This window comes from Dipteris shenzhenensis, chromosome 24 (assembly GCF_047967505.1).
Source record: "Dipteris shenzhenensis isolate YYH24624 ecotype China chromosome 24, Dip_SZ_1.0, whole genome shotgun sequence".
Classification (NCBI taxonomy): domain Eukaryota; kingdom Viridiplantae; phylum Streptophyta; class Polypodiopsida; order Gleicheniales; family Dipteridaceae; genus Dipteris; species Dipteris shenzhenensis.
Genome location: NC_141619.1, coordinates 28,404,963 through 28,477,051, shown reverse-complemented (window position 1 = coordinate 28,477,051; position 72,089 = coordinate 28,404,963). Strand labels below are relative to the sequence as shown.

The following is a 72,089-nucleotide window of genomic DNA, read 5'->3' as shown; positions in this document are numbered from 1 at the left end:
CTAATGCCCATACTTCTAAGCTCAACCCATGGGCAAGACATGCATGTCTTATTTAGTCGTCAATATTGGCATGCTAATTTAATATAACAAATGATGGTTTAGTTTGATATAACAAATGATGGTTTAACTTGGCAATAACAAGACACAACATAAGGCAACAAATCTTGGCCCAACATTAGTTAGGTAGAGTCTTGTGGGGGGCAATGTGAATTCAGTAATGGCCATGGGGTCATCAGGTTAAGGTTAGGGTTTGTCCCATGAACCCTTTTTAGTCCTCTCTAGATGGTCCCTCTTAAACTACACTAGTGGCAAAAGATATTTTTGGATTGTTTGAACTTAAAATTTGCATTATGGAAACAAAGTTGATAGAGTAGAAAATTAAAAGATATGTGCATTATGTGCAAAGAGTGCCGTAGAAAAAGTTGAATAGCTCTATACAACTTAAACGTCACTTCCCCCTCTTAAGTTGTATAGCTCTGGACAACTTAAACGTGGCTTCCCCCTCTTAAGTTATAGCTAGCTCCAGGAGAATATCAAGGTGATGTTGAAAGTAACTAAATTTATTGAAGGAAGAGGCTTAGTGAAAATATTCATAGCGTGTTCTTATGTCAAAACGTTAAAAAATCAATCTCATGATTGATAACTTTCTTGTATATGAAGATAGTGCACTTCAATGTGTTTTGTTCTAGCATGAAACATTGGGTTCTTTGCTAACTAAATACTACTTATGTTGTTAGAGTAGAGAGTAGTAGGATCACCTTGATTAAATCTCAAGTTCAAAGACTAACCTTCTAAATCACACTACTTCACAAGGAGAATTGGTAGATCCTCTATATTTTGTTTCAATGGATGATAAAGCTATATGCTTATGTTTGACTCCATGGGAGTAGGCAATAAGTGTACTTGCCTTGTGTCAACATAATACCATGCATATCCCTTCATATTTCTATGCCAAGAATATAATGGAGGTCTCCCATGTTCTTCATGTCACAAACTCTAATGGGAGCTGACTTTGACATTTGAAATGAGTTTGTCATTACCTATGATAATTAATAATCCACATAAAGAACAATAAGAATAATGTCCTATGTTGTTTTCCTAATGTACAAGATGGGTCTAAATCTAATGGTTAAAAACCCATAATGATGGAAATTTGCTTTACATGTTGTTGATGGTTGCTTCAATCCAGACAAGGATGTGAGCAATCTGCAATTTTTTTGTTCTTGACCTTTGACAACAATTTTCTTTGGTTGTTGCATAGAGATTTCTCATCTAGAAAGTATTTAAGAAAGCATCATTTCACATCCATTTAATGTATTTTCCAATCAAAGTGTGATGTTAAAGTGATAACTATTCTAATGGTTTTTATATTTACAACTACTATAAAATTTTCTTCATAATCTATGCCAGATTCTTGTGCATAAGCTTTGGCAACAACTCTGGCTTTGTGAACTATAAACCCACTTGCATCAAATGCTAGCTTTTGTGATGGAAGAATTGATAAAGGCCAGGTTTGATCCTTGATGAGAGAATTGTCTTCTTCATCCATGGCATGTTGCCATTCAGGTACTTGAATTGCTTCTTTGAAAGTTTCAGACTCATCTGTTTCCATAACGTTTGCCATGAAATAAATATTGGTTTTGTAAGTCTATCTTTCTTCTTCTTTCATGTCACAAGATGTGATCTTTGAACATCTGTAATGTCATCTTCCTAGTTCTTTCATGTCATGAGAATATCTTCTAATATTTGCAATGGAGCTTTCTAACATGACAATGATGACCGTAGAGTTTGCAGTGTTAACAATTTCTTACATTTTCTTCTTGCCTTGCTCTATGTGGTCATTGTCGATTGAGCGCTATTTGATGTGTTGGCAAGGTGGTTATTTGGACTACTGAAGTTGATGATAGAGTAAGGTATTGATACTATTGTAGGTCAATCAAAGTACGATGAAGTTTCATCAATAATGACATCTCTAGAGAGTATCAATATTCCATTGATTGGATCATGCAATGTTGTAAATGGTTGCCTATGTTGTCTTCTTATGTATCATGATTCATAGATCTTTCTTTTAGATGATCTTGTACAAGTTTTTATGTTTTCAATGAAACTAGGCTTTTGAAAGTGAGGTATCCAAAATTCTTATGACATAGTGTGCTATATATGCATCTTGATTTTGATGATTAGCAATAAGTGCTCTCTTAATTGGAACTACTATTGAAAGCTTAAATGTTATGTCAATCTTAGCATTAATAGAAATCATAGAATCGACATGGTCAAGTTCCCTGACCATCCATACTTCTTGTAAAGAACATCACCAATACTTTAAATGCAGTATTCATATCACTATGTAGTGATATGCTACCAATTCCTTGATTTTTATGAGGTATTTTAGTGCCATAATGACCTTCTCTTTGGCATTTTTGTTTAGACATAGTTTTGAAAACCAATCCTTCTCAACAGTCATGTGATAATCAAACCACCAAGTATGTTCATCTTGATTATTCTCATCAGTATGTTTTTTGTAATAGCATATTGAGAAATGAGAACTTCTAGAGTTGCTCCCAAGAAGTACCATAATTTTTTTGAATAGCAAAATGTGTAGACTATGTATTTTGATTGCCTTGATTTTGATGTTGATTGCCAACTCTACTGTATTGACTAATGGCTATATCTCGTTCTTTATTCCTACATTCAAGTTCCCAATGGTCTAGATTCCATAGTAATGACAAATTGTATATCTTTCTAGGAGCATTGTTTTAATTACTTCCTCTTTCAAGGTTTCCTCTGCCTCTAGGATTCCATGTCCCCCTCTAAGTGGAAGTACCTTGATGCTACTGATGACCTAATGAAATTTTTGAATATTGGAAAGTATTGGAATGTCTTCCAAGGTTGTATGAATAGTTTCATCAAGCTTTATTGTAGAATCTATGTGAATTTCTACCTTTTACTCTATGAAAACGTCTTGCTCAAGTGGAGTATGCTTGTTTATTACTTTTAGGGTCAATGTTTGCAGCTCTTCTTAACCAGACTTTGAATCTACTCAATGTTGAATGAGAACTCAAATCAACCCAAGTTTGATTTGTAGAACAATGAAGCTTGAACTCTTTTGGTGTCGAGGCAAGAGGAACTCAACTAAAGTTTAATATCAATTCTTAAAGATACTTGGTGAGGCTTGTGGTTTGGGTTTGTGTTGGAAGTGGCCTTGGTGTAGAGGCCAATAAATTACCCTTCTTATCCTTGGTGAAAATTGGTCACTTGGAGGGATCAAAATGGCAAATGACCACAATGGATAGGGTGGGGCATGGGGCATGATCTAGTGAAGAGAATAAGATTCCATGTGTCGTAACTGGGTTCTTTCTCTCTCAAACTGAAATTTTGAAAAAAGAATGTATGCTTACATAATTGTGTGCAATTTAATTCAAATGAACCTTGAAAACTTCAACCATGTTTTTTGTCCTTGAATTTTCTAACTTTTTGTAGCCGAGTAAGCTAAATACAAGGCTTTGCAAGTATTCAAATCCTCGTGCAAATACAAATGGTATTCAAGCAAGAAGAAGGTTCCAAATTCTTAATGTGATAGTATGTTGTCACTATTTCTCCCAAGTGCATGTTCCGAGGGTGTTGGTCACCTACAATTGTGTCATTGCTTGTTGTAGCATAGGTGTTCACAAATGTAGCATAGGTCCTTGGGTCATATTCCGGTGAGAGGTGTAGGCTGAAGTGTGGAAAGTAGATCTCATGCGTGCGTGGATGAGAAAGAGTGCTGGATCACAATGATTGATGGAGGCTCTCACCTCCATGGGAGTTCAAGGGTTTAAAAGGGGATTGCAGGGTTTGAAAACAGGATAGGGTTGAGAGAGATATCTAGGAGTTCCATGGTTTAGAGAATGTTGCTGGATTTAAGAGGAGTCCAGAGCTGAGGAGTGGAGAGCTAGTCTCCTTCTCGAACCCAAGGGGTAAGGGTTGAGGAGGAAGGAGGAAGGAGGAAGGAGGAGGAGGGAGGAGGGATGAGGGACGAGGAAAAGGGTGGAGGAGGAGGGAGGAGGGAGGAGGAGAAGGGTGGAGGAGGAGGGAGGAGGGAGGAGGAGGAGGGAGGAGGAGGGAGGAGGAAGGAGGAGAGGAGGGAGGAGGAGGGGGAGGAGTACAAGGGTAGGGAGTGCAAGGGTAAGGGCATGCTAGAACACAATAGTGTAAGAGAGCATGGATGCAATGGAGATCAATCACATGAACACAATAGTGAGCTTGAACACTGAACCCCAAAGAGTCGAAGCTTCATTCCATTGAGAGATGTTTATACATGTTGGCCTCTATACAATCCGTAGGTACCTCCATGGTGGGACCTCTTTTGTAGGAGACCTTTTGGACAAGAGTCCCTCCACTTTTGGGGGGGCCTTTTGTGTCTCTACACAAAGTGGGGGGGCCTTTGAGTCTCTACATAAAGTGGGCAGACCTTTTGGGTCTCTACACAAAGTGGGGGGACCTTTGAGTCTCTACATAAAGTGGGGGGACCTTTTGGGTCTCTACACAAAGTGGGAGGACCTTTGAGTCTCTACATAAAGTGGGGGGACCTTTGGAGTCTCTACACAAAGTGGGGGGACCTCAAAAAGTGTTAGTCTTTATCTCTCTAGATTAGTCGTTCTCTCTCTAGATCTTGATTTTCAAAGTATGATTGGATTTTTTCTAGAGAGGATTTTGGCTATCCTCATCCTTACAGATTCATCATACCATCTTTCAAGCTCAAGATATTACAAGCGGAGGTTTACCGCCACTACTCTACACTCACAATGCTCTCATAATCGTTGCCCTAGACTGCACTTCTGGCCCTTGTTGCCACAGGGTTAACATTGTACTTATGAATTCTCCAAGCACTTCCTCCATATGTGTGTAGGCAATGAGTGTTACAATGGTACTCCCTAATGCAAATTACTCTTGCCAAAGTAAAATGATTTCTTGAGAAGGCTCGCACATCCTTAAAATTCACCTACATAGTTTGAGGCTTGCTCTTTCTTCTCCAAGACCACAAAATACACTAATCTCTCATAATCTTACTCATACTATCATTCCTCTGTGCACTTTCCTAATCTTCACACACTCTTCTATATACAATGTTGATTTCTCTCTCTCTCTCTCTCTCTCTCTCTCTCTCTCTCTCTCTCTCAATTGACACGATACTTTGCATAGGCTCTAGTTTTTTTAGGCCCATGCTACTTATTGCACCCATCAGATCTCATTTTCATCGTTGGGCATGCATTTTTTCTTGCTTCACCCCATGTGTCATGCATGAGTGACAAAAAACTTGCATATACCATTATGTGTGCCTTTGATGGGCATGATACTTTTTGTGTGCCCTAATGTCACTTGATTTAAGGCTTATGAAAAGTATCATGCCCATCAAACCACATTTGCATGGTTGGGCATGCATAGTTCCTTATTTCATCACATTAACTCCAAGCCACCCTTTGCATGACTTGAACCAACCCAAAAATTAAACATCCAAACCAATTTAAGTGTTGTTCCCTTATTCGTCTACAAAATCACATAGCCTCTTGGGGAGAAGCATCTTCTCTAAACATAGACAAGTAGATTTATCCTCACAATGGGTAGTGGAATACACTTGGAGGCTACTTAGAGTTACTAGAAAGGAAAGGGCCAAGATAAGAGCTAAGAGGATAGACCAAATTCTACTCTACAGCTCCAACCTAGAGATACTTGGTAGACAAGGTAATGTTAAGGCCCAAGAGGATCTCATTAAGGCTGAGAGGGACCTTAGAAGTCAATAACATTTTAGGCTAAATGAGACAAAGTTCTACTTCAGAGATTGGTGGGCTAGAAAAATCAATGGCCCAATAAAGACACTTTCAAGATTTGAAAAACCAAAAAAATCTTTGGATATGAATAGTCCATATCATACATGCCCACCATTCTCATCTCATCCTCCATGAAGTTCCCGAAAGAACAGTAAAGGAAACCTTAGCAAAAACAATGCACCACTATGGATAATCCAAAATAAGAAATATCCCTAAAGACATGACACATCTTGGCATAGGATATTCACAATTTAAAAAGTAGCACAACATTACACTTAAACTTACATTCAATAATTATATGAGATGATATTTTAACTTACACTTTCAAGATCATCAGAAGGAAAAGGGTTAATCAGGAAGCCCCTCTCCAGACTTAGCCTTGGCTGCCAACCTTGAAGAAGACCTTGTCTTAATCTAGCAACACTTTCAGGAACTTCTTTCTACCTCTGTTACTCCTGATGATGTAGTAAGAAGGGCTACAGCCATGTGTTAACATCCAAGAATAAAAATAGCTCAAAGCTTTGATAACCACTTTCTAGAAGACCCTTTGACACTTGATGAATTCAAAAGAGCAGTAGCTGTAACGGCAAAATGGAAAACTCTAGGGGTAGATAGCTTGCCTATTGAGTCTTTTGGGAGCTTGCGGGCCCTCTTCTACTACTTGTATGGCAAGAGAGTCTTAGATATGAAATTGGATACATTTCACAATGCTCAACTACAGTTGTAAGATATTTGCAAAAGCACTTCCACTTAGAGTTCAGAAAAGGATGGATTCTTGGATCTTATAAGAGCAAAATAAGTTCATCATAGGTACACACCTACTTGAGGCTATAATCAATATTTGGGAGTGGTGTGAGTATGATAAGGAGACAAGCAAGATATATTCTTTCTTAAAGTGGATTTTAAGAAAGCAGATGATAGATTGGAGAGGTACTTTCTCCTTCAATCCCTTCAGGATATGGGTCTTGGCCCCATATTCATCTCCTATGTTAAGGTTTCGCTTACCAACATTAGAGCTACAGGCTATGTTAATGGGGCTATGACTCAACGCTTCCCTCTCTGAAGATCTATTATACAAGGTTGACCCCTTGCCCCTCTCCTTTATGCCATTGAATCAAACTCCCTTGCATGATTGCTGCATAATCAGTTGAAGAAGGTAACATTAAGGGTATTGACTTACCCTCACGAAAATAGTTACTAAATCAACAATTGACACAAACCTCATACCTAGAAACTCTCCTTAGGACATTCAAGTAGTGATAGATTGCTTGGATATCTTCTGCAAAGCTTTTGCATCTATTATTAATCATAATAAAATAGGTTATGCTAGTATTTATGGGAAAGGATCAACCTCTTCTTGAAAATTTGGGATGTTTCAAAATTCCTAAAGGCTTTGTGTTTAGTCTCCTTTGGATCCCCATGGGCTTTGACATTTCAATGAAGCAAAGGTGGGACTAGTTCTTGGATAGATTCAAGAAGAGGCTAGACAACTAGAGAGGATTCCAAGCCAACCCGGAACAAGCTTGTTCTTAATCATTGCATTTACCTCATCTGTATTTTCTACATTCATGCTAGTGCCTTGCTAAATCTGGGCTTGACAAATTCATTAGACTTTGTAGGTCCTTTCTCTGGGAGGAGACACAAGAGTTTCTAAAGTTAGTTGGGCTTTCTATATTAAGCCAAAGGAGGAGGGGGGTCTAGGTGTTGTGGACATTGATCAAGCAGCAAAAATCTCTTAGCTGCTTGGATGATAAAGGCCGTTCTAAACCTTGGTAGTTATTGAGCTCAGTTGCTATTGAGGAATGTGAAGCATGTCAGGCCTCTTAGAGCCCCCAAGTGGAAGAGATATCCCCTACTCTCTACATTATGCAACCTTGTACCTTGTAGATCCAAGGGAAGCCCTCTTCGGCAATCTCTGTGGAGGGCCTTTAGGGGCATAAAGAGTCTATTTGTATTCCCTAAAAAGGGGGCTTTCATGTTAGTTGACTCTATATGGTATCTATCACCTTTAAGGACATACACCTTTTAATTTTAGACTTTGAGAGAGCCATGCTACTATTCAAAAGGGGTATTCAGAGCTAGGGGTAGGTCTGGGATAGAAGTGACATGAGGTGGAGGACATGGGCAAAGATTAGAAGAGGATTTGCACTCACTAATGCCTCTTAGGAAGTGGTCATGAGAACATAATTGAGATGTGCAAGGGAGCCACTAATTGAGATGTGCAAGGGAGCCACTCAATGGAAAGGCAGACACCCTTGATCTATGAGATGTAATTTAGCTGGGTAGGATCATCTCACTTTTCCCCCATACCTACACCTTCCTCCTAAGTGTTTAGAACCCACTCCAGGCACAAGTTGCATGACACCAGCTTATGTTGGAAGAATAAGTTCAACAAGGTCCTGGTCTAAAAGGTCATTTCAAAAAGGTCTTTACTATTATCTGGCTCGTTCTACACATGGTAGTCTGGGAAAATGTTAGAGGCTTGAGGATAGGCAGATGAGATGGAAGTTGCAAGAGATGATAGGGTTTTTAAAAATATGTCTTTCAGTTCTTTGTGGCATGTCCTCATGCTAGAAGAGTTTGAAAGTTTGTCCAAATGCAAGTAGTAGGACTTATAAATTGGAAAACAATTCTTCTAGGTGATGCTAGCAAAGTTAAATAGGCATTATGGACACAAATTAGAGCTTAGGCATTATGGATTATTTGGACTGCTAGAAATAACTACCAGTTTAATTGACTCTAATGCTTTATTTGCATTTTTTGCTTGGTGGGACTTGATGAAGGAGTCTTGAACTACAATGAGAAACATGAACAGTTATAAAGAGAGATGGATGCCATTGTTTCCAAAGAAGGACTTGGAAATGTTCTACTACTAAACCTACTTGTGCTTCCCCTGCCCTTGCTACCCTTCTGCTGCCACTGCTCCATCCATCGGGCCATCTACTTGTTTTGCTGCCTACACTCAAGTTAAAGAGTAACCCTAGTGATGGTGGTGATGCTCAAGTGCATGCCAAATACTTGGTTTTGACCATCAGATTTTTTCTTGCTCATTATCTCATAGCTATTCTCTAGGTTATAATCCAATATGTTGAATGAGTGTCCTTACTAGTACTCTCCATGGTTTTTTTCTTCTCAAAGGAAGGATCCCGCTAAGAGCTTTGAGGAGCTCACAAGTCTTTAATGTAACATATTTTGGACAAAATTCATATCTGCAACAATTTTTTTTGCTCAAATTTTTGGACAATACAAAATGGCAAGTGAATGACAAATTTGGGAAACTAACCTTTAAATTTTGGAAATAGAAGGTTTTAAAACTCGCAAATTTCAATGCATTAAAGCAAGAGTGCAGAAGTGCGCTTGGGCACTAGTACAATGGCAAAGCAAGCGCTTTGGATGCAAAAGAGAAAGCAAATGATTTAAAAAAAGGGAGTTAGGCTATTTAAAGGTAGCTTTTAGGTAGGCAGCAAAGTGCCATCAAAACAAAATCCTAGCTCTCCTTGAGCCACGTGTTGCTCTATTTCAATTGATTCATCTAAACAAGTAAGAATGTGGTTTGTTTATTTATTTCAATTTATTCTTCATCATCGATCTTAGGTTGCTTTTCGACTTACTTTTCATTGTGCAAACTATTACAATTTGAAACTCAAGAGCAAGTTAACATTAAAAAAGAAAATTACAAGTGGAAAGTCACAAAAAAGTTCCAATCCTTAAAAAACTTAATAACAAGATGAATGTGATTCATGTGGCTTGCCCAGGGAGGGATTTGAAGAGGGAGCAGAGGCGAGGGGGATGCAAAACTATGAAGGGGCAGGCAAAGGATTTGAAGAGAAAGTCAACTATCTTTGTCAAGTGTTGTGTACACCAACGAATGATCCGACCAATAGATGAAATTTGTCCCATGTGTTTTGTTTAGATTTGATGGTACATTGGTCCAGATGTGGTCTAGTGTGGAGCCATGTATTGTTGTTGGGCTGTTGATTAGTTGCACATATCCTCTTTCGTCCATGTACTAGCGCATTGTGAGTGTGTTGCTGCTTCTGATGTTGTAGCGGATGTTGAAGTCTCCCACAACATACATGATGCAATGTTGTTGTACTTTTGTAGAATTTGTTGCAAAATGTTGATCAGGTTGCATACAACAGACCTAAGCAAGTGGTAGATGTTAATGATGGTAAAATGTTGAAGCTAGCTATGTTGCAAAACTGTGAGCAAACATTCGATGCCATTTTGTTAGCAAAATTATGTTTGCAGTAGTGTGATTTTTTTATTGTAGTACGTGGCTATGCCAAGACCATCACAGCCACAAACATGCTTGAATTCGTTGATGGACATTGAGTTTTATTGTTTTGTACATAGTTCTTGCAAGAACAGAATCATTGCAATGAGGATGCTGTGACTTGAAAGAATGTCTTCTTTGTGTCCTTTGAATGATCTTTGTTAAAAGATTGCAATGTGAACATGGGGTCCCTTGTTTGTTGAAATCTGCTTGCAACATCTGCCAATTGCGTGTTCCCCTCAATCGCTCAAGTTCTTGTAGAACACTTTGGTTAACCTTGATGTTCAAATGCTACAAGGATTTCAACAAATACAAGGATGCTGTGACTTGAAAGAATGTCTTCTTTGTGTCCTTTGAATGATCTTTGTTAAAAGATTGCAATGTGAACATGGGGTCCCTTGTTTTGTTGAAATCTGCTTGCAACATCTGCCAATTGCGTGTTCCCCTCAATCGCTCAAGTTCTTGTAGAACACTTTGGTTAACCTTGATGTTCAAATGCCACAAGGATTTCAACAAATACAAGTTATTCAAATCACGCACACACGAAAGGGCTATGTATGTGAGTCCATGTGTTTTATTCCGGTGGATTGAATGCAAGGGAACCCATGGAAAGTCCTTGTGCATGGTGGATAGTGCGAGCTATGGCGGTGGCTGGCTGAATCGAGAACTAGTGTCTACAAGCATTGTTCAAGTTGTTTTTCCCAACTTGGAACTTCCGTGCTATTTGCAAGACAGGTGTCCACGATGTTGGGATTCCTTGTTTTTATAAGTAGTGGTTTGTCAAATTTGCTTAATGGCCGACATCCAAATTAGAGAATTCTAGCCAAATGACAGGTGGTTTCAACGATGCATCCTTAAAGACAGCATCAGCTCCATTCACAAACCCGTCATTTATGTCACAGTTGCCGAAACAGACCTTGACTAACATGCTGGGCTTGAGAAGTAGAAAGCCATGCAAACCTGTGGTCGACTTTGGATCTTGTGGGATCGTTATTTGTCCTGTTGCATATCTTGAGTCTAGTATCTTTGGCTGTTTTGATGAAGTGGGATGGTCTTATCAATCTTTCAAATACAACATTGTTGTGTGCATCTTTTGTTGCATTTGTGTAGAAAAGATGGGGGACGTCCTCTATGACTGTCGGTTGCCGACAGTCCATGGCATTGAATGTGACAATGTCTTTTTCGTTGTGCATGGCTGTGCGCAAATGGTCCAGTTGATCAATGAATTCCCTATCTTGTTGGTGCATTGGCATGTCAAGCTCATAGTACATTGTGGGGGTTAAAGGTCACTGTGCCTTTACCCCGGTTATGTACAATACTCAAACACATATATAAATGAATGAAAAAGAAGATTAGGGTGGTTCTGCACCCACCAAAACTTGTGTGGCTCTTTGTCTCTCTCTCTCCTTCTTCCATTCTTGCTTCCATTGAGAGCACTCACAACTGGTATCAAATTGCCTCCATATGTGAAACTGAGTCATACAGATAGTCCCAAATCAGATGAGGAAAGGGCCATGATGGCCAAGGTTCCTTATGCATCAGCAGTTGGGAGTCTTATGTATGCTATGATAGCTACTAGACCAGACATTGCATTTGCAGTGGGAGTTGTTAGCCGATATATGGCTAATCCAGGAAAGAGGCATTGGGAGGCAGTTAAGTGCATCATGAGGTACATGAAGGGTACCAAGGAGATGTGCATTTGCTTTGGTAGAGGAGACATGCGTGTACTTGGGTACATAGATTCAAACTATGCAAGGCATGTGGATAGTAGGAGATCCACTTCTGGTTATGTGTTCACCTTTGCAGGTGGTGCAGTGTCATGGATGTCTCGCGCACAGAAGTGCATTGCTTTGTCTACCACAGAGGCTGAGTATGTTGCAGCCACAGAGGGTTGCAAGGAGGCTATATGGCTTGATCAGCTAGTGGGAGATTTGGGGATTCATACAGGTGTACCGACATTGCATAGTGATTCCATGAGTGCTATTCAGCTAGCACGGAATCCGGTCTTTCATGGAAAGACCAAACACATTGAGGTCAGGTACCATTTCATCAGGGAGGTACTTGAGGACAAGCGCATAGAGCTTGTCAAGGTTCATACAGATGATAACCCTACAGATATGCTGATGAAGAGTCTACCTAGTCAGCGGTTTGAGTATTGTCGTGTATTGATGGGCGTTGGATAGTATGCTCACTGGTTGTTCTCCCTTAAAGGCACATTGTCCTTTAAGTGGGAGGTTGTGGGGGTTAAAGGTCACTGTGCCTTTACCCCGGTTATGTACAATGCCACCTTATCAACGTGTGTGCTTAGGTTGGGGGTTTGGACTTGTCGAAGCAGTATGATTGGTGGGATCAATTACCTGCCTCCTATGTTATATGCCGTTTTCCCAGTGTAGGCAAATAACAAAATTCTTGGTGAATTTGTTCCTGTGAAGTTCTCACGTGAGTAGTGTCATTGTAGGGCCTGCACCACAAGATCAATAGTGTGTGTGCTTTGCATGTTCTTGCGTTGCCTAACATAAATAAACACAGGGGCTACTTTGTGTCAAAGTGTTTCTTGAGCATGATGTCTTCAACTAGCAAATGTTGTTTTGGATTGAGTCTTCATAGATTGTCAAAGAACTAGTTATTGGGCATGAAAATCATGGAAAAGTTCGATGGGTTGTACCGAGTGTTTCTCTTGTAATTGTCGAGCTCACCATGAAGGTTGTAGTAAGGTGCTGGAGGTTGTTCGTTTGCTAGTAGTGCTTGTTGACCATGGCATTGATCTTGCATTCATGATGTTATCGCAGGGCATTGAATTTTGCTTGCAAAGTTTCGTTTAAGTGTTTGCTATGCGTGGATGTACATGTAGGGGAAATTTCGTTTATTGTTGGCTCATCGCCAATAAATGGCATGTATAGCAAGCATGTGACTGGATCACTGGTGAACTAGGTCACGCAAGTTGGTTGCAGCCGAGGTCGCTTCGTGTGGAATGGGTGAAGGGCTCACCTTTTGAAGACAAGAGACTAGTAGCTCCCACTTCTTTCTGTGGCCGGAAAAAGTCAAAAAGAATGTTGGAGGCCCTAATTGTATTAGCATTACGAAAAGTTTTTCTTAAGCTTGTGTTTGTAGTCTGATGATGTCCAAAGACATGCAAAGTTGTAGAATCCAACATGTGATTGCAGTAGCCTCTCAACATTAGTGTCTAGTGTTGCATCCTTTGCTTGTATGCATCGTCCGCGTAGTTGGGCTTTGCGCATGAATACCCAAGATGATGACAGCGCCTGTGCTACCAGTACTTTCATTGTTTTAAAGAATAGGTTCTCTATGCATAGAGCAAATCTTATGTCCTTGTTCATGAGCTCCTAGCATGCAATGCTTTGGTACGATGTACGACCATGTAATTTGTACTGTCTTGGGAATCTATAGAACAGCTTTGGGAAAGAAAGCTCTTCGCAATGCTTGTCTTTGAAAATGCTGAGTGGATTGAATCCTTTGGATGGTGTGATGTCGACAGTTTCATCAACAAAGTCAACAGCCTGTTGTGTTGTGTAAATGCCGTGTATGAGGGTGTTTGTTGCAATGTCATCTTCAACTTCATCTAGAATGTCTTGGTTTGTTTGTTCGGTGTTTGCTTGGCTTTGTGTAGCCCTAATGTGCCCCAGCCCATACGTGGTTAATTGAGACTCTCTCTTCCTTGTACATTGGTGTTAGCAGTAGCTCGTTCAGTGCCCTGAGAGTGAGGTTTGGTTGCACAAGCCCACTCATGTAGCTGTGCACGTACTCAAGCTTCCGTTTCAAAGCGACCATGATTGTTGAGCTGTCACTCAAGAAGTGTGGCAACACTCACTGTGCTTTGTCAACGTCAGCAAAAACATTGACAATTGCTTCATGTAAACCATATTTCCCTTCGTATGTCAATTCGTGAATTTGGGCAAATGGTATCCTTATTGCAATCAGGCCTGCCTCCAAAGTGTTTCACATTCTTGTGTACCTTTTTTTGATGGCAAGGGGCATGTTATTTGCTACAAACTTTGGCACTGTGTCTTTGCAAATCTAGACATGGCACATTTTGCACAACTTGTCATTTGGTGGGTTGATAGCTGTGGTGAGGCTATTTTGCAAAATGAATGCAATCGATTCGACAGAAGCGGGGTGCAATTTGCTTTTGAATTCTAGTGTGCCACAACTGGCGCAATAGTTTGAAGGTGTGTTTGTAATGCTCTTCAAGTATTTTGATGTGCTTCTACTTTATTTGACCACAGTTTCTTGCGAGTTTGCTAAAGGGGGACGCGGCGGTGAGTGTGTACGTAGTAGCTTAGATGCACCATTGGATTTGTGCATGGGCATGCAGAGGGCCAAAGCTTTCCTGCACCTGTAGGTTTTTGGATATGGACATGGCACAAGTTGCACAACTTGTCATTTGGTGGGTTGACAGCTGTGGCGTGTCTATTTTGCAAAATGAATGCAATCGATTTGACGAAAGCGCGGTGCAATTTGCTTCTGAATTCTAGTGTGCCGCATTTAGCGCAATAGTTCGAAGGTGTGTTTGCAATGCTCTTCAAGTATTTTGATGTGCTTCCACTTTGTTTGACCACAATTCTTGCGAGTTTGTTGAAGGGGGATGCGGCGGTGAGTGTGTACGTAGTAGCTTAGATGCACCATTGGACTTGTACATAGGCATGCCAAGGGCCAAAGCTTTCCTGCACTTGTAGGTTTTCATCACAATGGCTTGTATTGAGTCCCTGGACTCGGAGAACATGCCCAAGAATTGCCTTGCAATGTCTTTTGTTGTTGCGTGTGGCATGAACTGCACTAGGGAAAATAGTGCAATTTCTTGTGCTACATCCCATTGAAAATAAAAGCGCTTACGTGCATGTTTGTGAAGAGGTGTTATTGTTGTGGGACTTGCTAACTCATCAATTACTAGTGTCTTGACTTCCGTTGGGTTATTAAGGATTCTTTGTATAACTTGCGTGCCTAATGAAGCTATTCAAATGAGCATTGCAACATCGAACTTATGCGACATAAGCAGTCATGAATCAGTGCATGAGAGTTTGAGCTGTTCTTGAGGATGTTCATGAAGCACTCCAAGGCAGATCATTGTCGATCCGATTGTAAAGAATTTGATAGCAAATCTTTCTAGGGTGAGGTGGCATGCTCAGGCACAATGAAGATGGAATCGAACAACATTTGCACGAACATCTCATATGAGTAAGAAGGAAAGAAGTCAACTAAGCATAGTAGAATGTCTAGATTGTTTGGGTGGGAATCTTTAAAGACGTTGTGTCTCACTAGGCGTTAACTTGACTGTCGTGTTGTTCTTACATTTTTGTAAACACATCCACATTGAAGAAGCACACGAGAATGACAAGCCAACGTGGAACAATTTCACTTGCAAACAACAACAAATCCCATCACATTACTATGGATGTGTACACAAAGTAGATTTGTTTCCACTACACGTTCGGCTCGAACACGACCAAATGGCCAGAGCTATAAATCATGAAACTTTCGCTGGGCTTAATTCCTAACAGCATGGAGCGTACATCCAAAATAGTCTCTTCATACAACTCTAGGAAAGGTATCTCCTAGCCTACCAGAGCCTCCATATGTGTGCCACGAATCGTCATCGCCATGTCTGCACCGTCACGAGCATAGATACGTCCTTTCAACAGAGGTACTTTCAAGATGTACTAAATAGAGACCACGTGTAACTGTAGGGACGTCCAGGGTCATGACTAACATGCGATCCACCACAAGTGCTGCACTGGAACTCTACGAGCTGCGCATTCAGTTGTGTGAAATGCAACACGCCTGTGACCTACCAAAATTCACAATAATTCATTAGAGAATAGTGTTACAATAGCAAAGGATGCAAAGCGTGGGGAGCTTACTCTCAGGCCATAGCTAAGTTTCGAGACTTGAGTCATGAACACTTCTTGAAGTTCTTCTTTTTTGCTGCCGTCAGGAATCTCTGCGAGGATGCTAAAGTCGTAGAAGCCTAGCATATTCTTCGCTGTCATGTATGAGATGTTTTTGAGGGTGTACATGACAATGCCATCTTCGTTGTATTCTTGGACTAGATGAGTGAGAATAGACTTGCACTCCGCAACAAATGCAAGCTGGAGGAGGTAGAGTGTTAGAAACTACAAAGTTGATGAGTTACTTGAAAGCCAAAGAAGGACACAAGGACTTACTGCTGCGCAGTCTTGATCACACAGTCCATTTGCAACAATGACTTGGTTGACTGCACCACCATCGCCATCAACTTTTATCACAACAATGTTGATCATGCCTGTGACAATTGAGATTGAGCCATGCTTCATGAGCAAAGTCAAAGAAGCCTGGGGTGCAAAGCCAGCTATTGATGTCTCTGAGACAAAGTGTATGGCTCCTTCGAATTCCTCGCCTTTCACCACGAGTGTTCTTGCATCCATGTGCAAAGAGAAGAAATAAAATCCTCCTTTGCCTGAACCTCTCTTGGTTGGAATTGCGCCCTTGACTCCATAGAAAGAGTTGAGTACAAGAACGTCTTTGTACTGTTGTACGAAAGAGTGCGGGATGACCAAAGTAATGGTCTCGCAATTGTTTTGGTCAATAAAGTTAGCACAAATGCATGTGTTGTACTTGGCATTCTTCGCCTTGAAGGTGGCATAATTTACAAGCAATTTGCCCTCAAATGCAAACCTGTGCATGATAGCATAAGTGATTTGGTTGATTCACAGCAAAGGCAATGCATTGCTACCTCCCGCGAATTTGTTGTATGGTGGCACAAGTGCTTTCTGCTCTACGAGGAGATGCGGCCCACTTGAAGTTGCCTCGTTTGGACCAACCACTTCGCTGAGCTCATTGCATGGGGTTTTCTTCAAAGATGATGCTTTGCTTGCTACAACAATCGCATACAATTTAAAACCAATGTCAACAAGGTTGCTTGCAAAACAACATGTATGCAGTTATGCAAATGTTTTGAATGATGTGTTTGTTTATATTTTGGTCACATGTTTACATTCTCGTTTGCTTCTTACTGTTTCTTGAACAAGACCTATGTCATTTGCATCCCATAACGTTTTTCTTATTACTAAGTTCACAATTGCAGTGCAAGGGAAGATACAATGGAATGCAAAACAGAAATTTCATCCCAACGTGTTATTCTGACAGCGATTAAAAATTTGAATTCAGCTCACAAAAATTGCTGCAAGAATAAAGCACTCGAGTGACCCTCAACCATGGTAGAATACAAACGCACTACGATCACAATCACTAACACAAGTCCAAACTTCTCCACACACACTGCTTTATAGCGAATGTCGAACCGAATCTACGCGATCCAACAAGACCAAGGTCGCCATACCCTTGCCGTACCCTGCATCGTCTGTAGCGGCGCAAAATCCTAACCAAATTTTCTATCATTGGACTTACGACGATAACACACAGGCACCCTAATGTACGATATCACACTCTTTAACGGGATGCCACGAAGACACCCGTGCGTGTGGAGACCAATCACATAATTTCTAAGCACGATAAACTTTAAAAAAGCAAGAAAATGAATTTCGGCATCTCGAAATCAAGCCTTCAGTAAGGCTTACCTACGGCAGGCCAAAAACCTAAAACCTTTAAAAGCGTATCTTGAAGGTTTTTGTACCAAACTCGTGAAAGATTTTTACTCCCAGAAGAAGGGCACTAACAAGGAAGGGAGTAGGGCGACGGAGTCTGGGCTATGGCGGACTCTGATCTGGGAGAATTCTATGTGCGCTACTACGTTGGGCACAAAGGCAAGTTCGGCCACGAGTTCTTGGAATTCGAATTCCGGCCAGATGGCAAACTCCGCTACGCTAACAACTCCAACTACAAGAACGACACCATGATCCGCAAAGAGGTCTTCCTCACTCAAGCTGCCCTGCGCGAATGCCGCCGGATCATTGCGGACAGCGAGGTGCCTTTTATCCCTTTGTTCTTTTGCCAACCTCTGGCTGATCGATGGCTTGGCTTTTTTTTGGCTGTGATTTTCGAAAACCCTATTTGTACCTGTCCTGGAGAAGCTGCCCTAAAGCCTAAGGCTACTTGAAACTCCAATCCTCCTCTTAATTTATACAAGTGCCGCTTTGTCTTTTTGTTTTAAGCCTTCTAAATCGTGAGCGTGTATCATGAATATTGAGTACGCATGTTGTAGACGAGGCAATGCAGTGCCAACCAAACGCGCCTTGATATCAGCTAGAGAGGCAGACCAACATGGATATCCTTGGAACTAAGGGCATCCCGTTCCTTACTTGCTGCAGCCTTTTATCTGACGCAGTTATCTGATTCCCTTCAACATTCCTTTGCACTTGATTGGACTCTTAAGCTCCAAGAACCATGGGGATGCTGCTTTTATGGTGTAAGCGCAGTTCCAGATTCGCAATTATTTGGGTATGAGAAGTGTGGAGCATGTGTGGAGCTCGTGAGTGGGATGACAATTTGTATTGTCTATTACAGGCCACTGTTGCACGGTGGGTGAGGTGTTGTGTAGTGATCAAAGAGGCTATGGCAGCATCATGCTCAGTTTGAGGCCATCGTTGCCTTGGGTGCTCTAGGGCTTCGAGGCTTCAACCAAGGCTCATTGGGATGACAATTGTGAGTTTTGTTGAGCTTGTGAGTGGGATGACAATTTGTAGTGTCTATTATAGGTCACTGTGGCACGATGGGTGAGAAAAGGAGGTGGTGTTGTGTAGTGATCAAAGAGGCTATGGCTGCATCATGCTCGATTTGAGGGCATCGTTGCCTTGGGTGCTCTAGGGCTTCGAGGCTTGAACCAAGGCTCATTGGGATGACAATTGGGAGTAATGGAGATTTACACCTTTTCAAAGACACATGGCATGGGTAAATTTGACGAAACAGTGGAAAGCTCTTCATACATGCCACATGACAAAGATCAATGCTGCCCTGCAAGCTTTTGTCAGACACAGCGGCCTATAATTTTTTTGTAGAGACATCAAACTAATAATGTGAAACCATAGCTAGATGCGCCTATTTAAGAGCTTTACAACAATGTCGTAACAAGAGAAATCACTAATCCGTGATTAGTAGACATTAAAACATTATTATATATTATACGCCAATGGTGTAACATGTATTTGTATTTATGATGGACATCGACCGATTTGTTATGGTGGTGGATCATCTCAGTAGATAGGATTAGTTGAGCTGGAGCCAATGCTTCAAACAGCATCAAATTTGGACATGTGATACTTATTCTTCTAATAAAAATATGCACACACGTATCTAGGTCCTAGGGGCAATAGGAAGGGAAGGGTGCATTAAGGTGCATTGAATGGTAGATGCATGGGTCATAGGCTAAGGGTAGGTGTAAATGAGAAGATGGAACTTGAGTGATCTCAAGGGACATTGATGAGAGAGTATCACCTTTTCATTGTGAATCTCATATAGCATTCTTCATTCACTTGGCATTCATCCGCCATCTCTCTGTTGGGGTAAAGGCACATTGCCACCCTTTTATTAAAGATAGGACATCTATGACTGTCTTAAGACAGTCATAGGGTAAAACCTAATCCTAATAAAACTAATGAGTTTGTGGTGTGGCTCATCACTTCACACCCACACATTTGAGTCTCACTCTCTCTCACTCTCTTCCTCTTTTTGCTCTTCTCCCTGCTTCCTTCCCTCTCAACTGGTATCAGAGCCTTACTTCCTCTCTACCCCTGCCTACCTCTTCCTCTACCCCCTCAGGACTCGTGCCCTCAGGCAGCGTGGCGGAGCTTGGCATTGCGCAGGCAGCACGGGCTGCAGCGAGGCAGTGAGGGCGCATCGCGGGCCAGCGGGACAGCAGAGGCGGCGCGCAGGTGTACGGACGTACGTCGTCCGTACATCCGTACGGACAGGAGTCGCCCGTACAGCCCCGCGGGCTGCAGCAGATCTGCGGGCAGCAAGGCGGCGCGCACGTGTGGATGCCGGCAGCGTGAGCTCAGAGGCAATGCGGGCTGCAGCGGCAGCGCATCGCGTAGGCGCACGTGTGGGCGCAGGCCGCGTGCCTTTTCGCGCGCCGTACAAAACAGTACTGCCGTACGGCCGTCCGTACTGCCGTACCTACAGGGAGCTGCATCAAGGAAGAACTTTCAAAAATTTTTTTTTTCCTTCTGGGATTCCGTACCCTGCACACGTACACATGTACAGCAGGTACATTGCTGCTAGTACAGAAAGTACAGCAGATATTGGAAATTATGCATCTGACAGAGTATATATGCTTTTACTGGGTTTGAATCCCAGTTTACGGGTGAGCAGATCATAGGGCTTTTGCCTGGCAGTTGATGCTTTGTATGCCTTGAGGTAGTGTGGTGCCAGAGAGCACACATTTGCCTCGATTTCCGCAGTGTGGAGGTGACATTTTCATGCAGGTCACATTTCTTGTGCAACACTCAGAGAACCTCAGTTGAGCCACGCTTGGCCAGGGCGCATCGAGTTTACTCGGTCCCTAACTGTCCATCGTTGACAGTGCTCAAAAGGTTCCTCATTGAGTGTTTGTACGTTGGGATCTGTGTATGTCTTTTCTACACAGGGCAGTATTTGCATTACACTGTTGGTTGATTTTGTCAGAGAGATTTTCACATTGCATGCTACCTCAGTGTTGAGGTGTTCTTCACTTGGTTCAGGTGTCAGATCAAGGGGCTTTTGCCCAGATTTTGTTTGAGAGCACTTGGGTTACCGACAGAGATCTTCAGATGCATATTATTCCCTTGGCAGAAGGGTGATTGCTTGGGATTTATCCCATTTTCTGTTGCAGGATTTGTGACAGGCTGAAGTGTCAGATTTTTTTTTTGGGGTGTATGCCAAGTGGTTTATGCATATTAAATCAGTGCAATACCTCATCTGAGGTGGGAGAAGTGATCAGGACAGCAGTGTTTGTGCTTTGTCAGCTGATGATGCACTGTTAAAGCACTTGTGGAGCAGCTGCAGCATTCTGAAATTACTGTTTTTTATGCCTATTTGAGCACGGTACAGTGTGTCAGAAGGTACAGTAACTGGAGGGAATTTTCTGTTTTGCTGCAGATTTTCTGACAGTTAAAAAAAAAAAAAAACAGCACTATTGTGAGTGCTGTTGGCTCTTGATAGAGCAGGTTTTTTTTCTGAGAAATCAGAATTTTATTCAGTCTTTCTTGACTTACAGGGAGTCATGTACTTTCCTTATCTGATATGGCATCAGGGGGAAGTGAATCATCAATTCTGAACATAAAGAAATTGGAAGGGGCACACAATTATGCATTATGGGCAGAACAGTGTTTGAATGTACTTCTGTTAAAGAAGATTTCTAAGCCCATAAGGGTGAAGGGTGTCAAGCCATCTGACATGACAAATGATGACTGGGAAGAGCTTGATTTGTCCGCAAGGGCAGCTATCATGCTCACTATTTCTGATACTCTTGTGTTCAATGTTCAGGTTGAAAAGACCTCTTATGGCCTATGGCAGAGGCTAGAAGAGTTGTATGCCCAAAAGAGCTCAGCCAGTAAGGTTTATTGGTTGAAGAAGCTGGTTGATCTTCGCATGAAGGAAGGTACAGCTATGACCTCACACTTGAGTGAGTTCAATGCCATCTTTACACAGCTTATAGCACAGGGATTGAACCTTGATGAGGAGTTCAAGGCTACTTTCTTGTTGTGTACCCTCCCTGAGAGTTGGGACACTTTCAAGACCACCCTGTCAAATTCGAATGTCACTCTTATGTATGCTGATGTAGAGAGCTCTCTCCTTATGGAGGAGATGAGCAGGAAGAATAATGTGAGCAGCAAGTCTTCAAATGCCTTGCAGGTACAGGATAGAGGTAGGACTCAGCAGAAGGGCAGATCTGCTGGTAAGTCCAAATCCCGCAGTCAGTCCCGTGGTAAAAAGGATATTGAATGCTTTTACTGTGGCAAGAAGGGACATGTGAAGTCTAAGTGCTTCAAGTTCATACGGGATCAGAAAGCCAAGAAGGCTGAAACAAAGGATGCAGGCAATGGAAGCAAAGGCAAAGGCAAGGCCAAGGCAGATGACTTGGATGCAGTGAATGTTGCAGCAGAGGACAGTGACAGTGACATACATGATGTTTTATGCTCTTCTGCTGTAATAGCACATGCTTTGGTTATTGATGGCCATGACATGCACACCTGGCTCTTGGACTCAGGTGCTTCTTTTCATGTTACTCCTCATAGGGAGTGGTTTACTTCCTACACAGGTACTTATGGAGTTGTTCATCTTGGGAACAACTATGCATGTCAGATTGCAGGGATTGGCAGTATACAGATAGTGTTCCCTGATGGACGCATATTTATGCTTGATGGTGTCCGCCATGTGCCGCAAATCAAGAAAAATCTGATTAGCACTGGCTTGTTGGATGACAGTGGTTACCACACCACATTTGGGGATTCCAAATGGGTGATTACTGGCCAGGTTGTAGTGGCTGAGGGTTATAAGAGTGATACCTTGTACCCTCTTTATGTTTCCAGTGTGGGTAATCATGTCGTTGCCATAACCGAGCTGCCAAAGGTTTCATTGTGGCATAGCCGGTTGGGACACATGTCTGTTAAAGGAATGCAAGAACTGTCACGTTTGGGTTATCTACCGTCTCTTTCTTTTTCAGATTTGCTTACTTGTGATCATTGCATATTTAGCAAGCATTCTGTGACTCCTCATAAGAGGAGAACTCCCCAGAATAGAGCACCGCTTGATCTAGTGCACACTGATTTGTGTGAGATGCCACAGTTATCACTAGGGGGTGCAAAATATTTTATTACTTTCATTGATGATGCCACACGCAAAGTGTGGGTCTATTTCTTGAAGCATAAGGGCGATGCCTTAGATGCTTTCAAGAAGTTTGTCGCTCAGGTTGAGAATCGGACAGGTCGTAGGCTGAAATGCCTCAGATCCGATAATGGGGGTGAGTATGTGTCACATGCTTTTGTGCAGTTTTGTGAAGCTAAGGGCATCAAACAGGAACTCACAGCCCCTCATAATGCATCTCAAAATGGTGCAAGTGAGCGGATGAATCGAACTATTTAGGAGAAGGTTCGATGTATGTTGTCTTATGCTGCATTACCCTATGGCTTTTGGGCAGAAGCCGTGCAAACAGCAGTTCACATTATTAACAGGTCGCCAAACAAGGCTTTGGAGTTGAAAGTGCCAGAGGAGGTGTGGTCTGGCAAGCCACCTTCATATAAGCACTTGAGAGGGAAGGAAGCAGGGAGAAGAGCAAAAGGGGAAGAGAGTGTGAGAGAGAGAGAGAGACTCAAATGTGCGGGTGTGAAGTGATGAGCCACACCACAAACTCATTAGTTTTATTAGGATTAGGTTTTACCCTATGACTGTCTTAAGACAGTCATAGATGTCCTATCTTTAATAAAGGGGTGGCAATGTGCCTTTACCCCAACAACCTCCCACCTAAAGGCCAATGTGCCTAAAGGAGAGAAAAGAATAAAAAAAATTACAGCAATATACAGTTACTGTATACAAGACCATAAAATAAGAATGGTCTTATCCTAATCCCATGATGTGGCGGCAATGTGCAAACCGCTCTGTAGGCAAGCTCTTAGTGAGCAAATCTGTAGGATTATCATCAGTGTGCACTTTCACAAGCTCGAGTCGCTTGTCTTCCAGTACCTCCCTGATGAAATGATATTTCACATCAATGTGCTTGGTCTTTTGATGAAAGACCGGATTCTTTGCTAACATGATAGCACTCTGACTATCACAATGCAAAACTGGCATATCTCCTGTAATGCCCAAATCTCCCACCAGCCGAGTAAGCCATATTGCTTCCTTGCAAGCCTCAGTGGCTGCAACATATTCAGCTTCAGTGGTTGACAGTGCAATGCATTTCTACAACCGAGACACCCATGATATAGCACCTCCTGCAAATGTGAAAATATCACCGGTAGTAGACTTCCGGTTATCTGCATTCCCTGCATAGTCTGAATCTGTAAAACCATGCACCAATGCATCTTGCCTACCATAGCATATGCACAAGTCTTTGGTACCCTTGAGATACCTCAAGACACCTTTCACTGCTTCCCAGTGCCTCTTGCCTGGATTTGCCATATACCTGTTGATGACTCCCACCGCAAAAGCAATATCCGGACGAGTGGCAACCATGGCATACATCAAAGAACCAACTGCAGATGCATACGGAACCTTGGCCATTTCAGCCTTATCATCATCTGATCTGGGGCTGTCCTTACTGCTGAGTTTTAAATGTGGAGGCAACGGGGTACTAATAGACTTCCCCCCCTCCATTTTAAACCGCTGCAGTACTTTGTCAATGTACTCCTTCTGTGACAGAAACAAAAGTCCCTTGGACCTGTCACGAGTAATCCGCATGCCAAGAATATGATTTGCATCACCCAAGTCTTTCATGTCAAAAGACTTATGCAGTTGTTTCTTCAAAGCACTAATCTCATGTTGAGATTTACTGGCAATAAGCATGTCATCCACATATAGAATGAGTAGCATCAAACTGCCATCCTTTGCCCGTTTGGTGTACAAGCAATGATCTGTCTCACACCTATGATACCCTTGGGACTGCATGAAGGCATCAAACTTCTTGTACCATTCTCTTGGCGCCTGCTTGAGTCCATACAAGCTCCTCTTGAGCTTACACACAAGCTGCTCTTTCCCTTTAACAGCATATCCCTCTGGCTGACTTATATAGATCTCATCATGGAGATCTCCGTGAAGAAAAGCTGTCTTCACATCCATCTGACATAAATCCATGTCGTCATGAGCAACAAGAGCTAACACTGCTCTCAAAGTAGTCATCTTGACTACAGGGGAAAAGATCTCATCAAAGTCAATGCCCTTCTCCTGCTTAAATCCCTTGGCAACCAATCTGGCCTTATACCTCGGTAAAGCATTTGAATCCACTTTGACTTTGTAAACCCACTTGCATGGCAAGACCTTTCTGCCTGCAGGTAGCTGCACCAAGTCCCATGTATCATTTTGAAGTAGGGAGTCCATTTCTGACTGCATGGCTTTCTCCCACTTCTTTTTCTCTGTTCTTCCCATAGCTTCCTTGAAGCTGGAAGGCTCACCACAATCTGTCAGCATGATAAAATCAGCCACATTTTTGGCTCCTGGAACAAACCTGGCAGGAGGCCGTTGTACACGGGTGCTCCTCCTAACAAAATGTTCCGGATTAGGCTGCTGTCCAGCCTGTTCGTCATGCATGACGGGTGGCTGTACCACCATATCTGGCTGTTCTACAGCCCCATCTGCTGGCATATCCAGTGGTGCATCATTGGCAAAATTATCTGGCTGATTTTCAGCCTGTATACCCTCTTGAACAGGGTTATCTGCAGCAGCCTGCTGCTGCATATAAATGGGCATTCTTTGCTGTCCAACATCATTATAAATAACCCTCCTGTATTCCACAGGTTGCACAGGTTCCTTGTGTACACTATCCTCTTTAAAGATGACATCATTGCTGCGTATAATCTTCCGTTTAACGGGATCCCATAACCTGTACCCCATTTCACCTTCGTCACCATAACCCATAAAGATGCATCTGATAGACTTTGGATCCAATTTGGTGCGCAGTTCTTTGCGTACATGAGCAAAGCACTCGCAACCAAATACACGTAAGTGCTTATATGAAGGTGGCTTGCCAGACCACACCTCCTCTGGCACTTTCAACTCCAAAGCCTTGTTTGGCGACCTGTTAATAATGTGAACTGCTGTTTGCACGGCTTCTGCCCAAAAGCCATGGGGTAATGCAGCATAAGACAACATACATCGAACCTTCTCCTGAATAGTTCGATTCATCCGCTCACTTGCACCATTTTGAGATGCATTATGAGGGGCTGTGAGTTCCTGTTTGATGCCCTTAGCTTCGCAAAACTGCACAAAAGCATGTGACACATACTCACCCCCATTATTGGATCTGAGGCATTTCAGCCTATGACCTGTCCGATTCTCAACCTGAGCGACAAACTTCTTGAAAGCATCTAAGGCATCGCCCTTATGCTTCAAGAAATAGACCCACACTTTGCGTGTGGCATCATCAATGAAAGTAATAAAATATTTTGCACCCCCTAGTTATAACTGTGGCATCTCACACAAATCAGTGTGCACTAGATCAAGCGGTGCTCTATTCTGGGGAGTTCTCCTCTTATGAGGAGTCACAGAATGCTTGCCAAATATGCAATGATCACAAGTAGGCAAATCTGAAAAAGAAAGAGACGGCAGATAACCCAAACGTGACAGTTCTTGCATTCCTTTAACAGACATGTGTCCCAACCGGCTATGCCACAATGAAACCTTTGGCAGCTCGGTTATGGCAACAACATGATTACCCACACTGGAAACGTAAAGAGGATACAAGGTATCACTCTTAAAACCCTCAGCCACTACAACCTGGCCATCAGTAATCACCCATTTGGAATCCCTAAATGTGGTGTGGTAACCACTGTCATCCAATAAGCCAGTGCTAATCAGATTTTTCTTGATTTGCGGCACATGGCGAACACCATCAAGCATAAATGTGCGTCCATCAGGGAATACTATCTGTATACTGCCAATCCCTGCAATGTGACATGCATAGTTGTTCCCAAGATGAACAACTCCATGAGTACCTGTGTAGGAAGTAAACCACTCCCTATGAGGAGTAACATGAAAAGAAGCACCTGAGTCCAAGAGCCAGGTGTGCATCTCATGGCCATCAATAACCAAAGTATGTGCTATTACAGCAGAAGAGCATAAAACATCATGTATGTCACTGTCACTGTCCTCTGCTGCAACATTCACTGCATCCAAGTCATCTGCCTTGGCCTTGCCTTTGCCTTTGCTTCCATTATTTGCATCCTTTGTTTCAGCCTTCTTGGCTTTCTGATCCCGTATGAACTTGAAGCACTTAGACTTCACATGTCCCTTCTTGCCACAATAAAAGCATTCAATATCCTTTTTGCCACGGGACTGACTGCGGGATTTGGACTTACTAGCAGATCTCCCCTTCTGCTGAGTCCTGCCTCTATCCTGTACCTGCAAGGCATTTGAAGACTTGCTGCTCGCATTATTCTTCCTGCTCATCTCCTCCATAAGGAGAGAGCTCTCTACATCAGCATACATAAGAGTGACATTCGAATTTGACAGGGTGGTCTTGAAAGTGTCCCAACTCTCAGGGAGGGTACACAACAAGAAAGTAGCCTTGAACTCCTCATCAAGGTTCAATCCCTGTGCAATAAGCTGTGTAAAGATGGCATTGAACTCACTCAAGTGTGAGGTCATAGCTGTACCTTCCTTCATGCGAAGATCAACCAGCTTCTTCAACCAATAAACCTTACTGGCTGAGCTCTTTTGGGCATACAACTCTTCTAGCCTCTGCCATAGGCCATAAGAGGTCTTTTCAGCCTGAACATTGAACACAAGAGTATCAGAAATAGTGAGCATGATAGCTGCCCTTGCGGACAAATCAAGCTCTTCCCAGTCATCATTTGTTGTTACGCTCTAGCCGAGGTAGCATGACCTCGGAAGAATCAGTCGACATTTCCCTTATAGGATCTATCTTTGTAATATGTGTGTTTGCGCTTTATGTAAATGATCGGGAGGGATTAATGTCAAGGTCCTAGGTGAGGGCTGATAGCACCAGACTAGATAGATCTGAGACCAAGGGCCTAGTGCAAAGATTGTGCCTAGGGGCAAGGAATTAAATGCATCCCAAGAGAGGGGTGAAATGTTGCATTAGGAAGGCCCTATATGGATGACATGTGGCATCTAGATCTATCTAGGGATTTGGGGTCTGTCAAGGCTAGTGAGAGAAGATAAGGATGTGGATTTTTACGTGATTTTTGTACAGCTCCGTCTCTCTCTTGCTTAGCAGTCTTGGCAGAGTTGGCTGGGAGGAATATGAAGGTGCTACTCCCGTGATTAGGCAGGGGAGAACAGAGGAGAAGAAGAAACGGTGTTACAGTTGGTATCAGAGCTTAGGCTGTAGGGGAAAGGAGTGGAGCGTAGACCTGTGGGCAGCGCATGTCGATGGGCTGGACGTGGGGCCCTATGAATCGACGAATGAATAGATTTCAGACTGGGGTCCCGTAGGTGGTGGATTTACGGAACGCGTCGATCGTGACGTCGATGTGCAGCACCCTTTTGACGAAGGCAGTTCGAGGGGTTGGCTGGAGAGTAGATCGGTAGCGCAGGTCCTAGTCTAGGGTGGAGATCGTCATCGACGGAAACAGTTGGTATCACCGGACCTGACGGAGGTTCGTTGACGAAGGTCTTCGACCACCGAACAGTACGTGGAGAGTTGATCGGACCTGGCGGAGGTTCGTTGACGAAGGTCTTCGACCACCGAACAGTATGTGGAGAGTTGATCGGACCTGACGGAGGTTCGTTGACGAAGGTCGTTGGTAGAAGGCATCGTTAGTTGTTGAGGTGACCTTGCGGGAGGCTAATCGGTGCATAGGGAAACCCGTGGAGAGCTGTTGGTAACAGCAGTCGACTGCTTCTCTGGCGCGTATACAGTCAGAGTACGGATGATTTACGAGAGCTGATAGCAGGCCGTACGTGCAGGCTGCAAGCAGCAGGATTCGAATTCCAGGGAGCCTTTTATCTATTTTCCCTTTTGGTTTTCCTTAATCCCTGTTTTGTCAGAAGCAGTTAGACTTTTATGGTTAGCGATTGGTATAGCAAGAACAAATTATGCTTGAACAGCTTATGCCTGTGTGTTTCAGTTAGAATTAGATTGCAGGAATTTCCCTAGTACAGGGAAAAGCGCCATATGTGATACATGCCTGTATTAAATACGTGATCGGTGTGAAGGTGGGATTGCAGGAATTCCCTAGTATAGGGAATTGTGTTCAGAGTGTCAGTTTGTGATTACAGTGTTCTAAGGGTGTTTTTAAAAAAAAAAAAAAAAAAAAAACCCCCAAAACAAAACACCTATTGAACTAAATGGAAGCAGAAGAAGGGGCTTCCAGGAGGGACCCTGGTGAATCAGGAGTCCGGCCGACCCAGCAGGGATCGCGCCCAGTAGCTCATACGTTATCTGGCAGGATTGCATTGCTGGAAGATGCCTTGCAACAGTTGTTAGCACAGCAGTTACAAGCCAATGCAGGGCAGTCCGAACTTAGGAGAGTACTACAGAGTATGTCTGCCAGACCTTCTCGAGAGGAGAAGGGAAAGGCTCCAATGGAACCGGAGTCTAGTGTCCATACGGTCGAGCCTAGGAAGGCTAAAGTGCCAAATATTGCTAATTACAGACCGGAAAAGTATTCTGGTCGGATGAACGACCGTAGCTCCGATGTCATTGAGACCTGGCTACACAAATGGGACGAGGCGTTCGCCATTTGTGAGATCAGAAATGACATCAAAAAGATCCGCGAGGCCACCCATATGTTTAGTGAGGCTGCGGATCGGTGGTGGATTAAACAACAAAAAGACGGTATAGCATCCACTACCTGGGAGGGGTTTAAAAGAGAGTTCAGGAAACACTTCTTACCTCCTGACGAGGCATCCCGAGCTTGGGATCAATATAGGAACCTGCGTCAGAGAAATTTATCAGTGGCAGAATACACTGATAAGTTTCGAGAGAGTGTAATGAAGGTTGACGAACCCCTGCCTCAATCAATCCAAGTGAAAGATTTCATATTTGGATTGAATGATCGAATAAAAACGGAAGTTCGGGCTAAGTACGCAAACACGCTAGATGATGCAATAGCTATAGCCTTGAACTACGAGGATGCCAAGGGCAGCAAGCCAAGTGGGTTTGCACAGGTCGGAACCCAGTATGGGTATCCGAAGAAATCTGGGTTTAAGAAGAAGTGGACTAGTAGAGGGAGTGGTTCGCAGCCGAGTGGTCAAGCCAAGCAGGCGAGGCCGGCTGAAACTCCTAAACCAAGTACCACCATTGGAGTGAAGAGAAAAGTAACTCCAATGGCAGCCCGGGCTTGGTCTAAGTCTCCCTTGAACCCGGAACAAAGGGAAAAAGCGAGGAGAGAAGGCTTATGCTTTGGTTGCCTTCAACCTCATCAGTGGAGAGATTGTCCACGTAATAAAGATCGTCGGATGGCTGAGATGGTGATCTCAGAGTGCGACGTGGAGATGCAGGGAAGTCCCAGAGCGGAAGAGATGCAGATTCAGCTAGCGGGATCTTCTCAGAGGTTAGTACCTTGTTTGTTCTGTGTGTCTGTTACTAAGTTAGTGACGAGTGCACCTGATAACATCCTATCTAAGCCCGCAGCAACGGGGTATACAGCCTTCAATGATACGGAGTTAATCAAAATGAAAGGGCAAGTGGCCAGTCATGATGTCATTGTGTTGTTTGACTCAGCGTCAACTCACAATGTGATTAACTCCAAGCTCGTGAAGAGGCTGAAATTAAAGACAAGTCCATCTGACTATGCGTATACAGTCAGGATGGCTGATGGAAGTTCAACTGAAGTATGGGACCAAAGGGTTACCCAGTTGGAGCTTCAGATTCAGGACTATACTGAGAAGCTTGATTTTGAAATAACCAAGCTTGCTCATGCGGATATAGCCCTGGGAATGGCGTGGCATTCTAGGAAGAATCCAGCCATTGATTGGAAAAAGCACGTATATCAATTCAAGATGAATGATGTGCTTTATGTCTTGCGAGGTGGAAAAGATATACCTCAGGGACCGTTGGTTTCCGTAATGGAAATCAGAAAGGCTCAAGTAGAGTTTTTATACCTTTGCACCGCATCGGTAGAGTCGGTGAATGATTCTTCGACTAGCACTGATGTTACGCAAAGTGATGAGATGGCCAAGCTGGCTAATGTTATAACAGAGGAGTTCTCTGAATGCTTTAGGGATGAACTACCTTATGGGTTACCTCCAGAGCGGAAAGTTCAGCATAAGATTGAACTGATCCCGGGGGCAGAACCTGTAAATAGACCTCCCTATAGAATGAGTTTTACTGAAGAAGCGGAGGTGCGTAGGCAACTGGAAGAATACCTCAAGTTGGGGCAGATTCAACCAAGTTTCTCACCTTTTGCTTCACCAGTGATATTAAAGAGGAAAAAGGATGATACGTTTCGCCTCTGTATAGATTACAGAGCATTGAATAATATCACTGTTAAGCACAGGTATCCGATGGCTCGGATTGATGATTTGCTAGATGCATTACATGGAGCCGTGATTTTCAGCAAGATAGATCTTAAGTGCGGCTATCATCAGATCCGGATTAGAGCCGAGGATGTGCATAAAACCGCTTTTAGAAGCAGGTTTGGTCATTATGAGTTTTTGGTGATGCCCTTCGGACTTACCAATGCTCCAGCGACCTTCGTCATGCTTATGAACGATTTACTACGTCCGTATATCGGAAAGTTCGTAGTACATTTTATTGACGATATCTTGATATTCAGTAAAAGTATTACTGAGCATCGTGAACACTTAAGGATAGTGTTCAGTACTTTGAGGAAAGCCAGTCTTTATGTGAATAAAAAGAAAACTATACTGTGTATGGTTAGGCTTGAGTATCTAGGGTTCATAATTACTCCACAGGGGGTAGAAATGGATCCGAAGAAAGTGGCTGCGATACTAACTTGGCCAATCCCTCAGAGTCTGACCGCGTTGCGATCATTCTTGGGATTCGTCCAGTTTTATAGAAGGCATATCAAAGGATATTCCGAAATAGTATCGCCATTGACTGATCTGACCTCAGATAAAGTACCTTTTATTTGGGGACAGAATCAACAGGAAAGTTTTAACACCATAAAACAAGCTGTGGTCTCAGGACCGGTGTTAAAAATAGTTGATCCCCAGAAACCGTTGTTCCTAGAAACCGATGCAAGTGGCATTGCGGTAGGAGCAGTCCTCCTTCAAGAGGGAAGGCCAGTAGCCTTTGAAAGCAAGAAGCTTTCTCCCTCTCAAAGGAATTGGCCAACTCATGAATTGGAGTTGTATGCAGTTATCCATGCTTTGAAAACATGGAGGCATTATCTGTATGGTTCAGAGTTTTATGTGGATGTAGATCATGATACTCTGAAACATTTTTGTAAACAACCTGACTTGAGGGGCCGCCAAGCTAGGTGGGCAGAGCTCATGCAGGAGTTTAATTTAACGATTCGGTACCGAAGAGGAAAAGACAATAAGGTTGCTGATGCGTTGTCTCGCATTATGCACAATCTGAGTTTCACGGTATTAGAGAGCGCTCTAATGACCGAGATCAGAGAAACTCAGAAGGTGGACGAGTTTGTCCAGAGCTTATGGCCTAAAGCTCATGTGTTAAAACCCGGGGAAAATGAAAAGGATGACCTGGCATCCAGAAAGGGCCAAACTTATGCAAGATATACCATAAGGGATGGTATGCTAGTTAGAAATGGCAAGGTTGTAGTACCTGGTCAGAATGATCTCAGGCAGAGAGTCATTCGACAATGCCATGATAGCCCGTGTGCGGGACATCCAGGTGTCGAGAAGACATATGATCTCGTGAAGCGAGATTTCTTTTGGCCAAAGATGAAAAAGCATATTCATGAATATGTGACACGGTGTTTCTCGTGTCAAGTAAGTAAGGCCGAGCGGGTGAAGCCACCCGGACTTTTACAGCCCTTGGAAATACCACTAAGTAAGTGGGAGAGCATTTCCATGGACTTTATTGTAGGGTTACCTGCAACACAAGGAGGGTATAATTCTATCCTTGTGGTGGTTGATCGTCTAACCAAGATGGCTCACTTCATTCCGACTAGAGAGTCTATTAGTGCCCCGCAAGTAGCGGATTTGTTTATTAGACATATATTTCGTCTGCATGGATTGCCTAGATCCATAGTGTCAGACAGAGATGTCAGGTTTACCGGTCACTTTTGGACAGCGGTATTTGAGACACTAAGGACTGAGTTGGGAATGAGTAGTGGGGATCATCCTGAGACGGATGGTCAGACGGAGAGAGTCAACCAGACTTTAGAGGATATGCTGAGGGCATATGTGTCATTGAGGCAACATACATGGGACAAGTGGTTGCCATTGTTGGAGTTTGCCTACAATGATAGAAAACATTCATCTACTGGGTTCAGTCCGTTTGAACTGAACTATGGTTATAGACCAGCCAATCCGACTATAGTTGGAGTACCTCAGAAAGTGCCTAGTGCCGCGAACTTTGTAGTTCAGATGCGGGAGATGCTAGCACTTGCGAGAGCTAACATCCGCCAGGCTATGGATAGAGCCAAGGTGTATGTGGATGAAAATCGGTCTATAAGAGTATTTGAAGAAGGAGAAAAAGTTTTTCTCAGAATTCCTTCGCACTCGAAGTCGTTGACTTCAGGAGAGTGTGCTAAGTTATCACCTCGATACTGTGGGCCGTGGTTAATTCTGAAAAGAATAGGCAGTGTGGCCTATAAATTAGAATTGCCACAGGGGTGTAAGGTGCACCCGGTTTTTCATGTTTCACGTTTAAAGAAATTTTTACATACTGGTGACTCACTAATCGAAGGTGTGGTTTTGTTTCAGGAGATAGAGGATATTGCAAGGCGCAAACCAACAAGAATCCTGGACCGAGGAACAATGCAAATACGAAATCGGAAGATACCCACGGTGTTGGTTGCATGGCATGGTCAGCCTCTATCCGAAGCTACTTGGGAATCCGTATATCAGTTGCGGAGAGTGTTCCCAGACTTTATCATCGAGGATGCTGATGTCTGAAGAGGGAAGGAATGTTACGCTCTAGCCGAGGTAGCATGACCTCGGAAGAATCAGTCGACATTTCCCTTATAGGATCTATCTTTGTAATATGTGTGTTTGCGCTTTATGTAAATGATCGGGAGGGATTAATGTCAAGGTCCTAGGTGAGGGCTGATAGCACCAGACTAGATAGATCTGAGACCAAGGGCCTAGTGCAAAGATTGTGCCTAGGGGCAAGGAATTAAATGCATCCCAAGAGAGGGGTGAAATGTTGCATTAGGAAGGCCCTATATGGATGACATGTGGCATCTAGATCTATCTAGGGATTTGGGGTCTGTCAAGGCTAGTGAGAGAAGATAAGGATGTGGATTTTTACGTGATTTTTGTACAGCTCCGTCTCTCTCTTGCTTAGCAGTCTTGGCAGAGTTGGCTGGGAGGAATATGAAGGTGCTACTCCCGTGATTAGGCAGGGGAGAACAGAGGAGAAGAAGAAACGGTGTTACATTTGTCATGTCAGATGGCTTGACACCCTTCACCCTTATGGGCTTAGAAATCTTCTTTAACAGAAGTACATTCAAACACTGTTCTGCCCATAATGCATAATTGTGTGCCCCTTCCAATTTCTTTATGTTCAGAATTGATGATTCACTTCCCCCTGATGCCATATCAGATAAGGAAAGTACCTGACTCCCTGTAAGTCAAGAAAGACTGAATAAAATTCTGATTTCTCAGAAAAAACCTGCTCTATCAAGAGCCAGGAGCACTTACAATAGTGCTGTTTTTTACTGTCAGAAAATCTGCAGCAAAACAGAAAATTCCCCCCAGTTACTGTACCTTCTGACACACTGTACCGTGCTCAAATAGGCATAAAAACAGTAATTCAGAATGCTGCAGCTGCTCCACAAGTGCTTTAACAGTGCATCATCAGCTGACAAAGCACAAACACTGCTGTCCTGATCACTCCTCCCACCTCAAATGAGGTATTGCACTGATTTAATATGCATAAACCACTTGGCATACACCAAAAAAAAAAATCTGACACTTCAGCCTGTCACAAAACCTGCAACAGAAAATGGGATAAATCCCAAGCAATCACCCTTCTGCCAAGGGGATGATATGCATCTGAAGATCTCTGTCGGTAACCCAAGTGCTCTCAAACAAAATCTGGGCAAAAGCCCCTTGATCTGACACCTGAACCAAGTGAAGAACACCTCAACACTGAGGTAGCATGCAATGTGAACATCTCTCTGACAAAATCAACCAACAGTGTAATGCATATACTGCCCTGTGTAGAAATGACATACACAGATCCCAACGTACAAACACTCAATGAGGAACCTTTTGAGCACTGTCAACGATGGACAGTTAGGGACCGAGTAAACTCGATGCGCCCTGGCCAAGCATGGCTCAACTGAGGTTCTCTGAGTGTTGCACAAGAAATGTGACCTGCAAGAAAATGTCACCTCCACATTGCGGAAATCAAGACGAATGTGTGCACTCTGACACCACACTACCTCAAGGCATACAAAGCATCAACTGCTGAGCAAAAGCCCTATGATCTGCTCACCCGTAAACTGAGATTCAAACCCAATAGAAGCATATATACTTTGTCAGATGCATAAATCCCAATATCTGCTGTACTTTCTGTACTAGCAGCAATGTACCTGCTGTACCTGTGTACGTGTGCAGGGTACGGAATCCCAGAAGAGAGAAAAAAGAATTTTTTTCGAAAAGTTCTTCCCTGATGCAGTTCCCTGTAGGTACGGCAGTACGGACGGCCGTACGTCCGTACTGTTTTGTACGGCGCGCGAAAAGGCGTGCTGCCTGCGCCCACACGTGCGCCTGCGCGATGCGCTGCTGCTGCAGCCCGCACTGCCTCTGAGCTCACGCTACCGGCGTCCACACGTGCGCGCCGCCTTGCTGCCCGCAGATCTGCTGTAGCCCGCGAGGGCTGTACGGGCGACTCCTATCCGTACGGATGTACGGACGACGTACGTCCGTACACTTGCGCGCCGCCTCTGCTGTCCCGCTGCGCCGCGACGCGCCCTCACTGCCCCGCTGCAGCCCGTGCTGCCTGCGCAATGCCAAGCTCCGCCACGCTGCCTGAGGGCACGAGTCCCGAGGGGGTAGAGGAAGAGGTAGGCAGGGGTAGAGAGGAAGTAAGGCTCTGATACCAGTTGAGAGGGAAGGAAGTAGGGAGAAGAGCAAAAGGGGAAGAGAGTGTGAGAGAGAGAGAGAGACTCAAATGTGCGGGTGTGAAGTGATGAGCCACACCACAAACTCATTAGTTTTATTAGGATTAGGTTTTACCCTATGACTGTCTTAAGACAGTCATAATTGTCCTATCTTTAATAAAGGGGTGGCAATGTGCCTTTACCCCAACAGCACTTATGTGTATTTGGCTGCGAGTGCTTTGCTCGTGTACGCAAAGAACTGCGCACCAAACTGGATCCAAAGTCTATCAGATGCATCTTTATGGGTTATGGTGACGAAGGTGAAATGGGGTACAGGTTATGGGATCCCGCTAAACGGAAGATTATACGCAGCAATGATGTCATCTTTAAAGAGGATAGTGTACACAAGGAACCCGTGCAACCTGTGGAATACAGGAGGGTTATTTATGATGATGTTGGACAGCAAAGAATGCCCATTTATATGCAGCAGCAGGCTGCTGCAGATAACCCTGTTCAAGAGGGTATACAGGCTGAAAATCAGCCAAATAATTTCGCCAATGATGCACCACTGAATATGCCAGCAAATGGGGCTGTAGAACAGCCAGATATGGTGGTACAGCCACCCGTCATGCATGACGAACAGGCTGGACAGCAGCCTAATCCGGAACATTGTGTCAGGAGCAGCACCCGTGTACAACGGCCTCCTGCCAGGTTTGTTCCAGGAGCCAATAATGTGGCTGATTTTATCATGCTGACAGATTGTGGTGAGCCTTCTAGCTTCAAGGAAGCTATGGGAAGAACAGAGAAAAAGAAGTGGGAGAAAGCCATGCAGTCAGAAATGGACTCCCTACTTCAAAATGATACATGGGACTTGGTGCAGCTACCTGCAGGCAGAAAGGTTTTGCCATGCAAGTGGGTTTACAAAGTCAAAGTGGATTCAAATGCTTTACCGAGGTATAAGGCCAGATTGGTTGCCAAAGGATTTAAGCAGGAGAAGGGCATTGACTTTGATGAGATCTTTTCCCCTGTAGTCAAGATGACTACTTTGAGAGCAGTGTTAGCTCTTGTTGCTCATGACGACATGGATTTATGTCAGATGGAAGACAGCTTTTCTTCACGGAGATCTCCATGATGAGATCTATATGAGTCAGCCAGAGGGATATGTTGTTAAAGGGAAAGAGCAGCTTGTGTGTAAGCTCAAGAGGAGCTTGTATGGACTCAAGCAGGCGCCAAGAGAATGGTACAAGAAGTTTGATGCCTTCATGCAGTCCCAAGGGTATCACAGGTGTGAGACAGATCATTGCTTGTACACCAAACGGGCAAAGGATGGCAGTTTGATGCTACTCATTCTATATGTGGATGACATGCTTATTGCCAGTAAATCTCAGCATGAGATTAGTGCTTTGAAGAAACAACTGCATAAGTCTTTTGACATGAAAGACTTGGGTGATGCAAATCATATTCTTGGCATGCGGATTACTCGTGACCGGTCCAAGGGACTTTTGTTTCTGTCACAGAAGGAGTACATTGACAAAGTACTGCAGCGGTTTAAAATGGAGGGGGGGAAGTCTATTAGCACCCCGTTGCCTCCACATTTAAAACTCAGCAGTAAGGACAGCCCCAGATCAGACGATGATAAGGCTGAAATGGCCAAGGTTCCGTATGCATCTGCAGTTGGTTCTTTGATGTATGCCATGGTTGCCACTCGTCCGGATATTGCTTTTGCGGTGCGAGTCATCAGCAGGTACATGGCAAATCCAGGCAAGAGGCACTGGGAAGCAGTGAAAGGTGTCTTGAGGTATCTCAAGGGTACCAAAGACTTGTGCATATGCTATGGTAGGCAAGATGCATTGGTGCATGGTTTTACAGATTCAGACTATGCAGGGAATGTAGATAACCGGAAGTCTACTACCGGTTATATTTTCACATTTGCAGGAGGTGCTATATCATGGGTGTCTCGGTTGCAGAAATGCATTGCACTGTCAACCACTGAAGCTGAATATGTTGCAGCCACTGAGGCTTGCAAGGAAGCAATATGGCTTACTCGGCTGGTGGGAGATTTGGGCATTACAGGAGATATGCCAGTTTTGCATTGTGATAGTCAGAGTGCTATCATGTTGGCAAAGAATCCGGTCTTTCATCAAAAGACCAAGCACATTGATGTGAAATATCATTTCATCAGGGAGGTACTGGAAGACAAGCGACTCGAGCTTGTGAAAGTGCACACTGATGATAATCCTGCAGATTTGCTCACTAAGAGCTTGCCTACAGAGCGGTTTGCGCATTGCCGCCACATCATGGGATCAGGATTAAGACCATTCTTATTTTATGGTCTTGTATACAGTAACTGTATATTGCTGTAATTTTTATTCTTTTCTCCCCTTTAGGCACATTGGCCTTTAGGTGGGAGGTTGTTGGGGTAAAGGCACATTGCCACCCCTTTATTAAAGATAGGACATCTATGACTGTCTTAAGACAGTCATAGGGTAAAACCTAATCCTAATAAAACTAATGAGTTTGTGGTGTGAGTCATCACTTCACACCCACACATTTGAGTCTCACTCTCTCTCACTCTCTTCCTCTTTTTGCTCTTCTCCTTGCTTCCTTCCCTCTCTGGGGTAAATACACATTGCCACCCCTTTATTAAAGATAGGGCATCTATGACTGTCTTAAGACAGTCATAGGGTAAAACCTAATCCTAATAAAACTAATGAGTTTGTGGTGTGGCTCATCACTTCACACCCACACATTTGAGTCTCACTCTCTCTCACTCTCTTCCTCTTTTTGCTCTTCTCCCTGCTTCCTTCCCTCTCACTCTCACACACTTTGCATGTAGGTCGAAAATAGAAACAAGTACTCTCACTAGGGCGCTCTTCCTCATTGGAGGCCAATCGACATTCAAATTCTGCATGCATTGCACACATTTGCATTCTTGAGAAGGTTGGTTCTTCACATTTGGTATCAGAGTAATGACAATCCACGAAAGGAATGGTAGGAGAAGAGGAAGAGTGCAGCGGGACAGAGGGCGGAAGTGTGCGAGAGAAAGTCACAGGTCGCAAGCGCAACGCGAGAGAAGGGTCTGTATTGGCGGGGCATGTGCAAGAAGGCTCGCGCGAGAGAAGGCGCATGCACGTGGCATGACAGAAGATGCACAGCGCTCTGGAGATGCTGCACAATGAGTGCACGGTTCAATCACGAGACCGTGAAATCTGAAGGGTGATAGCAAATTCTGCAGAAGGGTGGCAGCAAACTTCGGCAGAAGCAAGCTGCGGTGTAAGGGTGCATGTAGATCGCCCTCTTGTTTCTCTTTTTGGGAAGGGTTTTTTTGGAACATAACCTTTGAATTCTGGGGCCTTTGAGGTAAGGGCTCTCTCTGTTTTTTTGGGGTCTTTGGACGGGGAAGGGGCTGTCCTAGCAGGTGACTCCCCCGTGTGAATAGACCCTTAAAACCCTTAAACCGTGAGGAAAAGAGACCCCCCCCGTTCTCTCCAACGGAAAGTCGGATTGGAATAAGATTTCAAGGGGGTGATCCACCCATCAAGTATCCCCTATAACGGTATCTAGAGCTCCAGTCCACTCAAAATAAGTAGCCCAAACAGAGTGCACCAGTTTACAGCAGAAATACAAGAAGAAAAGCCTAAAAGAGAAGGAAGAAGAGGTCATTTGAAGTGGTTTTTCGATACAAGCAAAGCGGGAGTCGAATAAGTACCACCAACTCTACAATACTTGGCTTTTGCTGTAAAATAAACCCCTTTTCTGAAATTACAGCGAGTCATTTTCTCTCTTGTATTACTAAAAGGAAAGAATGTAAGGAGAAGGGATATTTAATAGTGAACTTGTCCTTTTTCCTCCACTACGAGAAGGACATAGGGAGAGAACACCATCACCTCCTCCTGAAGAGGATAATGTAGATGAGAGTTACACACATATTGAGTATGATAACCCACGTATAGAATTGCCTTCGTCTCTCCTTCAAGAATCTCTTGATAGGGAGTTTTCCTTTAGAAATGAAGGGAGAAACGAGTCCATCCAAGAGCAAGGTGTTGAGTTTACGCCTTTAACTCAAAATCCCCTACACATGGATTATAATCCAAGTGCAAGAGGGAGAGAGGAGTCTCCCGTTGATAAGCTGGTTTCTCAGCTTAGCCATATGATTGAACAATCCATTATGACAAAATTTGGGACTAAGAGAGTGCTGAATTTTGGCGATGAAGATTCTCAAAGAGAGCTAAATTCCAACCCCGAGAGAGAATAGAGTTCCCAAAATATGATGGAGCAAGAGAGGCAGATAAAATTCTCAATTGGATTCGCCATTTTGAGCTATATTTTGCCCATCAAGATAAGACCGACCACGAGAAGCTTGCTCTTGCCACACTGCATCTGTGGCACAAACAGGAAAAGAGCCTATTCTTCAATGGTCCAAATTTGTAGAGCAGCTTAAGCCCACTTTCATGCCTCCGAGGCATGAAGAAGAATTGAGCTTCCGTTGGGAAAGGTTCAGGCAATTAAAAACGAGAGTAATGTTGAATTTACAGCTAGGTTTTGGAAACTCTCTTTAGAGTTACCTGAGAAGAGCAAGGATGATAGAAGGAAAGAAGGAAGAAGTATTTAGCAGCCCTAACCCCGAAAGTGAGGTATGAGGTTGAAATGTTCAACCCAACTACCTTGAAAGACCTCACTAAATTGGCTGAGATTGTTGAGAGGAAATTGAATCCTCGTAAACCCTTCAACCAAGGAAAGGAGAAAGCTATTGTACAAAATGTTAACAGCCAATCACGTCCTGGATGGATACCATTTCCTTTCATGATTGACGATGAGAAGAATAAGCTAATTATGGAGGGTAAATGTTTCGGATGTAAGAAACATAAGCCAGTGTATCCATGGCATAAATGTCCTACTCTATTAGCCAAAATTGCCAAAACCAACTTTGTAAAAGGGAAAGGCAAAGCATCCAAGCAGGAAGGTGAGGCTTCTACCTCCTCATCCCAGGACTATACGGTGAACATAGAACCACGAGTAAATGCTATCCATTCAACCGACATTGGTGTATGGATGTGTGAACTGAATAGAGAGTAGGCATATTCATTGTAGAGTATGGACAGAGAATAAAGAATCTTCTTCTACATGTAGAGCATCTTATAGGATGATAAGGGCTGAAATAGAAAAAAAAAACAAGAAACAAGAGATTAAAGGTCTATAGTTTCTATAGACCAAGTAGTTCTCCATCGCAAAATCAACTATGGCCAAGGTCTACCTAGTTCAATAACACATTTGGGGTGAGAGAACATCTTTTGAATACTGACCAGTTTGTTCAGAATATGTTTTAGCTTATTGAGCAGGTTACTATAAAGAGATTCCAACAGCTTGGTATTCAAAAGAGAGTTCTAAGTATGAAGAGATATTGAAGAGGCACTGCAGTGGTACTTCTGCATTTTGAATATTCAGCATTAAGAGGAACCAGAACTTGAAGATGGGATTTAAGTTCTGATCCAGAAGAGATCGTGTACTACCACGAGAAGACTATTTGTAGATTATGAAGAGGAAATGCAAATGTAGAAGTAAAAGAGAAGCGTATGCAAGAGAAAGAGACGAGAGAGGATCCAAAAGAGGACTTTTGTCCATTCAAGCAGGAGGAGGTGTCATGACAAGAGAAATCACCAATCCGTGATTAGTAGACATTAAAACATTATTATATGTTATACGCCAATGGTGTAACATGTATTTGTATTTATGATGGACACCGATCGATTTGTTATGGCGGTGGATCATCTCAGTAGATAGGACTAGTCGAGCTGGAGCCACTACTTTTAGATGGCATCAAATTTGGACATGGATACTTATTCTTTTAATAACAAGTGAGTACAAGTACTCGTGAGCACTGCCTTCAATTGGTTCTGTCAAAGAAAAACAATTGTCTAGATGAATGAATGATTAATTTGCAACACCTGTGATGGAAGCCCGTGTATAGGAAAGTTCGAATGATTTGCAAACTCCGTGAGAGAGAGAGAGAGAGAGAGAGAGAGAGAGAGAGAGAGAGAACTAAAATAGTAAGGGGCCACGTGGCGAAAAATGGTGTGGGACACTTTTTTAAGAAAAGTGAAACGATAGCTCTGCTTGGAAGGCAGTGCTAAAAATGTGCACACGTATCTAGGTCCTAGGGGCAATAGGAACGGAAGGGTGCATTAAGGTGCATTGAATGGTAGATGCATGAGTCATAGGCTAAGGGTAGGTGTAAATGAGAAGATGGAACTTGAGTGATCTCAAGGGACATTGATGAAAGGGTATCACCCTTTCGTTGTGAATCTCACGTAGCATTCTTCATTCACTTTGCATTTCATCCGCCATCTCTCACACACCTTGCATGTAGGTCGAAAATAGAAATAAGTACTCTTACAAGGACACGCTTCCCTGTTGGAGGGCCAATTGGCATTCAAATTCTGCATGCATTGCACACATTTGCATTCTTGAGAAGGTTGGTTCGAAGGTTGGTTCTTCACAAACAATGCAAGTTTCGATTTGGAAATCCAAGGATATAAGCATTTTATTAATGGAGGATCAAAGATCCATAATTTTACTTCTTAGCTTAAAGACAAGACCAAAGGATGTGCCTTGAAGAGAGCTTCGTGCTGATATAAGTTTCATAAGAAATAGACCAGCCAGTTAGAAGTCAAACAGTCATGAAAGCTGGTCCTCTTCCTTTGATTTCGCATTAGAAGAAGGCTATCTTAGCAATGAACTAAAGCCCATAGAGCTGGCCCAAGAGAGAGACACCAGCCTTCAAAACAGCTCAAGCAATGGGCTCCTTAGAGAAAAACTATGTAGGGATGACATGAAGTTGGATGAAACTCCAGAATCTCAAGAGAGAGAGAGAGGGAGGGAGCGAAGGCGACTATCTGAACATGTACTTCTAGCTCGAGTCTTAGCTTCTGGTACCATGTAAGAACACACAAGGGAAAATTGAATCACCCCACTAGATCACACTAGATCCTGCTCCGGATGTGCACACATACAATGTAAATGTCAACCACACTTAGATCTGGAATAGATAGCAAGATATGATAATCAATACTTGAATAAGAATGTCTTGCTAGAAATCAACCAACAGAGGGTACGCATAGCGGAAGACTGATAGAATAGCCCAAGAGCTCACACAGTGTGTGTGGGGTTGGGAATCACAAACTTCTTTAACTTATGTACACCAAATAGATGTGCAGACTCATCAATAGACAATGAACCACCCAGATATAGAAGCTACCAAAACAATGTATTTCTGTCCAAAACTATGGACACAACAAAAGAGAGAGAGATCCAAAGTCCCACCGGAGCGCGGTACTTCTACTATCTGTCGGCTATCTCTAGACTCGAGCCCGCATGCTCCACCTCGAGTGTATGTAGACTCTTTGTCCAGATCCAAACACCTTGCTGCCCTAGAAGACAGCCAAGGTCTCAGCCTTACACTTGAGCTAAGTCTGCAGCAACACTACCTTAAGTGGGGAAGCCTAAAGTTGCCACGTGGCATCCTAAGTTGGCTATCCCATAAGCATAGGTGCACTTTTTTCTGGCATATACCTATAAAAGGGCCCTAGTTGTACTTCGTACTTATCTTCCACATCTATTCATTAAGCCTCCAAGAAAGTCTAGAAATTAGCCATTGCGGGATGTTGATCCCATCCCTGAGGGGGATGTCATGATGCACACTACAAGAATGGGCAGTGGGTGAACCCTAGATGATGGCATTGAAGCTATTGACACCCCTGGCAGTGGTAGACAGGAGATTATAGAGGGCACCTCATGTACCTCAAGGTCAGGAGCAGATTAACAATGGAAATTTAGATCCTATACTACAGGCTCTTAAGGAAATGACCCTGGCAATTAAGGCTAATGGTTTGAGACTACATAACTCTTTTGCTACCATGAACAGGAACTTGGATCAGCTCAGAAGGAGCCAGGGGAAAGAGCTTATGGAGCAGGCCATAGAGGATGACTCAGATTCTGATGCTGACATTAGTGCTGAACCTATTGCAGACCCTTTTAGTTTCATGTCATCAGCAAGGAAGGCCTACCATTCTAATGGGGGAACAGCCTATAGGAGCAGGGAGCAACCAAGGAGCAATGTGCCCAAGGGTGCTAGCCCTGAGATGGATGGTTATGTCAGAGATTCAATGAGTATAAGGCCCTACCAGCGGACCTCAGGTCAGTCGCGCCTTTCCATCAATATATCCAGAAAATTAAATCTGCGGAGTCCAAGGGACCCACTCATCAAGACGAGGATGCCAAAGACAAGATTGTTTTGTCTAAGTTCAAGTATGACACAAGTACCGCTAATGCGTTGGAGGAATGTTTCAGCAAAATGGAGGACTATTTTATTCTATATCCTAAGAGTGAGCAAAGTAGGGGCTGTTCTCCACTCAGAGGATTATGCCCACACTTGGTGAAGGCACCTCTAGCTAGAGGGCACTCCTATCTACACTAAGGAGGATTTCAAAGAGCAAATGTTTGAGACCTTTCTATCTCCCTTTGCCAGAGATAAGTTGGTATGTGAATGGTATGAACTAACTCAAGAGGATTCAATAAAAAATTATATCAAAAGGTTCTGGATTCTGGAAGCTATCTTTATTTGCCCATGATAGGAGCAGGTTGCTCAGGTTCACTCATGAGTTGGATCCAAGTATAACAGCTGCTGTGTCAGCCCAAAATCCAAGCACTCTAAGGGAGGCCATGAGATTGTTAGAAATGACCCAATAGAGGGTACGCACTAAACTGAGCATGATCATATAGATTGAGGAAGATCCTATTCCAGATGACCTTACAAGAGAGAATAAAGTCCATGAGTGTGAGGGTGATTACCAAGGAGATGTTGAGTCTGATCATGGGTCCAAAGAGGATCCCTCCTTCCATATGACCCTGGTGGATCTACTCCATGTGATCCTATGGTGGTGGTGACTGCCAGCCTAAGCAGGATACCCCAGCAATGGAGGATTGAGGTTATTGACGATTCCGTGGATGTTGGCAGAGATTCAGATGGAAATTCTTGTGTTGATGATGATAACTTGTTTTGGGACATGCAATCTGGGCTGTACAACATGTCTCCTGAGGCGGTCACTCACGATTTCTTGGGGTAAGCCATGCGACTTGAATACATTTTGTTGCAGCCTGCTGATATTGTGATAATTCTATCTTAAGTGGTGCGTTGCCCTATCAGCTAGTTGTCTTAGCATTTTCTTTTTCCCTTTGATGCTTATCCGGGATAAACTAAAATGAAATCGTTTAGTCTTCACAAGCAATTACAGCTTGAATGAAGAGATTGTGGACTACAATTTGATTAGCCTTCTTCTATAGTGCTAGCCTTCGTCACAGCTGAGTCTGCTCTTCACCTCCGGAGTGCCAACAGAAACTCAGTACGAAGACCTTAGTATAAATGGATGCTCAAGTATGTGTGGGTGTGTGGATTTGTCTGTGTGAGAGCATATGTTTATACCATGGTCTACACCCACTGTTTGGCACTGATGATGTCAGTGGGGATGTCATAGTAGCTAGTAGTCCCTGCTATGCGTGCTGGATGAAAGGGAACCAATGGATTGACGGTATTGTGCCGTGTGAAAACCAGCTGGCTCATTGGCTCCTTGGGATGATGGGCCCATTGGTTGATTTTCATATCCACAGCTTTGCCAACTTTTTGAGGGCAAGAGAGAGAGAGAAAGAAAGAAAAAGAAAAAATAAAGTTAAGTAAATTCCTCCAAAGACCAAACGGTCTATGAGTCAGAAGAAAACCAAATACTATAAAAGCTAATGGGTGGAATCACTAAAGCGGGCATCCATATGCAAGGCTGATGTCTGAGAGGAGAATGACAAATAGAGAAATACACCACGAAGGGTACACATAGCGTAAGAGCCAAAGCGAGGGTCCCCTATCAGTGGCTAGTCGGTCAATTGTCCCATTAGGGTGTCGGAACCCTTGGATGCTGTTTGGGGACCAAATCCACTGGTCATCTGAGGATAGAGGATATGATGTTGGTTGACAGTGGCTCTAATCAGGGCTGGCGTCTTCAAGAAAGAAAGTCAGTGATAGTAGCTACTGGTGCTCAACCTGGTCAACCTGTTTGGGCAGAGAAAGAAAGCCTAGTAATGTCCACAGGAGACCAACCGGCCTATGGGACAACAAAAAAATCATCTAGTACACCTGCTTAGGGAGGGCACACCTGCTGAGAGAGAGAGAGAGAGAGAGAGAGAGTATTTTGGCTGCAAGTTGAATGGTCAATGGGATTCATACAACAGTTACAAAGTTGTCACCCCAGTGGTAAAATAGTGGAACATTAGCAGGTTACATAAAAAAGCTGTATGCTTTATTACATATGAAAACACATTAATGGCCAATAAATGCAAACATACTGTTGTATTGAGGAACAGAAGGGGTGTTTGTGTGTGTGCATGTCTGCTTGACATGCGTGTAAATGTGTGCATGTGAGGGCTCATGTATGTATGCACTGCTGGGTGCTGCGGAAGTTAATGTGGATGCCATAGTAGCAACTGCTTTCCATGCACCATGGAGTTGTTTTTAGCACATGGTTTGAAAGTAGCTATTCCCTTCCATATACAATGAGTACATGGTTTCAAAGCTGGGCAACTATCATAAGATTAACTTTTGTGCTTTTTGTACTGTTTTGATTTTACAGATCATGAAGGAAGATGATAATAGTTGGCCTGAGCCTGATAGAGTGGGCCGTCAAGAGCTTGAAATTGTGATGGGAAATGAGCACATTTCTTTCACAACATCAAAAATCGGTTCTCTTCTTGATGTCCAGAGCAGCAAAGATCCGGAGGGACTTCGCATCTTTTATTATCTAGTGCAGGTGAAAGAGATTAATGTTTTTAATCATCATGTGTTCATGTTTTTGAGCTTTGGGTGAGCTTTCTTGTGTGTGTGTGTGTGGAATAGCTTTCGTGTGTGTGTGTGTGTGTGGAATTGCATGTGCTCACACGGGTGTGTTGCTATGCCTTTCTCAAATAGTGTGTTGGTGTGTTCCTACCGGTGTTCGCATTTGTAATGGTAGTGCATTTTTTCCTGTTCATATTAGTATATTAATATACAATGGACTAAAAAGATTGAGGAATAGCTCTGTTCGGCTTTAACCTGTTTTCTTGATATATCTTGTGGACAGGATTTGAAATGTTTTGTGTTTTCTCTGATTGGCTTGCACTTCAAAATAAAGCCAATCTAGACAAGAAGCTTCTCTCACTGCAACTTCCTATCGTGAATAGTTTTGTTTTGAGATCATAGCTGAAATGTATCAGCATAGATTGCAGCAAGGTGTCACGATACAGTCAAGCTCAGGGACTGTTTTCATATTGAGAACTATGAGAAATCTGAGACGTGTCACAAAAATCGCAAAAATCACAAAAAACTAGGGACTGTTTTCTCATAGTACTTCCAAGCCTCTTCTTTTGTGGACAACAAAAAATACAATACCAATGAGATGTGTGTCACTCAAATCACGTTTTAAACATTGCTCATCCTGCAAACAACATTTTGTTGCAGTTGGTTGATAATGATGTAGAGCATATGCATTATGTTATGTCTGTTTGTGAATGGTGAGCTTAATGAATTGCACAAACTAAAAAGAAAACTTCAGCATTAGACATGCTTTTCCACAAATGGGCTGATTTTAGAGTTATTTAGTGTGGGCAGTGTCTAGTTGTTGGACTCACATAATTGTCATGTGTGTGCGTGAGTTTGGGCAGTGTCCAGATTCAATGGTCATGGAGAGAGAGAGAGAGAGAGATGTTTATAGGTGTCAAATTGAAGCCAAAATGTGCAGATGTAGTATGTTCTAGACTAAAAATTCTCAGCACGCTTTCAGCTTTGAGAAAGATGGATGATGTGTTTTTAAGGTATCAATAAACCCCTTATCTACAAGGGACATGGTATGCCTCCTTCACAACACTCTTGGATGTCACTTGACTAAGGCAACAAGCCTCTTAGCATGCAAGGGGACTAATGCCTAATGTTTGAGCATTCTTTCATCAATAGATATTTGTCGAGTCTAAAACCTTTTCATCATTTTCCGTCTTGTGTCAATTTCTATTTAGCTAACAGTAATGGAGCACGAAACAATTCACCTAGTTTTGCTTGTTGAAAGGTGCCTTTATTTGCATGGTTGGCAAAGGTTTCCAAGCATTTTAAAAGACAATTATGATTATGATGGTACTTACAAGTATGATTGAGGTCTTTTGTGTCTCATTGAACTTTAGTAATGGCAAATCTCCGATTGTATTCACAAATTCGTGCACGCATATAAAACATGTGTGTGTGTGTGTGAGAGAGAGAGAGAGAGATGCATTAACGTCTGTAGGAGGCCTCGCGGGCCTATGTGATAAATGCAAAGCGTAACTCATACAAGCCACTAAGGGTTGAAGCAAAGGGGTCAATAAGGTCCTTGTTGAAAGCTAAAGTGCTAAGCGAGTGAATGAAATGGTAGAATAGAAAAATATCAAAAGAGTATCATGTGCTCAGATCTAACGCTCCTAGTCCATGCCTAGGTTTCATATATCTAGGTAACTTGGTGGCTCTTTGATGAGATGTGAGCCCTCATATCTATGTCGTCTCTCAATGCGGTGTAGGGTGTGGTCTGCTTGATCTTTGTATCTGATGGGCTACGCCAAGGGTGATGCTTGTCTCTTGCGGTCACCTGTGAGGAGGGTTGAAATAGATTGGACCTCAATTGTGCGTGCTTTGTGTCCTCTGTGTCACATGTGGAGGGCGTCTCTTGTTTGGTAGCATTGTAGCAAAGACTTCCATTGCTAATCCATGATACTCTCATCTCTCAAGCTCCTCTCCCTCGGCCTCATAGAAATCAATAACAAGTGTTAGTGCTTTGTCGGTCTTGTTGACCTGTGGCATTAATTCGTGTTGCTCTAGTCTTACACATCAGTATATCTCTATGTCATTGCATATTAATCAATGGAGCTCAACACAAACTTAATTGGGAAAATGGATCAGTCATGGAAGGGGACCAAAGCCATGTCCTTGCCCCTCTTGGAAGAGGTAGTGATATCGCCCTTGGATCTCATAGTAGATTGGGTAAGCACATAGAAAGCACCCTTTTGTCTCGATCTCCTCCATTCGGCATAGTGTGCAAATCCTTTACTCTCTGGATACGTTGTAGCTCTCTGTCTCAATCGTCAGTTGATGTGACGAGACTCGCTACTTCATAAGAGCCAAGTGGCCTAGGACATGATGTATGGTGTAATGCATAATAGCAATTAGACCTTTTTGTGATCATAGTAGCCAATTATGGTTTCAAGAAGGGTTGTCATTGAGTAGAGGTGGTTGTTTCAAAATACTTATTGGGTAATTTAACAAGGGTTATGGTTGCTATGGTTGTGTTGAAGTTGAGGTGGTTACATTCAGTTACTTAAAGAGTGAGCAGTTGAAGCTGTCTCATACAAAAGACTAGGCTTAAAGAATGTCTTGCATTGTTCAATGGGGTTATGATCATGGCATTAGGGAGAATTTTGCTCCCATTTGTATTTAGATCTTACCATTCCAACACAAATGTGTGCGCACATCCATTTAGAAGTTTGTTACAAGCTTTTGGATCTAGATTCTTATGTTAGCTACAATAAGATGAGAGCTTAGGTCATTGAGCTAACATTACATGCAATGTTGTTTGGGAAAAAAAGAGAGTAAACAAATTTTAGCACCTAGGATTGAGAAACATTTTTTGACTTTAAGATTTGGAAATTGAGTGGGTGGAATTCATCAAGTATGTTACAACAAATGCAGGCAAAAGGAAGTTAGGAGAAGTTACAAAAAGTCTTACATGTACTTGCAAATAGGCATTGTGGGAGGGAAACAATGTGTATAATGGAACTTGGCCACAATTGAACAAAATTTGGAAGGAACTTTGCAATCTAACAACGTGCTAATCAAGTCAGGCCACATACTACCATTATTGGGAAAATAAAATTGTCACCCAGCTCGACAAGCATGAGGCAAATATTTCATAACCTGGTACTAGCTCTCACCTAATTCTTTCCATTAGTTTGTTCATATATACTTTCCATGTATGTATTCTAAGGGCCCATAATCTCAATAAATTATTGCATGCTTATAACTTAAGCTATAGAGAAAGGTAATTGGAAAGGCCTTTACTTTTCGATTGAGATATCAATTGATTTCTTAGGTGAAAAGGTACCCCAATGAAGCTAAGCTCAAAGGCATAGCTTTAAAATTTCATGGGGGACTTGAAGTCAGGAACTTCTATACCCACCTTACCATTATGAAGATGTTGTAAAAGTAGAGTATAAGGGTTTTAAAATGTCACCCTCATAAATAAGAGGGGAGGAATTCCAAGAGAAGAGGGTCCCCCTCCCTTCATAAATAGCGGGATGCCGTCATTACCCTCACCTTGCCTTTCCACCTCTCTACTCCTCTATAAACATGCCACTCTATAATTTATGTTTTACTAAATAATAATAAGTGCATAAAAAGTGGAAAGAATACCTCAAGTTGTGGCAGATTCAACTAAGTTATTCTTCTAAAAATTTTTTATAAAGAAGAAAGATAATACATTTTCTCTGTATTGATTACCAAGGGCTACATAAGATCAATCTCATGTGGCAGAGATATGTAATTTACCAATGTAGTGTCTTCTGATAAGATATAAATGACATGTGGCTATCATCATATTAGGATAAGGATGTCTATGAAGCTTTATTTAAAGTTACTTTCAATCATTATGAATTTGTGGCATTGCTATTTGGGTACCAATGCTCTTGCAATATTTGCAATGTTGATAAATGGTGTATGAGAGCCATACATTGGCAAAATTGGAGTAAAATTGCAGACTATATTTTGATATATTTAAAGGTATCAAAAAGCATATAAAATATTTAAGAACAAACCTTTGAGGGAAGATTGCCTATATGTGAATAAAAATAATGTCAAGCAATCTATGGTCAAATTAGAGTAACTAAGATGGGAGATGGAGGATGGTGATTTTCCTCCCCTCAAATTAGAGTATGGCTCTATTCCTGAAGCTTTCAAATCTTTCTCTTGGGAGGTTGGCAAGATTAGCTTTCCACCTATGAAAATGATGACGGAGCTGGGGACCTGTTGGTCTAGAATACGACATCAGACTTGGATTTCAAAGCGAACATGGAAGACTAGAAAGAGCCATCTTATGCGATGGCTACAGGAGGGTTATTCTCGCTTCCTCCCAAGTCACGAGCATCGGCTTCTACTAGCTTTACCTTTAGTGGAGAGTACGCCTCCACTCTCGTAACAAGAGGAATTAGGGGAAATCTCTAGAGGAGAGCACCGAGCGTCGCAAGGAAGGAGAGCAGGGCTTCATGACTCCTACAAAGGAGGACCTGAGACATCCACTGGGGGAGGAATTGTCACAATAGAACAAAGAACCAGGGAGACCGACCATGCAAGAGTTGCTCCAAGCACCAAGAGAGGTAGTATTGCTACCATCTCAAACGAAAACATCAAAGTTATCCATTAACTAAGGAGACAAGAGATTTTTGCAAGAACCAAGATGGAAGCGCACTGTCCCCCACTAACTATCCCACTGGTGGAGCCACAAATGAGCCCAGAATGAAGGAAATAACACAACAAGCTACTGAAGAGAGAGAGAGGAGGGTGTGGGAATACCGTCAAACTTTGCTTCAGGTACTTCTATCTTAGTGTTCCTGGATGATGAGTTATACATGGACTCAGTAGATTGGTTGACCCCACATGCATTAGTGGGTTTTGTCCCAAGACCCCAATCCCAATCTCAATATTAGAAACCTTGATTAGATTTAATTGGATCAAAAGGGGGTTTAATGTGTTGAATGTTAGATTCCTCAGGAAAAGGGTATTTTGTTGTTCTCTTTGAAAAATCAAACATGGTAGAGAGAGCTTTAGATAATAGTCTTTGGACCATTAGAAATCAGCCCTTATATCTTGAGTGGTGGTTCGTAGACTTTTCCCCTGATAATCAGAGATCCACCAAAATCTTAGCATGGGTAGAACTGCCACATTATCCTCTATCTCTATGTAACGAGTTACCAGACCTTTGTTGTAGGTTGGGTAAGGTCCTAGGTATTGAAAAGCAAAACTTACTAATCCCAGGGTAGCCCACAAGTGTGTACTAATGGACATGGCTGAGGATTTTCCCAATGCCATTGTGATAGTAAATAGAAATGGCTCTATCTTTAGAGAGCAAGAATTCTGTACACAAATCTAGCTGATTCTTGCTTTCTGTGTGGAATACAAAGGCACACTATCAAAAACTTCCCTCAAAAGAAACTCACAACTACCACTACACCGGTCCAACTCCCCCCCAAGGAGAAATGGGTACACAAGGAAAAGCAATAGGTTATACAACCTGCAACTCTTAGTGGATCAAATGATCTAATAAGTAACTCGTAGGCTATTATGACCAGAGGCAAGGACAAAGATGTCACCCTCCCCACCCTCCTTAAGAATGCTTTTGATGCCTTGATTGACAAGGAAGCTGAGCACTAGATGAGAGAGAATGAGAATAACGAGGTGGACATGGAGGAACTAGAAGAGGGTTGGTCAAAAGAGCTTGAGGATGAGGTCAATAGAGGGAACAATATGGTCATAGAGCTACTACAGGAAGATGAATCTGAAGATGACAGCCCGTAATTAATTTCAAGAGGGAATTTTCACTCCAGGGGAAAGTATTTACCACTATTCAAAACAAAAGGAGATAGTCACAGTTTAAGGGATTGGTCCCTCAATTGAATAGCCCTAATCCTAGGGCTAAGAAGGGTAAAAAAAGAATGGTAAGCAAGCCTATTTATTTTATGACTCTTAATGTCAGAGGTTTTACTGACCCTAGAAGAGCAAATGTACTCTCTCATTGGTTGAGAGATAAATCCCTTTCTCCCACTTTTCTTACATACTCAAATGAATAGATAGAAAAAGAGCATGGTTCTACTCAAAGCACCAAGAAGTAAGAGGAGGGTCAGCAATTGGAATCCTATCCTTCTTTAAAGGTGTTAAACACACTTTTATGGATCGTGATAGTAGCTGGATTTCAGTTTACTATGGAATCAAGGAGCAAGCATTTAATATTGTCTCTATCTATGCTCCTACTAGTGTTTAGGCAAGAGTGCATACTTGGAAGTCCTTGACAACATTAGGAGGAAACAGTGTGGTCTAGGAGATTTAAATAGGGTGGAAGACTTGTAGGACAAATGGGTCAAGAAGGGTTCAATTGTAAGGCTACATAAATGCAGGCTTGGTTTGAATTGAAAGATAGCTTACACTTCACAGATGCCTACTCTACAGGGGACTACACTTGGTACAATAATTAGCCAGGGGTAACTAGAAGGGAACCCATATTGGATAAAGTATACGTGTCATAAGACTTGATTAACCAAACAGTTAAAATTTCAGGTCAAACTTTCTCTTCGCTTTGCTTATCTGATCACAAAACTATGTTACTTTTTTGTGACTCTGGTAATGGGAGGAGAGGTTCCTTCTAGTTTAAAGTGGATCCCAGTCTGTTTCAACTCAAGAGTGTGTAGACATAGATCTCATATATTTGCAAGAGCTACTTTGCCGAGAGTAGCTCAGCCTCAAAAGCTTGAAATAGGGCTACGACACATACTCAAAGAATTCTAAAAATAGTAAGGAGAAACGGAGCCAAAATCAGAGCCAAGAGAATGGATGCCATCCAATAATCAATTGTGTATCTTGAAGACAGGGCTAGACAAACAGCTCAAGAACAGTTATTAAATGCCAAAAGGGACCTAAGAATTTAGGAAAAACCAAGACACTGAAAAAAAGTAAGGTTATTTTAGAGAAGGGTGGGTAGAAAAAAGGGACAGACCAACAAAGGATACCTTCAAACTTATTAGAAGAAAGAGAGCAAATGAGGAGATACATCTTCTTAATAAAAAGGATGGAACAATGGCAAGAGACTCTAAGGACAATAAGCATGCCCTATTTGATCATTATAGAGAGCTGATTTCTACATCCATTGTCCCTGATGAGGCTATTTAAATGGCAAGGAAATATGCCAACAAGCTAGACAAAAGACCACACAAAACTTTGATAACTTCTATTTGGAGACTCTTCTCACATTGGAAGACCTTAAAGGAGCTATAGATTTAATGGCAGAGGGTAAAACCCCCAGAAAGAATGGTCTTCCCATTGAATTCCACAAGTTTTTGTGGGAAGTAATAGGTCTTTTCTTCAATGGGTGTGGAATGAGTGTAGCAAACCAACATCTCCCACATCACATTAATGGAGGCATTATCAAACTGATACCCAAGGAGGGGAACAAGGAGGAAATAAAAAATTGGAGACCCCTAACCATGCTAAATTGTAGTTATAAAATTTTTGCTAAGGCCTTGGCCCTTAGAATTAAAAATAGCATGGATAGGTGGATCCTAAAAGAGCAAAAAGGCTTCATCAAAGGGGACACCCTTTAGAGGCCATAATCAATATTTGGGAAGGATGTGAGTATGCAAGAGAAACCAAACATGACATCTGCTTCCTCAAAGTTGACTTTGATACAACCTATGATAGACTTGAGTGAGATTTTCTCATATAGGCTCTTCAGGACATGGGCTTTTTATGTGTTATATTTGTAAATTTTTGGAGTTATATAGTGCTAGTACAATTGGTTGATTTACATGAAATATAGTTGTCTGATACATGTGGTTGGTGGGGTGTTTAAATGGAAGATGCCTTATTTGATGTGAATACATGAGCTCATATTAGAAAAGAAACAAAGATTTAATTCTTTTTTGTGTGATGCCTGTAAATTCCAGGTGTTATGTCCATATATGATTTAGCAACCATTAACGTGCAGGATGCATCTATTGAAGGGAACTTGAAGAATCCAACTGAGAGCCCTGCAAAACTGAGAGCCCCATGAATTCAAGTGGCAAACAAATGTCAGAGATGGTTGACAACCTCTTCACGGGTCTTGCAACTGCTGGGTATACTGCTTTTGACATTGCAGATGTTGAATGTTAAGACGACTCTCCCTTGGCTCACCTACTAAAAAATTTGACAAAGAAAAAGGTACATGACCATATGATGAGATGAGAGTCTCTCGCAAAGAAATCCAAGGCACATCAGGTGCATCAAAGTCCCCGAAACCCAAATCCCCTATTACAGTATTAAGATACAAGACCCCCTGCTGACCAATCAATGGCAATGCATATGAAGGGAGGTAGCCAGATAACTAATGTACAACCATATGGAGAAAATCATCCAGCAATTATCGTACTTAAGCACAAAAATAAAAGATATTGAGAAATGCATAAATAGGAAGTTGCAGTACTTAAGCAAAAAAATAAAAGATCTTAAATCATAAATAAATAGGAAAGAGAGATACTTTATTATAAATTTGATTGACAAACATGGAGTTTTCACTATCATTGTTCTGACAAAACACACCTCCTAGAGGTGGGGATCTTACAAAAAGACACCTCCTAGAATCCAAGAAATTATGAACCTCATAATCTCTTGGATGCACGAGGTGGGGTATCTTGAAATATGCTTGTGAAATGCAAGTCTAGCAATTGATGTGCCTCCAAAATTGAGATTCATCACCATCAAATCTTCAAGTACATCCCCTAATATAAGCTCGAGATTGTTACTTTTCTTTTCTAGAAAAGTCCTAGAAACTTGTCTTTATTTATTGGATTAGAGATGCTTGACCTTTTTTCAGTTGGAGATGAGGAAGAATAGAGAGCACCTATTGAGATTCCATATCATGAATGACTAATTACCACATGGACAATCAAAGTCTCTTTTGATAAATTTTAGGACAACTGTTAGTCATGAGTCACGTTAGATAATCCAAACACAATTATGTATTTCATTCTATCAGCAGCAGCATAGCTGATAGCTTAATCTCTATAAACTACATTGCACCACACATTAGCATATTGTACTTGTGTTCTATTTTTTTTATATTTAATGAGCAAGAGCACATAATCTCTCCTTGTACCATACTTCAAAAAATGTGCCTCAAGATGTGATTGCATGTGTAGTTTAAATTTGTAGCTTGCAATTTAAGTTGCTTCTAAATCTAAGATGCAGTTATTATAGAAAAGGAGAGTATAAAAATGGAACCATGCGAGATTTTTAAAGTGCTTGCCATTTTTGTCCATGCCATTGATTCCATTTTATTCATGATTGTATTATAAATCAATGCTAGGTCGTTATATATTAAAAAAGGGGACAAATATTTCATTTTTTTCTAAATAATGTAGAGCATATTGTGTGCCATGGAAAATTTAAGCTCCAATCCATATGGTGCAATTCATACATAAATTATTATGGGTCATGCAACTGTGAATATTTGAAATGTGGCTATGGATATTTAAGTTTCATGTCCATATAGTGCCATGTGATCATTTGATGAATGATTGAGAGTTATGTAAGTCAAAAAAGTATTTTTAGCTTTTTCACTGCTTTTCCATAGCTTCTTAGCATTTCATGCTTTCACTTGTTTAGAAACATATTGTTGAGTTCATGCACCCTCTTGCTTAGATTATCCACCTATCACCTTCTTGCTCCCTTACTAGCCCTCTCTTGCTATTTCCAATTGCTCCTTGACAAATTGTGATTTCATAAGATCCTATCATCTAGTCACCCAAAAACCCTACATCTCTCCTATATGATCAAATGCCTCAACTTGTAGCCCTCTCCCTCTCTCTCTCTCTCTCTCTCTCTCTCTCTCTCTCTCTCTCTCTCCCCCCCCCCCCTTTAATTGTAATTTGTTCTAAGCAAGGTCTTGCTTCCTAAGCTCTAGTCTACTCCACCATCGTCTTTCTCATGGTCTAATCATTATTTCTTGCATGTCAATTCCACTCTCTTGATTGTGATTTTCTTCTTGAGCTCTCTTTGCATGATATAATATGTCACAAGAAGAGGAGTGTTACCGGTCTAGCCAACATGACTCTAGTAGGTCCGCCTCTCGTAACACTACGATCTCTAACCCCCTTAGCCAAAGTCACCTAAATCCTAGTTGGAATTGTACCTATTAAGCCTTTATGGCTAGGCAAAGCATCGGTCCTTTATGGCCATGCTGCTTAATCAAGTCCAAACTACCACCATAAGGCATTTTAAGGTCAGTAGTTTAAACGTCTCTTAGTTTAAATGCTCAACATCATCACAAGTCAGGGATGATCATTGGCACGAAAGTAGGATTTATAGGGTACATCACCCCATTATAAAGAGGTTGTTGAACTTTAGTTGCTTTTGTAATACAAATCATTCTTAGTTCTATGGCATCTGGCACTAAGTGGTTGGACACCATGACGGTACAATAGACTTTCATAGAATTGGCTATTTAAGCAGGCAAGGGCTAACAGCAGAGCTCAGGTGATAGGGCAAGGGGATGGAGTGCGCTATAGATAATTTAGAAGTTAGGAAGATCTCCCTTATTTGTTTATGAATCGCTGTCAAGCAATGAAAGCATGGAGGTGGTCAAATGCAATAGGGGTCCTGTTTAATTTAATTATGTCGCACGAAATGGGTTTCAAGGGGACATGGTCTAAATGATTACACGAATTGTTTAGTGTGTGGCATGGCATGGGTTTCAATGGGGATGATGACAAAATTTGTTTAAGTCAAGCATTGATAATTTTTGCATAGTGATATTGGTTTCGATGGACTTTTGTTGGCATGACCAAAGCATAACAAATTCATGTGTTGAATTTCATTCTTTTTTTAATCTTTTATCATCATAATATGTAGGGTATATTTATTATAGAAAGACCTCCCCTATGCCTTGCACAAAGTAAGTTAGGAACGGGGATGTGCTTTCCATATTGAATTTCAAATTCCATTGTACACCAACTATGTTTTCAACTCTCTTGAAAACTTGTCTCAAATTTTCCCTCTGGATTTACGTTGTATCATTATTGTCTAGCCTAAGAGTCTTTGAATTTAGTTATTGTACCCAAGTCTTGCGATTTAGGGTTTGAATTGAAGTTAAAGAAGGATGTCTTTTTGGAGTTAATACACAATTTAGTAAGAATGAGGACATGGATTAAGCTTTGTATGATCTAGCCTGAGGACCTTGGGGTTTAGCATATTGTACCTAGATGTTGAAGTCAACTATCATGCTTAGGATTGGGATGGGTGTCTTGAGAATTATAACATAAGAGTGTGCTGTTGTTATGTAACAATCCATCCATGCATTCTTTGGATGCACCCAATATCATTTTGAGTTGTATGAACTTTGGGTGCACCCACACATAATGAAACTTTGGCTTAGATACGTTTAAAAAATACAATAACATCACAAATAGATCTAGCACAACATAGCAAGATGAATGCTACCATCAAAGGTAATGGATAAGGATTTCATATAGGAAAGACATCAAAGATTATAGATAATCAAAACTCTCCCACTAACAATCTAATGAAAGGAGAGGATGCTCTTCTTGCAGTGCCCTTCATCTATCCATTTCCACTCCTTGGGATCCCACTGAAAGTACTTTATGGGAACACCCCCATAAAGGCACAATCTCCATGCACCAAGGTAACAAGACGTGGTTGAGGGTCTAAGTACCACACTCTGAGTCTGAGCCATGCTCCACCAACCCAACAAGCCTGACCGACTGAAATGGAATCTGTTATAAAACATCATTGATCGATCTAGATAGCCTGCGTTCTGCAAGGACATCAAAGGCCAAGGCATACTCATCTCCACCACAAAAAGCAATAACCTATAAAGGAATGCCTGCACCCGTGAAAGCACCCATGCAAGCGAAACATGAAATAGGCATATCATCTATTTCCACCCAATCCACTCGAATAGCTACATTTTGAAGGCTTCCAGGACTACACTGTGGAAGCAGGGCCCCTCTCCCACTTGGAGCATTGCATATAATGAGGAACCAAGTGGTTTTCCATGATCATCAAGTATGCTGTTGTTCCATAGTCTATCTCTTCATGAGAGGAAGGGAGAACTCTCTAAATAGTACTCCTGAAGCTATCCCAAGCCTTCAGGATAATAGCCATAAGAGGGCATGAAGGAGGCCTAAGATGAGCTGAAGTAAAAATCACCACATCTTTTGATGTCCCTTTCTCATCTTGATAATGGCTAGATTGTGAGCATAGACTATATATATATATATATATAAAGAAAACAAGATTGAATTTCCATTCCTTGAATTTTCTCAGTGGATTTGCGCATGGCCCCCGGTAAGGAAAGTGTACAATGTACTCGACCTCATAAGTGACACGTAGTCACCCACACATAGTCAAGTTATGGCTTGAGGTCATCGTGTGTCCCTTGCAAAGAATTTAAAGACCATCACTCCATTTATGATCTGCTATGATAGAAAGCCTAAGGTCAACTATCTGAGGACTTTTGGTAGCCTTGCTTATGTTCACACGCCTTCACAGATGTGAGGCAAACTAGATGACAATATTGTCAAATGCATATTAATGGGTAACACCAGTGGCAGTTAGGGATATCATCTCTTTGATCCGTGAAAGCAGAAAATCTTTGACAGCAGGGATGTTGTTTTTGCAGAGACTTAACTTGAGCCACTTGCTGAATTCACTAGATGGATAGCAAGTAGCTCACAGGATATCATTGAAGGTTACTTCCATTGGTCACAGAAGTCCATGAAGACCAGCCACTTGTAATGCCTAACGGACAGCATGTTAAGGCAGAAAATCGGCCTCAAAATCAGTCCATTGCAGACCATGGGGCAGAGGAAGGAGTGCAGGAAGACATAGTCATGGAGCATGCTAAATAGTTCCATGTTGGCTGATCCGTACTTTGCAAGAGAGTAAGCTCTTAGCACCTCTACCCAGTAGGACACAGGCCAGTGCAAGATATACTAGAGAGCATGCAGATGTGGCCTACATGCGCACCGTCTATGATGTAGATGAGGAAGCTTCATTTGAAGAAGCTCAAGAAGATGAACATTGGCAGGAAGCCGTGCACAAAAAAATGAATGCAATTCATACAAATGGCACATGGGATCTAGTGGATCTGTCACATGGCAAGAAGCCCACATGCACTAAGTGGGTAAACAAAGTCAAGAGGAAGTATGATGATACCATTGACAGGTGCAAGACCGGACTTCTGCCTAAAGGAAAGGATATCTCAACAGAAAGGCATAGATTTTGAACAAATTTCTCCTACTTCTAGCCTGTCCACTATCAGATGTGTAGTTGCATTGGCTGCCCATCACAGATGCAATGTGCATTAGTTGGATATAAAAACAGCCTTCTTAAAGGGGATTCGCAGGAGGAAGTTTTTGTGAATCAGCCCATTGGTTATCTTGTGCCTGGTCAGGAAACGAAGCTGTATAAGCTGAGAAAAGCACTTCATGGTCTCAAACAAGATCCGAGAGCTTGGTATGAGAAAATACATACCTACTTGTCAGCTACAAATTCAGAAAAAATCGAACTGAGACTTGGGTAATTTCCAATCATGGCTTTGACAATAATGGCACCTTCCCTTCTTTTTTGATTTGCCAGCATCGTTCTTTGCCTTGTTAGATGCTGTCCTGAAGCAGCCTTAGACTGTGCACCACCTTCATGCTTGCCCTGACTCCAATTGTGGACAAAAAGTGCTCGATCATTGCTACAGGAAGAGGAAGATTTATTATTCCTTATTTGTTCCTCTTGCAACAACAAACCCACTAGCTCCTTTTGGCCAAGAATAAAAAAGATAACCTATCAAAATGACGAGGTTAACCAGAAGAAGTAATGCAGGTTGAAGCTATGCCTTGTGTAGATTGACGATGTGAGCATGGTGGGTTGAGGTATAGATGACGACCAATTATGAAAGATTGTCAACTTCATGATCAGATGCAACTGTGTTACAACATGAAAAACTAAAATGAGGATATATATCCTCTGCACTAGCACACTGATGGAAAAACCTTCTAACCAGAGGGGAAATGTGCCCGGAGGGTACGTTTATAGACTAGAGGGGAAAACTATGTGTTACAACTTGAATAACCGAAATGAGGATATGTGTCCTCTACATTGGCACAATAATCCTAATACTAAACCTAGGGGAGAAAACTTCCTACCCGCAGGGGAAAAGTGCCCCAAGGGTAGGTTTACACAACTCTAATCATAATCTAACAGTTCATCAGATGACAGCATATACCATTCCCCTGGAAAGCATTTGGTAGAGCTTGTGGCTGCCAATAAATATTACCATCCTTAGCTGTGCATATTCATGGCTGCTCATCACATTGGGCTGGCTGCCCATCCAAAGGCATATCATGCTCAATAATCTTCATTTTTGCGAAGAGAAGTTCTGACCAATGGTCACATTGTTCACCATTGCTGGACTGATTTGCATTTATGGAAGTGTCTTGGACTGCACGTGCTTGCTGTCCTTGACATTGATCTGCCTTCGCTTTCCTGCATTCATTCTCATAATACCCCACCTTTTCAAAATAGCGACACTTTCCCTTTTTGTAGATACTTGGTTCCAGTACGAGAACCATGAGCATTGTAGTTCACATTTGCATTTCCACTATGGATGCAAAAGCTTGGTCATTACCATGACCTCTATCATGTTGTATCAATTGATCTTCCTGTTAGAGTAAGCAAAGCATCTACTGCATTGTAAATATCTTGACTTGAGCTGCCATGTTGGAGGTAGTTGTAAATCCTTCGTGCGATGCTGAAAGACTGGAGCATCTAAGTGGGCATGTACACCCAAGACAAGTGCAACATACACATAGAAACACCAGTACATAAAATGTTTGAGCCCATGGAGAGGATGAAAGCTGTGGCTTGCCATCATTGCGATGGTCCTCTAGATGCTGGTAGAGGGGTCAAGCCCAGAGAAGATCCAATGATGTACGAGGCTGCAGTAGCATAAAAGCTAGGATAGAGCACTGGCGACAATAAATGTGTGTGGTTTGTTGTTGCTCCTAGATGTGGCCCTACGTCGGACAAGTGCCACTGTCACACCTGTCGGCCATGTCTCTGGTTTGCGTGAACATGGAGGAAAGATCCCTGATCCTGATTTGTACATTAACACGCTCTGGGCCTTGGCTATGCCGTCTCCTTGGGGCCTGCTTGTTTGTTATAAACTGGCTGGAAAAACTCAGTAATCACGCTATAAGTAGAATCTGGCTAAGAACACTGATCTCGTCGATGTGTCTAGAGAAAATGGTCTCTGTGTCAGATGGCCTCATGAATGAAAGTTCCCAAACTATGTTGAAGATCATGACCTTGGTTGCCAAGGTTGACCTTCAAATCATGTGTCTCCCAGAAGGCATGGATTGCATCCAAGTTGTCACTAGAGGCCCTCCGTTGAAGATGAAAGCAAGACGACATTGTCAGAGGCCGACGTGAATCAAGGAGCCCGCAAGAAGCAACCTACCCCTCCTATTACCCCGATGAGATTCTCAAGGTCGCCGATGTATAGGCCAAACAAGTTGGGTCATAACGGACAACCCTACTTGACCCCGATAGTCCTCATTACCTCCTTTGTCCACCCTGTACCCATCTGAGAGAGAGAGAGAGAGAGAGAGAGAGAGAGAGAGAGAGAGAGAGAAAGAAAGAAAGAAATTTTATTAGTCTTCGGAAGACCAATGGGTCTATGAGACTGAAAGAAAACCTGATACAAATCACAGTAAGGGTGGAGCTACTGAAACGAGCATCATCACCCGTGCTGAATCCTAAGTCTGATCATACATAATCAAATACATCTAAGCGTAACAATGAAAAGAAAAAGATTGGAGCGGAGCGGAATCCTCCGTATGTCATGTCGCCCTAGCTGGTGCATAGCCGGTGATGGGACGCTGTGCCCGTCAAGGGATGCCGTGCATCTCGATCTCCTAGACGAGGCTCGACGCAAGACCAAAGCCACCGTGACTCCCGTGGGACGTATCCCGGGTCTAAACAATGACGGGAGGTCCCCCAGAGTGATCTGTTTGTCCCCTCGATGTCTCGTGTGTCATGCTACGGTCGTCCGGGTCGGGGTCTTTGTCACGTCTGCGGCTAGACACTGGACAATCAATGTCACTCGATGGGAAGAACTCTGTGATCCTGCTCTGAGAGGTGTCTGATGATGTGGCCAAGCCCCGTCGCCGGAGTAAGTACTCTCTGTGTCAGACCCCCTCGTGAATGAAGGCCGTGAGGCATCTCTAATCTGGGTAGGCGAGGAATCTGGAAAGGAGCTCGGAGCCGTCTCTGAAGAGACAGTGGTAGCGACCTCGAATCTCGTAGTACTCCGGGCACCTGAAAATAAAATGCTCCTCCGACTCAACCTCCTGACAGCCGCACAATATGCATAAGCGATGCTCCCTAGGAATCCCCTCTACTCTGCCGCTCTCTATGCGGAGGCGATGTGATGATACCCGAAATTGTCCGATGGAGATCCGTAGTGAGTGAGGCATATGAAGCTCAGTGTACCCCGGTGGTGTGATGAATCCCTCCACCGAAATACGAAGACAGTAATCTCTATAGAAACTCAGCTTCACTCGAAGCTCCCTCGGCTTCAACCAGGTCCTAAAGGTGTGTAGCTGCAGAAGATCCTCTCGAATGACCTGGTTGGTGTGTGGCCCGATCGAGATGGTGGGTGGGAGTACCAGAGGGGCATCTAAACTGTACTAAAAAGGAGGTATCCTATCAATGTGAAACCCTAGTCTCACAAACCATCTGTAAGTCCATGCATACCAGCATCGCTTGTCTCTCTCTACTGCCAACCTTATGGAGGAATCGAGAGCCGACCATGGCAAACTTTGTCTCCCTAATGTGCAGTCCCCATATGATCTAACCCGGTGTAGATATGTGATGGTCTGAAAGGCTGCATCTAGCTGGAGTGGAGAAGCACCAAACTCGGCCTGAATGATGTGATGTGGTACAAACGGTTTCCCCCAGATCATCCATGAGAGCATGAGGATCTGCACGCGCTCCACCCGTATCCACTCTATCTCTGACATGTCAGGCCCCCAACAAGGGCTGTCATACATACCCGCTGGTCGGACCAAGGAGTCGAAGAGAAAAGCCTTGGTCCAAGGGTCCTGGAAGTGGGAGTGGAAGCATTGTCTCTCTAGCCGAGCCAGTGAGGCGTATCCCCTACTCAATCTGGCCTACATCGCTGGTCTCATCGTGAAAATTGGACCCGAGAAGATGACCCCCAAGTAAATGTATCTCAACTGGTGACCCACCGAAAGTCAACTGCTTCTGTTGCATGTTTGCTCAAGAGGTGTTAAAGATCATGACCTTGGTCTTGCCAAGGTTGACCTCCAAATCATGGGATAAACAAAAAGCCTGCAGTGCATCCAGGTGTCGCTGGAGCCCCTCGGGTGTGGACGACAAGAGTGCCACATCATCTGCATAAAGAAGAATCATGATGATGATCCCGACAAGTGAGCAACCGGTCCCACCGAACGCCCCCATGAAAGTCTCAAGCTCATCGATGTAGAGGCCAAACAGGGTTGGTGATAAGGGACAACCCTGTTTGACCCCTATGGCACTCAAGATCTCATCTGTCCAACCTGCCCCTGTCCGAACTCGGCCTGAGACTCTCTCAGAAAGTGCCATGACTGCCCAGATGATCTCCTGATCAAATCCCAGTGTCTGTAGGTGTGTGATGAGACCGAGCTTGAGGTACTGTGTCAAAGGCTTTGCGGAAATCCACAAAGCAGCAATATATCCTCTCCTTCTGTGATCTGGCCTCCTCAATGACACTCCTGAGTGTGAGTATGTGATCCATAGTCCCATGGTCTCGCCTGAAACCGGCCTGACCCTCTGCTCTAAGCCCTCTCATCTCTACAAACAGGCTGACCGACGCATCCAATACAACTGCATAGATCTTGGACATCACATGTCCAATCATGATAGCCTTGTAGTTACTCGGGTCCATGGGATCCCTTGCCTTGTGGATGGGGGTGATGGTGTTGAGTGTCCAAGTGCGGGGGAAGCCAAGGCAAACAGCGTCATTGAATAGCTTTGCTAGGATCGGGGCTAACGTGTCGATCCCATATGCGATAAACTCAGTGCATGGCCCCTCGTGATCCTTAGCTCGACCATTGTGCAGTTTCAATGTCGCATCCTTGACTCCCCCTCTGGTGAACAACGTGCAAGTGGTGGGGCGAGGTGTGTGTATGAGAGAGAGAGAGAGAGAGAGAGAGAGAGAGAGAGAGAGAGAGAGAAGTAGAAGTAGGATTTATTATCATCCTCGGGGGGCCAAAAATGACCCATGGGACCTAATCCTCAATACAAAAAATCTCCTCCAATGTGGAGGGGTCAAGAGTTTTCAAGTTCTTGACGGTACGAAAAAAGGTAGTGACAAAAGACCCCAATGCTGCCAGAGAGGTAGTGGAGAGAACTGATGAGAGTTGTGTGGTGTCTACCAATATCTGCTCGTAATCATCCCTGATCTGTGCATATCTGGGGCACTGTAGGTCTACATGTGCCTCTGTGCGGCCGACTCTCATGTATGCAGCACCTTTCTCGGGGTGCGATCTTTCGAGGACAAATTGGAGGAGCTTCGAGCGGCTACAGGTGACAATGGGATCCAGGATGATCCAATGTAAGCCCTCAATTCCACATGAGATAGTACAGGCACAGTTCGCCACGACACCTCTCCAAGTTGATGCCATCCTTTCAGACGGTGACTTTCATCCACAGGGTGTGGAACTTACCCCAGTGGAGACTTCCGAGATTGGCCCTAGAGTCATCCGGACAACTCGCAAAGAGCGGGGCAGACACATGGTATGCACACATATCTACATGGCTTGCCAGGCACGGTATCCAAATGGATAGGATTCATCCCTTTCAGTACAGCGTGGATGCACCTCCTGAGTTGATCCCACGAGATAAGATCAACTGTATTATACGGTTAGACCTCCTCCAGCTTCACACATCCCGGACTTGGGGGGAGGACCAGGAACCCCCCACCAAGACCCAATTCTATCGCGACCACTTCCTGACAGTATCAGAGGAGGGATTCATTATCAGACCCCAATATCTGGAGGATAGAGGAGTATCTCATGCACTGAGGATTGCCATTAGTCAGATGCGGGTTTCATCCCATCAACTGAGGATTGAGGCAGGGAGAGCAGCGGGTACACCTAGAGAGCAGCGGATCTGCACGCTATGTACGCTGGGGGCGGTTGAGACAGAGGAGCATTTTCTTTGTGTTTGCCCAGCCTACTACGAGATTTGAGGACGCTACCACTGTCTCTACCTAGAGGGGAATGGCTTCGGTCCTTTGTCACGACTGATCCATTTCCATGACCAGGTCTGTATCGAACTCAATCTGATGGAGATGCGGTGACACAAGGAGGCACTTCTACGACAGATCAGAGAGCAGCAAGGGTTGGTCAGACCACTACAAGACATAGAGGGTGACCGAGCACAGCGGCACGTCACAAACTTCTATACATTTGAGTCAGCCCCCAAACAGAGTGGAGTGGAGGTAGAGGAGCTAGCCGATATGAGAGCAGTCTAGATGAGCAACCGGCACAGTAGCGCTGAGAGAGGGGCACAGAGGCCACATGTGTGACAGAGAGCCCGTCAGCCACATGACATCAAGCGCTGACCACATGAAAATCATGCGTGAGACATGTCAACCACAGATTCATCTAGGAGTACCATATCCAAGGCGACCATGCGTCGACACATGTTAACCACAGGTTGACACATCCCACGACACCCTCACACCACTGCACGGTGCACTCCGTGCATTAGAGCATTGCAACACTCATGCTTCTCACACTAGCGGCCTTTGGCCTCTAGTAACACCTCCGAAAGGATAGGAACCCCTCCCCTCAGACAGTTTATGGCGATCCCGGTGGGACACTGCTGGTGTTGAGTAGCAAAAGGAAAGTGCAGTTATAGGGTCCTAGAGGAGAAAATTCTTATGCCGAGTAGTTCTAATACCCTTGAAGGAGCGAGTGAGAGAGCTAGGAGGTACTTAAGGAGAGTGGAGAGGAGACTTCCGGCCAACCAAACTCCATACAAAAAGCATTACGTTAGACAGAAGTTCGCAAAGTCCTCAGAAAGAGCATTAAGTGAACCTATTGGAGCTGTAGCCAAAGCAAGTAACTTCATCGAGACTCTCATCGATTTGGACCAACAAGATCGGTGGTGGTCAAATCCTGACTCCGAAGGAGGAGAAGTACAAAGCAGGGAACGGGTGAAAGAGGAAAGTACTAAAGGACAAGGGCTCCTCAGACGCGCATCAAGGTCAAGACAATCCCTTATCTCCTGTTGCAACGATGTCTTCATCAGTAGCCACTAGTATCCACTTCAGCGCCGGACTTGACATCCAATGGTCAAGCTGCCATTTCGTATGCCATGCATAACCCTAGTCCTTCGAGTCTAGTTTCTACATCCGTGACACCCGTGGGTTCACCTTTTGCTCCGATCATGTCCATACCGTTGCCATTATCTCTACCCTTCCCTACTCCTTATCCATCCTACATGGCTTCGACCCCTTCCTTCTCCTTCCCAACTGCCTCCGCATCCCCATTGACCCCCACATTCCCCAAGTCTTCACCATCTACTTTCGCAACGGTAGTGCCTGTAGCATATGCAGGACCGTCTATCTCCACTATGGCTACATCAGTAGTAACTGCACCAATGTGGTCTCCTGCACGGGGTGTTGTCTCATCATCCACTCCACCATGTCTCCATAGTACCCACTTTGAGTACTGGTTTCAAAAAGAGGCAGCTCAGCTACAAGACGGTCCAGCAAGAGATGCCCTATTGCACCTGATGAAGATCTAGATGAAGAATTCATAAAGGGAAGAATCAAGGAGTTCCAGTCCCTGAGAAAAATACCTCGATTTCAGCCCTTGTTCATGGAGATGATGTCTCAGCATGTTCCATCTGCCCACAGAGAAGGAATTGATCGAATATCTCTCTCAGTTTCTAAAGAATCTCCTAGGCAGCATCGTGCCTCAAGAAAGCGTTCCCAAAGTTCTCCTTCAGTTTAAAGGTATTCAAATTCGAGAAAAAGAGGGAGGAGTCCAAAGCCTCATGGAAGACCAAGCAGAAAACACAGATGGAGATCTCCCAGCTCTAGCCCATCTTCTTCCAGTTCTTCTTCTTCTTCTTCTTCCTCTTCTTCTTCCTCTTCATCCCGAGAGCATTCATTTCATGGGTGCAAAAGGAGGAAGACCAGATCAAGATGAAAGGATTTCAATGGAGGAGGCAAGTCCGTCAAATTTTCTACTTTTGATGGAAAGTACAGGGCAAGTGAGAAAGCTCTGGACTTCATCCAATAGTTTGACATAGCTTTCCAAACAAGAAATTATCATGAGAAGCACCCATGAAGTGGACGAGTTTGAAGAAGCGATTTTTCGAGCAATTTTTGCCAAATAATTTCTATGATGCAGAAGCCGAGGTATGAAGTTTTCACTAGAGCAAATAGAGGCCTTTCAAAAGGAGGGAAAGTGTTTCCCTTGTGGAAAAGAAGGGCATTTGGCTGCTCAGTGCCCCAAAAAGCCTCCGAGTTTGAGGGAGCAGAAAACGCCAAAAGAGCCACCAAAGCCTTTGGCAGGAGGAATCCCTGATATGGTGGGAAGAGCCACTGATCTAGAAGCTCGAGAACTTTGTCTCTCATGGGGTAAAGTAAGAGACCAAAATGCTTTGATCTTATTTGATCCACGAGCTACATATAATTTCATCTCAGAACACCTAGCTTTGAGGCTAGGAATCAAGACTGAAGACTTGGGACCAGCTCTAGATGCAGAACATGTTTTTGAAGGAAAACCAGTTAAAGTTACTCCATTGATTGGAAAACTCAGGCTTCATATTAAGGACTATGTGGACCATGAGGAGTTCTATGTTTCACCCCTCAAACATCATGACATTTTGGATATGCCATGGTTCCACAGAAAGGAAGTGAATTTGGACACCAAGGCAAAGACACTAAGTTTCATGCAGAAAAACAAAGAGCACAAAATTTTGGCAAAGGAAGAGGTGAGACAATCCCAATTGAATCTAATGTTTCTATTGATAAGTCAAAGCATTAGAAGAGCAACAAGAGCTAGACATTTTGAATAAGCATACTAACTACAAGTTTATTGACAGTAAATCATCCTCGACACTCTTTCAAGCTTGTATCAAGCATACTAACTACAAGAGCTAGGCATTTTAAAATCAGAGAATCCTAGTCTTTTTGCCTCAGAATAATAATATGGCTTTTTCTTCACAAGCTTTGTCACTTTTCTATTGACATATCTAGGTGCTTCTTTATTCTTTCTTGCTTTTACTTTCACATATGAAGCATTAGAAGAGCAACAAGAGCTAGGCATTTTAAATAAGCATACTAACTACAAGTTTATTGACAGTAAATCATCCTCAACACTCTTTCAAGCTTGCATCAAGCATCCAGTCACCAAAACTCTCCAAAACTGTAGTGTAAAAACAGAGAAAAGTGGAGACCTCAATTCAAACACCCCGAAGTAAATTTCAAAGGGTTTTTGAAGCCAAAGTGAAGCTTGTATACCAGCACAGGGCCTCCAGCAAGGACAGGCGCAAAATGACGGAATGTCACCCAGGAGAGCTTAAGCAAGCTCAACTGGTTTTTCGTTGATTTCTCCTCATCCACTGGAGCATTGGTGCTCAAAATTCATCAGCATCTTCCTCAAAGGGTTGCCCAACAACAACTAGGAGGGCTGGGCAAAATTTATCTCTAGCAGAGAGAATTTGTCGTGAGGTCGCCAGGCAGAGTACGTGTCGACACGATCAGCAGAGAGGATAATTTCTCTAATTCCTCTGAGCCAGAGGTGTGCTCTATCAAGGGGGAACTACAGCTAAAAGGATCATGAAATGGTGTAGAAATGAGGGAGAACAAGCTTAAGCAAAAATTGGGACAGAAGAGGGAAGAAATATGAAGGCGAGAGATGGGAAGAAGATGATGATGTGGCAACTAGGGGGCTAAATGGTTTTCTAGAACCTAGACCTCTGATACCACATGTTGGGGAGTGGTGGGAGAGAAGATATGCATCATGACAAGAGTTAAGAACACAAGAAGAATCCAAAAGTGTGTTCTATTGATTGTGACAGAGAAGCCTCTCATTTATAGAGTGGGAGAGAGGGTTTTCTAAATCATAGGTACCTCTCCTACAGCAAAGTCAATCAGCCCTACATCATAGACACTTCCTAAATCATTGGCACCTCCTTAAGAGGGTGCCTTCTACTGCATCATCACCTGTGTCATTGTCCTAGATAGTACTAAGTGTGCTTTAGTACTAAGTGTGCTTCACTCTACACACACACACACAACATGTAGCTGCTACTAGATGCACACATGCACCTTAGAGCAAGCCCTTCATCACAAATATCCCAACAATCTTTAGCCCCATAGATTTGAAAAGTGGGTACCATCAGATGAGGATCCATCCTCACCATGTTCAAAGACAGCTTTTCGGACCCACGTTCGAATTATACGAGTGAACCAATGCACCAGCCACTTTCAATCACATGATGGATAGGATTTTAAGACCATACAGACATTTCACAGATACTTTTTGTGATGACATCCTGGTCTTTTCAAAGACAGCAGAAGAACATATCTTTTCAAAGACAAAAGAAGAAATAAGGAGCACCTCGCCATCGTGTTCCAGGAACTTCGAAATCACAAGATTTTTATAAATGGCAAGAAGAGTGAGTTTTTATATTCACTACCTTAGGCACATTATCTCTAAAGAAGGGATTCGGATGGATCCTGCAAAGATAAAAGCTATCTAAGAATGGCCAAGAGCTTACCTCGGTACATGAAGTACGTAGCTTCCTCGGTCTTTGCTCCTATTACAGACGCCTCATCAGACATTTTTGCTGATATAGCAGCCCCATTACATGATATGACCAAGAAATATGTAGTCTTCAGATGGGGAGAACAGGAAAGAACAGCTTTTAATACCCTTAAAGAGAAGTTAACAACCGAGCCGATTCTAGTTGCTCTAGATCTACATAAGCTTCTTGATGTGGATTGTGATGCATGTGGAGAATGGGTAGGAGCTGCCCTTCACCAGGATGGTCGAGTGATAGCTTATAAAAACAAAAGGTTGCGTGACATAGAAAGATCTATGGGTGTATACGAAACAGAGATGCTAGCAATCATTCGACTTTACAATCAAGACCGACCATCGGAGACTCATGTATTTCATGACCCAGACAAAGATCTCCGAAAAGCAGATGAAGTGGGCAAATTTCTTGTCCATGTTCCATTTCCAGGATGTTTATACTCTAGGAGCCCAAAACAAGGTAGCAAATGCATTATCTAGAAGGCCCCCTGTGAACAATGTTACCATAGCTCATCACAGGGAAGCATTTTCTTCTTGAAGCTGACTTTACAGTCAAGACTCACCATCAAGCCTCAGGTATTTCTTGACCCAGACAAATATCTCCGAAAAGCAGATGAAGTGGGCAAATTTATTGTCCATGTTCCATTTCCAGATTGTTTATACTCCAGGAGCCCGGAACAGGGTAGCAGATGCATTATCTAGAAGGCCCCCTGTGAACAATGTTACCATAGCTCATCACAGGGACCTCGAGGCCATGAAAGAACTCTATCTTCAATTGTCATTTGAGTGCAGGCAACACTCTTCCTGCAACAAATTCGCAGCTCCTAAAGGGCTACTGAACAAATCGCAACAAGAGTTTTATCCTTCTGAAACAAATCGCAGGAGACCCGGTTCACTCCGGAGGGCTGAAAGGCCAATTTGCTGCAGACTTTTGGCCTCCTGGATCGCTTTGCAGCAGGCCTGGAACACTTGGAAAGCCTGGGTATCCAAATCACAGCAAGAGATGGCCTCCTGGTGACTGGAAAACAAATCACAGCAAGCTTTCTTTCTCTGGACCTCACACGTGCAAAGGGGGCAATTTCTCTCTCTCTAGACCTCACACGTACAAAGGGGGCATAGATTTAGGTGCTGGAATAATTCAAGTTCAGCCTGGGAGATGCGGGGCAGCAGTAAAAGGAATTCACAGCACAAGGGAGAGAACTTGGAGGGAGAGAGAAAGACAATACACCACACTAGGGGCCAGAAATCAGGGCTTCCCTCCCCCCCCCCCCCCCCCGCCCCCCCGTCAAAGGTCTTTATTGCAACAGAAAATGACTTTGTACAACCGGATCTGAGAAGAGCATGAAGCTGAGTACAAAGCTGAGCTTTCTTTCTTTTTCCCACTTGGGGCAACCTTTCAGCCTTTCTAGAACCCCGTGAGGTCCTCATTAATGGTGCCTTCTATCCTAGTGCTTTTTTCCTTGTGGGACCTGCTTTTTGGCACTTCCTCCATCATTTGTGAGCCTTTTT

The 72,089-nt window shown here is 43.1% G+C and overlaps 1 protein-coding gene across 1 annotated transcript; it reads left to right on the top strand.

The window, feature by feature from the left end:
• Nucleotides 1-17,652: 17,652 nt before the first annotated feature.
• LOC147886451 (protein mago nashi homolog 2) lies at nt 17,653-47,256 on the top strand. The gene is made up of 3 exons (XM_087395508.1): nt 17,653-18,001; nt 46,505-46,681; nt 46,991-47,256. Exons 1-3 carry the CDS (start codon nt 17,786-17,788, stop codon nt 47,048-47,050), a joined length of 453 nt encoding a protein of 150 aa, XP_087251634.1. The 5' UTR covers nt 17,653-17,785; the 3' UTR covers nt 47,051-47,256.
• Nucleotides 47,257-72,089: the final 24,833 nt, after the last annotated feature.

Bases quoted from the DNA above. Each gene is read 5' to 3' on its own strand.
- LOC147886451 (XM_087395508.1), top strand. From the start codon at position 17,786: ATGGCGGACTCTGATCTGGGAGAATTCTATGTGCGCTACTACGTTGGG. The intron at 18,002-46,504 runs GTGCCTTTTATC...TTGATTTTACAG, and splicing joins GGATCATTGCGGACAGCGAG to ATCATGAAGGAAGATGATAA. The intron at 46,682-46,990 runs GTGAAAGAGATT...TCTTGTGGACAG, and splicing joins TCTTTTATTATCTAGTGCAG to GATTTGAAATGTTTTGTGTT.